The sequence below is a fragment of the Bufo gargarizans genome, chromosome 11, assembly GCF_014858855.1.
Source record: "Bufo gargarizans isolate SCDJY-AF-19 chromosome 11, ASM1485885v1, whole genome shotgun sequence".
In the NCBI taxonomy this organism is placed as follows: Eukaryota; Metazoa; Chordata; class Amphibia; order Anura; family Bufonidae; genus Bufo; species Bufo gargarizans.
The window spans coordinates 34,928,899-34,989,846 of record NC_058090.1 but is presented as its reverse complement, the minus strand read 5'-3'; the positions used below and the strand labels follow the sequence as shown (position 1 = coordinate 34,989,846).

Sequence of the window (60,948 nt, the reverse complement as noted above, 5' to 3'; positions counted from 1 at the left end):
CAAGGCACATATTCTGGCTTAGATCAAGCTGCAAGATCTTACTATTAAAGAACAAGCGAGTCCAATATTTTATCCTAGAAGCTGTGATGTAGCATATTACTTTAATAATCTATAAAGGGGACCCGTTGCCGCTCCTGACTGACATGTCTGTTTTAGTAAATCATTGTATTTGACATTCAAAGGGTTTTCTGGGATTTTTAACGGATGACCTTTCCTTATGGATAGGTCATCAGTATCTGATTGGTCTGACACCCGGAGCCGAGCCGAGCAACCCCCCCCCCCGCCAATCCGCTGTTTGAGAAGTCAGTAGCGCCGCAGCTTTTCCTCGGCCCATGTGACATCACGTTCATCGATCGCATAGCCTAGGCGCACCCCAGCCCCATTGAAGTGAATGGGACTGAACTGCGATACCAATGTATGTCACCGCTCTAAAAACTGCAAGAAGGCCGGTGCCTTCTCAAACAGCTGATCAACGGAGGTGCCTGGTGTCAGACCCCCACCGATCCTGAGGTTAGGTCATCAGTAAAAAAAAATAATTTAATTACCATTCTGGACCGTTTATTCTTATGACTATGTTGTGCCATTCCTCTATTACTCCAGATACAAGTTTATGAATAAAAGGTCCAGTTGCATTGTGGTGTTCCCCCATTCTGACACTACCAAATCAGTGCTGCCAATGTCAGAATGTGCAGGGACACACCCTCAACTGGTAACACCAATGCTACCTTTATTCATGAACTTCTGGCAGGAATAATAGAGGGGCAGCAGAACATACAGTTAGAAGTGAAGATACTCCAGCATTGTTAATACATGGCGGATGGACACAGTGTCTAAAACAGACATGTCAGGAGAGGTGACATCTTAACATCGTGCAGAAGCAGATAAAGAAGGACCTGCTCACAGTGGAATCAAATATTTTGATGATATCCTTCATATTATTATTGGGGGGGGGGGGGGGGGGGGATAAAAAGAATTACCAGTAAATATATTCAGTTGGTCAAAAGCCTGATTATACATAGCATTAACACTGTGCATATAGAGTTTCAAGTTAAAAGTGAACCCTTTGGCATTACCTGCATTGAGTGGTAGTAAAACCTGGTCTGATGGTCATCTAAGTTAGGGCTCATGCACACGACCGTATGTATTTTGCGGTCTGCAAAAAACGGATCCGCAAATAATCCGGATGACATCCGTGTGCATTCCGTATTTTGCGGTATGTAACAGCTGGCCCATAATAGAAAAGTCCTATCTTTGTCCGAATTGCAGACAATAATAGGACATGTTTTATATTTTTTGCAGACTGGAAATACAGAAACGGAATGCACACGTAACTTCAGGTTTTTTTTTGTGTGGACCCATTGAAGTGAATGGTTCTGTATACAGTCTGCAAAAAAAAAAAAAGGAACGGACGCTGAAAGAAAATACGTTTGCGTGCATGAGCCCTTAGAGTTCCTCAACCCCAGTCTTCAGGACCCACCTGCCGGTCATGATTTGAGAATATCCCAAAGAATGAATACCTGTGGTAAGTCCTGATGCATTGACACCTGCTCGATACTAAGGAAATCCTGATAACAGGACCAGTAGGTAGGTCCTGAGGACTGGGGTTGAGCAACCCTGATCTAAGTCACAATTAGAAACACAATGTAATTAAGCTAATAACACACAAACAGTTGTACCGGTCATGTCTTTTACAGAGCATAGAGTTAGCACTCACATTGAAGGGAGCAAAAGAGAACCCTTCAATTTAATAGCCAGTACATACCTATTTTACCAGCTTTTCATGGAAGATTTGCACACCTTTGGACCACCTGCATATTCCTGGGATGCCTTCTGGGCACAATCATCTTCAAGTCATATCATTTTGGTAGGGTTAAGGTTAGCACTTGGCCAAACACCTCTTCAATCAATCATTCTTTAGTGGATTTATTTGTGAGCTTTGGGTCATTGTCTTGGTGCATCACCCAACCTCTCTTCAGCTTGAGGTCATGGACGGCTGACATTACATTCTCCTGTAAATGGTTTTCACACACCTTATAATTCATTGTTCCCTCAATGATCACAAGGCATCCAGGTTCTGAGGCAGCAAAGCTCTTGTTCAGTGGAGACCCGAACAGAGGATGTTGACGTCTGTAGAGTCTTCCAAAGGTATTTTACTGTTACACTTGGTTTCCCCTCACCTTTTTCCGGATTTCCTGTTGCTCTCATGGGGCAGATCTTCTGAAAGTAGCTTGCTTTAAAAAAGGTATGGTTCACAGTAACCAATCTTTCTTGGCAAAAGCAGATCTGTCAGTAACCAGGCTTTGCTGCCTATATTTAATGGGCAAAGCACCCATAACACCCAGGGCTGCCATCAGGAATTTCAGGCAATAGAATATAAAAATAATAACTAACCCTAATGATGGTATCTTCAGTGAGGCACAAGGTGAGTTTAGGGATTGAGGCTTACAATGTCATGTGATCCAGCGACATCAGGTCGTTATAGTGCACGGGATTTAGCAATTACCATCCCCTCATCTCCCCGTGTGTCACCATCATTAATGCTCCCTCATCTGCCTGTGTCAGAGTAGTATCCCTTCATCTTCGTGTGTCCACTCATCACCCCATGTGTCAAGTTATTAGTGTCCCCTCCCCTCCTCGTGTGTTCCAGTTATTATCCCCTCACCCTCGTGTGTCAGTCATTACTCACCTTATCTCCTGGTGTTTCAGTCATTAGTGCCTCCATCACCCAAGGATCCAGTCAGAGCGTCATGTCCAGCTAACTAAATCACTAACCTTTAGCCGTAGTCACTATCAAAGCAGAAGGCGGGCCAGCAGAGGCTGTCAGTCACACTGTGCCCACTTCATTAGTGGAAGCAGACGGAGTAACATAATACTACCAGCTCGCCCAACCCTGATTGTGAACAGGGTTGCCAACCAGAATTTTTCTTTTTTCTGGACAACGTATCCCAAATCAGACAGACGATATTTTTTACGAACAAATTGTAAAACCATAACCTAGACATAGATTATTTATAATCTATGTCTACTGCTCAATATACTGATAAGAATTCATTACCAGCATTTACTGTCAGCTGTAAAAAGGAAAAATTACTACCAAAATAATCTATTAAAAAAAATTAAGTCTATTTTTTTTTTTTTTCACGGACACCGGAAAAGTTACCTATTTTTACGGACTGTCCAGAAAGTTCTGGACAGTTGGTAACCCTGATTGTGAATACTGCTAAAGGTTACAACATTACCGCCTGCTGGCCCGCCCTTCCAATCTCACATCCTTTAAGGGACACTGTCACTTGGATTTCACTTACTGGGCTATTAACATCGCCACGATTTACATTAAAATATACTAGTATTACTGCCCTGTGTCTTGGAATTTGTCTATAAAAATGTATTAATATGTTAATTATATACGGAGCCCAAGGGGATGTCCCTCCGGCCGTGGGAGCCCAGTAATGCCCATTACTTCGGAGCCCAGAACCGCCCGACTGCTAATTTATTCACTCCTCTTCGCCGACGTAATGTTTGTGCAGCTCCCGTAATCCCGAGCATGCGCCCTGGGTACACATGTCAGCGCCTGTGCGGTGTCCTTGCATCGGTCTCCCAGAACTCATTGCGCAGGCGCCAGCTTCGCTCGACCCAGAAAGGAAGAGTTCTGTGAGGCTGATGCCAGGACACCACGCGGGCGCTGACATGTGTACAAGACACAGGGCAGTAATACTAGTATATTTTAATGTAAATCGTGGAGACTGATGTAGTGATGTTAAAAGCTCAGTAAGTGAAATCCAGATGACAGTGTCCCTTTAACTGGAACACCTTTAGCCAATTAGTCCTTGGAGAAGTCATTAACACGTGGGTTTATTGCAAAAAACAGGCATTAAAAAGGCACAACTGCTTGTGTGTTATTAGTTTAATTAGGTTGTGTTGGTCTATAATTGTGACCACATTTGATTATTAATCAGTGGAGATCTCTAGGTAATTCCAAAGGGGTCACTTACCTTTTCTTAGCGCACTGATGCTCTCCTTCACCAGAAAAGCAAAAAAATTAGAGAAGCCAATAAGTACAATTTCTGTGAAAGCCTGTGGTCTTGATTGGGCGTTACATTCTTCTTTATAGGCGCAAGGCAGCTCTGCTTCTCATATTGATGAACGCAAAGAATTTTCTATTAGGAGGTTTTCTTTGAGAATGCAAAAGTAGAATCTGCATCCTGCAGCAGAAAATGAGACGTGTTAATAGCGTGCAGTAACTCGACATCATACAAGATAATGGGTTTTAGGAGTCCCATATTACTGCAACTAGAAAAACACACAGCTGCAATCCCACCAGCAGAATTGACGCAGCCATGTAAAGCAACCTGTATTTCCCACAAAGAGCAAATACATTCTGCAGTCAGTGAAACCCCAGGGCATAAAGTTAAGATGACACATTCCCTTTCTATTTTAATAAAAAACTATTTTCTTTTAATCTTTTAGTTTCGGTATCCTGCATGGTTAGTACCTAGTAGCACCCTCTTTGGCAAGTATCACAGCTTGTAAACACTTTTTGGAGCCAGCCAAGAGTCCTTCAAGTCTTTTTTGAGGGATTTTCATCCATTCTTCCTTACAAAGGTCTTCCAGTTCTGTGAGATTCCTGGGACGTCTTGCATGAACTGATTCTTTTATGCCTCATGCACACAACCGTTGTTTCATTCCGTGTCCGTTGTTCAGTTTTTCGTGATATTCTGCGGACCCATTGACTTTCAATGGGTCCGTTGAAAACTCGGCTAATGCACCGTTTGTCATCCGCGTCCGTGGCTCCAGTCCGTCAAAAAAATCTATCCTGTCCTATTTTTTTCACGGAAAACGGTTCACGGACCCATTCAAGTCAATGGGTCAGTGAAAAAACGCGGAGGCACAAGACTGTCATCCGCGTGTCCACGTCCGTTTTTTTTCCCTATTATTTGCATGGCAAACTTGACTTAGACTTTTTTTTTACTTTCCTTCATGTCTGGTGATTAGGGGTGGGCGATATGGCCTAAAAATCCATATTGCAATATGATTTTAAGCATGTGCGATATATATCGCAATATATTGTTTTCTATATTGAGGGGGGGGGGGGTTAAACTTTTTTTATTTTTTATTTAATAGCCATTAGCCTCCTTAAGGGCTAGAACCCTTGTCATATTCACCCTAATAGAGATCTATCAGGACTTTACACTCTCCCTGCTGCCAGGAGCAGAGTCCCCCTCCCCTAAACGCTGCCGGGAGCAGAGTCCCCCTCCGCTAAACGCTGCCGGGAGCAGAGTCCCCCTCCCCTAAACAGTGCCATCCGCAGATCCCCCTCCCCGATGCTCACAGGAGAACATTTATAAACTAATCAGTAACTTTAAATTTAATCATTGCTAATCTCTTTACTGGATATCTTACTCCGGGCGGCGCTCACTCACTGACGTCATGCACCTGCGCCGCCTAGTGGGAGGAGCAGGCGCGTGACGTGAGTGAGTGCCGCCCGCCCGCCCGCACTGCCTGCTGTTACCTGAGCTAAGACAGAGTAAGGTATCCAGTAAAGAGATTAGCAATGATTAAAGTTACTGATTAGTTTATAAATGTTCTCCTGTGAGCGGCGTGGCCCTGTATATTCTAACCCCCAGGCAAGCGTCCCCGTCACCATGGGAACGCCTGGGGGTTAGAACATACCATCGGATTTGAGTTTTCACGATCTCACTGAGATCGTGAAAACTCAATGATTTACTGTCAGTCCCTCCCCTCCTCCTCCTCTGTTCTTATTGGTGGTCAGCAGCAGCCGCACACAGTGGGGAGGGAGGGACTCCCTCCTTCTCCACTGTGCCGGCTCAGTAGAACATGGTGCGCACAGAGAGTGCGATCATATCGCGGTCCGGCGATATAGGAGATATGCACAAAATCCATATCGCGGCATGAATTTATATTGCCTATATTGCCCACCCCTACTGGTGATCCTCCAAAAATAAAGAAAGACACACGGAAACGGATCACGGAACAACAGAACCCCATTTTGCGGAATGGAAAACAACAACGGTCGTGTGCATGATGCCTTAGGTCTATTCACAGATATTCAATGATGTTCAGATCAGGGGACTGTGAGGGCCATGGCAAAACATTCAGATTGTGCCTTTTGAGGTTTGTTTAGGATCACTGGTAATTTTATTTATTTTTTTCAGTTGGCGTTGCTTTCAGAATTTGCTGGAATTTTATTGAATCCATTCTTCCCTCTTCCCGTGAAATGTTCCCCATGCCATTGGCTGCAACACAACCTCAAATCATGGTTGATCCACCCCCCATGCTTAATGTTTGGAGAGGTGTTCTTTTCATGAAATTCTATGCCCTTTTTTCTCCAAATATACCTGTGTTCATTGTGACCAAAGAGTTCTATTTTAACCTCATCAGTTAACACGACCTGTTTCCAAAGTGCATCAGGCTTGTTTAGAAGTTTTTTTGCAACCTTCAGATACTGAATTTTGTGGTGAGGACACAGGAGAGGTTTTCTTCTGATGACTCTTCCATGAAGGCCATATTTGCTCAGGTGTCGCTGAACAGTAGAACAATGTATCACAACTCCAGAATCTGCTAAATCTTCCTGGATGTCTTTTGCAGTCAAGAGGGGGTTCTGCCTTTCTAGCAATCCTATGAGCAGCTGTGTCTGAAATGTTTCTTGGCCTTTCAGACCTTCTCTTGACCTCCACTGTTCTTACTAACTGTAATTTCTTAATTTCATTTCAAACTGAGGAAATGGCAACCTGAAACTACCTCAAAGGCCAAGCTAAAGGTTTTACCATGGCCCTCATAAACCCATGATCTGTACATCATTGAAAATCTGTGGATAGACTTCAAAAGAACAGTTAATGCAAGACGTCCCAGGAATCTCCCAGAACTGGAAGACTATTGCAAGGAAGAATGGATAAATATCCCTCAAACAAGAACTGAAAGACTCTTGGCTAGCTACAAAAAGTGATTACAAGCTGTGATACTTGCCAAATGGGGTGTTACTGGGTACTAACCATGCAGGATGCCCAAACATTTGCTTCTGACCCTTCTTTTTTGATACTGAAAACCTAAAAAAGTGAAAATGATGATTACACTTACCGGTAATCGGATTTTCCAGACCCCACGACAGCACCATAGAGAGAGGGATCCACCCCCAGGGACAGGAAACCTACAGAAATAAAAGTGTGGAGCCTCTCCTCCTATTCAGTGGATTACAGAGCAAGAGAGGGACTCCTACACCATTAATCAGTCTGAGCTGAACAGCATATATTCACATAAACAATACAAATCTTGAAAATTAAATTATTCATTTTATTTTTTTTGAAACCACCACCAAGGGAGGGAATTAGGAAGGGTGCTGTCGTGGGGTCTGGAAAATCCAATTACCGGTAAGTGTAATCATCATTTTTCCCCTCCCCCACGACAGCACCATAGAGAGAATTACAGAGGACGAACCCTTCCTAGGGAGGGACCACCGCTTGCAAAACCTTTCTACCGAAAGAAAGATCAGAAGAAGAGTGCAGATCCAAACGGTAGTGATGGAAAAAAGTAGAGGCGGAAGACCACGTGGCTGCCCTACAAATTTGCTCGATAGAGGCCCCTGACCTTTCTGCCCAAGAAGTGGAAACAGAGCGAGTAGAGTGAGCCTTCACCGAGACTGGAGGAGACAGGCCCTCCTCCAGGTAAGATTGTATAATGCCCAGTCTAAGCCACCTAGACAGGGTACTTTTGGTAGCCTTCTTTCCTTTATTTGGTCCTGAAAAGAGGATGAATAAAGCAGAAGACTTTCTCCATGTCTTTGTAATTTTGAGATACTGAATTAGGCATCTCCGCACATCTAGAGTATGAAATGTCAATTCTCCCGAGTTTCTGGGATGGTCACAGAATGAGGGAAGAATAATCTCCTGAGACCTATGAAGTTTAGACGACACCTTGGGTAAAAAGGCTGGATCAGGAAATATGATAACTCTATCCTCCAGAATTGTAGTGAAAGGGGGGTTAATGGAAATGGCCTGTAACTCGCTTATCCTTCTAGCCATAGTGAGGGCCACTAGCAAAACAAGCTTGAAAGTAAGAAGCTTTACACTTACAGAATCTATAGGCTCAAAGGGTACTTTGGTTAAAGGAGTTAAGTACAACATTAAGATCCCACGGGGGAACTCTAGGGGACGAAACTGGCGTCATCCTATCTACCGCTTTGAAGAATCTAGTGATCCATGGATTGGAGGCAAAGTTCTGCTCGAATAGAACCGACAGGGCAGAGACCTGTACCTTAAGGGTACTCTTAGCAAGACCTAGGGAAAGGCCTTTCTGTAAAAATTTAAGAACCTGAGAAATAGGGACAGACAGGGGTAAATGCCCTGGGCTCAGTTTACTGAATTCAATAAATTTCTTCCAAGTTCTGGCATAGATGGAATGGTAACAGGTTTTCTACTTTTAAGCAAGGTTGTAATAAGCTCCTGGGAGAAACCTTTTTTAATCAATAGGCTCCGTTCAAATTCCATGCAGTCAGATGGAGACCATTGACCGCCTGATGAAAAACTGGACCTTGGGACAACAGATCTGGTAGGACCGGCAGAATCCATGGTTCTGAGACTGACATTGTCCGGAGCAGGGTGAACCATGCCCTCTTGGGCCAAAAGGGGGCAATAAGGATGACCCTTACCCTGTCCTCTGATCTTTCTCAGGACTGCTGGAATCAACTGGAAGGGGGGGGGGGGGAGAAGGCATATGCTAGGGGAAAATCCCACTTCAGTAGAAAAGCATCCACCCCATATGGGGATTCTGTTGGATTTAGGGAACAAAAGACTTCTAATAGTGCTAATAATTTTTCTGCTTCCCACCGTAGGGACGCTGACCTTGTCCCCCCTTGATGGTTCACATATGCCACAGTCGTCCGAAAGAATTCTCACATGGCCTGTGCCTAGTAAGGGCAGAGCTGCTTTTACGGCTAGTCTTACAGCTACCAACTCTTTCCGGTTGGAAGAGTATGATTTTTGGACTGGGGACCAAAGACCCTGAAAATTGTATTGTCGAATGTGGGCACCCCACCCCCAAAGGCTCGCATCCGTGGTCAGGACCATAGGATCTGGGTAGGACCATGGAACCCCCTGAACTAGATTGTCCCTGTCCAGCCACCAAGATAGACTCCTTCTGGTTGTGCCTGAAATTTTTATCCTGACATTCAACATCCCCTTGTGTTTTTTGAAAGCTGTCAGGATCTCAGACTGTAACTGACGGGAATGAAGTTGGGCCCACTCTACCACCGGAATGCAGGAGGTAAGGGATCCTAGGACTGACATGGCCTTTCGAAGAGTCAGGGATGTGGAAGAGAGGGATCTGACTTGATTCCGGATTTTTATAATTTTTTTCTTCTGGGAGATACACTTTCTGAGTCTCTGAGTTTAAAATCAGGCCAAGGAACCGCTGAATCCTGACTGGTTTTAATTTGGACTTTTTGTAATTCACTATCCAACCCAGTTCTTGAAAGGTCTGAATGACACTCTGAACATTCCTTTCGCAATCCAGCCTGGAATCCGCTATAATCAGAAAGTCGTCCAGATATGGAACTATCAAGATGTCTTTGATTCTTATGAAAGACATCATCTCTGCTACCACTTTCGTAAATATTTTTGGGGCCATAGTCAGGCCAAAGGGCAATGCCTGGAACTGAAATTGCCGAATCTGACCATCCATCTGAATCGCCACTCAGGAATTTTTGAAACTGCTGGTGCATTGGTATGTGGAAGTAGGCGTCTTTTAAATCCAACACCGCCATGAAACAATGAGGAAAAAGAAGCTGTATCGTATTCCTCATTGTTTCCATCTTGAACTTTTTGAACACCAGAAATTTGTTCAAATCCCTGAGATTGATGATCGTCCTGTGAGTACCATCTGGTTTTGGAACCAGAAACGGGTGGGAGAAGAACCCTTTGAATTGTTCTTCCGGAGGAACGGGAATCAAAACATTTTTCTTGATAAGGTCTGAAACTTCTTTTATTATGGGAAACCGACCTTTTACACAAAAGCTTTTTGTGATGGTGAATCTTTGCGGAGGCAAAGAATGGAATTCTGGTGTTAGACCTGAACGAATAATATCTAGAACCCAAGGCCCTGCAATCCTTCCCCAGGCTTCCTGAAAGAATTTTAGCCTTCCTCCCACCTCTAACCTGGCGTCATTGTTGGGGTTGTTTCTTATTAGTAGAGGAAGGATTTCCGAACAGGAATCCCTTTCCCCCAAAATTTCTGGATCGGAATCTCTGGTCCTTATCCCTGTTCTGCCTTCTGCCTGCATAATTTCTATAGGGACGAAAGGACTGCCTGTTCCGGGAACCAAAGAGAGCAGCAGGATTAGGGACTGGAAACCTTTTCTTTCTATCGGCTGCCTTTCTAACAGATCGTCTAACTCTGGCCCAAACAAAAATTCTCCCTGACAGGGGATATTACATAACCTCTGTTTGGAGGCTAGATCACCCCCATTCCAACTTTTTAACCAAAGAGCCCTACGCGCAGAATTGGTGAGGGAGGCTGACTGTGCGTTAAGCTTAATGGAATCAACCGACGCATCTGTTAAAAAGTCAGCTGCTTTTTGTAACGTTGGCAACGAGGCTAATATCTGATCCCTAGGGGCTCTTTCTTTTAACTGCACCTCTAGCTGCTGTAACCAGAGAGATAAAGTCCTAGCCGTAACTGTAGCTGCTACAGCGGGACAAAAGGACAAGGTAGAGGCCTCCCAGGCGCCCCTAAGGAAGCCTTCCGCTTTTTTATCTAAAGGCTCTTTAAGCATGCCCGTATCTTCAAAAGGGAGAGAAGATTTCCTAGACACCTTAGAGATGGCCACATCAATTTTTGGAGCTTTCCCCCCAAGAGGAAGAGGCCGCTTCTTCAAATGGATATTTTCGTTTAAAAGCTTTAGAAGCAAATACTTTCCTGCCTGGCTTCCTCCATTCTCTCTGAATCAAAGACAAAATGCTGCTATGTACGGAAAAGTAGCGACCCTTCCTTTCCTGTAACCTCTCGAACAACGAGTCTGCTACAGATTTATCCTCCTTAACATCCTCAATGTTCATGGTGGATCTTATAACCTTCAGCAATTTGTCTGTATCTTCTGAAGGAAAAAAGGTGTTGGATATAGACTCATCTTCAGATGATAAACCAGACAAAGACGACCCTTGTGATGTGTCACTGTCGTCTGGGGAGAAGTCCCGAGGCAGGCCAGATCTTGCATTCTTATCCTTAACCGCTTTTTCCTTCTTGCCTGACTTAAGGGTATTTTTAACCTCAGTCTTAATGAGCGATCTAATATTTTCCAATAAGGATGGGGACTCGTCCGAAATGGTCTTGTCTATGCATTTTTGGCATAATTTCTTCTCATAAGAGGAGGATAGAGAAGTTCTGCACAGCGCACACTCCTTGTTTTTTCTCTTTGCCAGCATTTTCTTTGGGGGCTGGAAAGGAGAGAGCACAAGGCATAACTTTAATAAAAAAACAACCATAAACTGAGCCACTTACCCCCTGAAGATCAAAGAACTACCAGGATGGGATTCACTTCACCCTCAGCAAATTCCTGTCTTCCTTCTTCCTCCATGAAAAAAACCGGATGGTAGGAGGTATGGAGTCTATACGCTTAGTAGAGAAAAAAGAAGAGGGGGTATAAGTAATCCATTTGGCCCATGGTACCTGTTACCCATGTAACAACCGCCAGGAGGCTCCTACATGCGATATCGATAGGCGCAGACCGCTGTATAGCTCACTGTTGATCTGGCCTGCCTCCTTTAAATACAAAAAGTTCGGCATCTCCTGCCGCTTTAGAAGCGCGTCACATCCGGTGTCTAAACCGGAAGCCGCGCTTGCGTTCCACTTGTCTTATGGAGCTGGAGGGCAGACCGGAAGTGCGTCATACCCTCCGCGCGTACCGGAAGTGACCTCCACGTGTCTGGAGGCGCTCGGCTGCTCCAACCGAATCCAGGTGGCAGAGCCTCGCCTGTCCAGGATACCACCCGATCGCATGTCCGGCGTTCCTTATGGGGCAGAGCTCTCCCTGAGAGTTACCCACATGGCTGCCGCAAGATACGAGGGCCCCGGAGCACCTCCGTACCCTAGGGTCCTGTCAGCCCGCCCAGCGGCGCGATGGACCCCAGCAGCAACCGACGGCCCTCTAGGAAACGCCTAGGAAGCAAAACAAAGACCGCCGGTAAGACCTGAAAGAGAAACTGTAGGTCTCCCACTCCAGGGACAGGAAACCACTGAATAGGAGGAGAGGCTCCACCCTTTTATTTCTGTAGATTTCCTGTCCCTGGGGGTGGATCCCTCTCTCTATGGTGCTGTCGTGGGGGAGGGGAAAAATAAAAATAGGTTATGCTTAAAATACAAAGGAAATGTTCATCATAAAAGTAACTGGAAGAGTCCTAGGTTTGAATCCTACCAAGGACAATATCTGCATGGAGTTTGTATGTTCTCCCCGCGTTTGTGTGGGTTTCCTCCGGGTATTCCGGTTTCCTCCCAGACTCAAAAAACATAGATCGGGAACTTAGATTGTGATCACCACTGGAGACAGCTTGATGCTAATGTCTGTAAAGCTCTGCAGCATATGTCAGCACTATACAAGTACATAAAATAAATAAATGCATTCTAAAATCTTTAAAATACAGCAAAAGTGCAATATGAATCCATGTTCTACTTTCAGGGGTCTGTTGCATTAACATTACATTGAAAACAGTGTAATGTACAACCTCAATGATCTTAACAACAAACCTCCCAATGGAAATCACACATACTACAGAAACATTCTGTAGGCCCTGCCACATAATGCAAAGCCAATGTTGCAGGACCCATTAATGCTGCCATGTTGGGTTTGCATGGACAGGATGTAAGTGGTCCTTACCATCTCGAGCTGCTCTGCATATATCCCTTGCTTCTTCGCAACCTAAAAAGCGGACAATGTACATTTTACATGCGGCACTTACTATTCCACTTTTAAAGTTCTGTATTCTCTTCTGACCACCTTTCTGCAAAAACCAAAATCCCCATGTGGGAGCATACTGACAGATGTAATACATAATTAAATAGGGCTGGTCTGAAATCCAGGCTTCCTTCAGGTCATTTGCAGCCGAAACCAAAATAAGACGGACGCAGCGGTCTGTCGGCATCTTGTACGATTGATCCGTTTCTGCTTCCACAGACTGTGACAAAGACAAGAACATAAGAAAAGTTAACCTCTACTCTCGTAAAGACAATATAACTTTATTACATTTTTTATTGTATTATCGTCCAGTTACACAATGTCCATAACAGGCGTCCACAGTGTGTCACAGCCGCCTAGTCCTGGATCATACAGGCAGCTGAAGCCAAAACCTGTAGTTTTGCATTCCCTACTTCTACTCCAGCCAGTTTCACAGAAGTGAAATATGAGCGCATTTGTGCTCAAGTAGCCACAGGACCCCAAATGACAGCTCCCTATTATGTGGTCAGGTCAGACCGGAGGCTGGGCCAGGACTTGCAGCACATGTGTGAAACTGGCCTTAGGAAGTTTACAGTGGCATGCAAATGTTTGGGTACCCCTGGTTAAATACTGTGAACAGTTAAGCAAGTTGAAATGATCTCCAAATGGCATGAAGTTAAAGATGAAACACACACAATATCAGTGTATTATTTTGGTTTTAGAGAGAAAAAAGGAAAGGAGTACATTGCAAAAGGTATGGGAACCCAAAGAGAGTTGAGCACTCAAATAACTTTGACCGATCTCAGACCTTAAATAGCCTGTTAGGGTTAAGAAGCAAACACCAAATCAATAATGATCCCAAAAACACCTCAAAATCCACACTAGACTACCTCAAAAGGTGTTAACTGAAGGGTTTACCATGGCCCTCACCGTCCCCTGATCTGAACATTGAAAATCTGTGGATAGACCTCATAAGAGCATTGCATAAAAGACGGCCCAATAATCTCTGAACTGGAAGACTTTTGCAACAAAGAATGGATGAAAATCCCTCAAAACAGGAACTGGAAGACTCTTGGCTGGCTACACAAAGCGTTTACAAGCTGTGAGATACTTGCCAAAGGGGGTGCTACTAGGCACTAACCATGCAGGGTGCCCAAACTTGCTTCAGCACTTTTCCTTTTTTGTCATTTTGAAAATGTAAAAAAGATAAAAATAAAAAATAGTTCTTGCTTAAGATACAAAGGGAATGCTTCATCTTTAAATGTATGTATTTTGGGGATCATTTAATCTTCAACTTGCTTAAAGGGGTTGTCTCATCTGAGACAATGGAGCCATTTCGCTGGGTTAGGTCTCTATTGTCTGATAGGTGTGGGTCCCACCTACAGCGAGAACGGAGTGGGCCAAAGTGGTGGCTGGAGGACTCCGGTCTGGCCACCACCAAGCGCTCTCCCTATAGAGGTGAATGGGAGCACACTGCGCATGACTGGCCAAAGCTCCTATTCACTTCTGTGGGCCCGACGGAAATAACTATTTTTGGCGGCCCCATAGAAATGAATGGAGGGCGGCTGCACATGCGCAATGTGCCCTCCAACACTTTTGGGGCTCAGTTTACGAGATAGACCTATCAGGCAATGGGGACATATTCTAGCAATATGCCCCTATTGTCTCAGATGAGACAACCCCTTTAACGGTTCACAGGAACAGTAATTTTGACCAGAGGTGCCCAAACTTTTGCATGCCACTGTATATAGACAGCAGTGATCCGGGACTAGATTTAGAGCCAGAGTGGTGTTGTTTTTTTAAATCAGAATAATTTTTATTGATTAAAAGTTATTAACAAAATAAAGATTTGTATACAACAAGATCCTGTCACCCAAAAAATGTTTTTAGGAAACTTTTCTCTAATTTCTCCCAACAGGATCCCATATGGTTTTTGGCACTAAACATACTGATCCCCTATAGTGGCCATCTGAATGCAGCCTTACAAAGATTTCCTATTCACAATGGACTGTTCTATAGGCCAAGGTGGGGATGACTACAGCACATGGCATTGTGTTTCCAACAGTGCCTGGAATAAAAGATGCTGAAAGTAAACCTGAACTCAATAGTCAAGAGATTTCTGTAACTCAGAATCTGACCTAGCGCTAATTTACAAGAGGCACAGACGCCAAGTAGCCGCATGAAACACACTTAGGTCTGCAGGGAACGTAAAAGATTTTACCTTTTCAAACCGTTCAGTACAAGCATTTTCTACAACCTTTGATTGCACAGGTCCTGGGCATATATTAATGACTGCAATATCTGGATAAGTTCCCAGCTCAATTCTCAAGCTATTAAAAAACCCCTGCAAAACAAGAAACAATAAGATTTTTATAAATAAAATAATAATAATAATAATAATAATAATAACAATTATGTACATCATTTATAGCAGGGGTGCACAACATTTTCGGGTTAGGGGCCACATTGTTAGACTGAACCAACAAGGGCCGAAAATAAAACTTAAAGGGGTATTACCAACTGAACCTCGGGTGCCACCAGAGTCCAGAAGCAATGAGCGCTTCCATCAATACAGATGAAAGCCCTCATTGCTGGAGCGCTGGGGGCCGATTTCTTGTCACTCACCGCTCAGCTCCCCGCGCTCCTCCCCTCCCGCAGGCCGGCGACACTCTGAACAGTGAAGCAGGAAGACTTCTCCCCGCTCCACCATTCAGCCTGCAGGCACAGATCGCTCTGCCGGCCGATGTGGGCAGAGCCTGCAGCCCAAAAATCTGCATACGCTCCGCCCACACAGTGCTGCAGAGCGAAATGTGTCTGCAGGGGAGAGAGGACAGAGCTTCAGGAAAGGGACAAGGTGAGTAGTTACGGTGTTTTTTTTTTGTTTGTTTTTTTTAAACACAGAGGGGACCACAATGGGCATTGCTAATGTGAAGGGGGAACAATGGCGATTACTACTATGGAGGGGGCACAGTGCACAGAGGGCAATATATTACTGTGAAGGGGGCACAATAAGCATTACTAGCACAGAGGGCATTACTACTATGAAGGGGGCGCAATGGGGATTTCTACTGTGACGGGGGCACAATAAGCATTACTAGCACAGAGGGCATTACTACTATGAAGGGGGCGCAATGGGGATTTCTACTGTGACGGGGGCACAATAAGCATTACTAGCACAGAGGGCATTACTACTATGAAGGGGGCGCAATGGGGATTTCTACTATGAAGGGGGCGCAATGGGGATTTCTACTATGAAGGGGGCGCAATGGGGATTTCTACTATGAAGGGGGCGCAATGGGGATTTCTACTATGAAGGGGGCGCAATGGGGATTTCTACTATGAAGGGGGCGCAATGGGGATATTACAACTGTGAAGGAACTAAGGAGGCATCATAATGTGTGGGGACACCAAGGGATCACCCTGCTGTGAGGGTGCACTTAGGGGTATCATACTCTGTGAAGCACTATAGGGATACCATACTGTCTGAGGGGCATTAAAGTGGCATCATTATGGTTAGGGGGCACTGAAAGGATATTCTTACTGTTTGGTCGGCAGAAAGGAATTTAGGTGGGCTTGGAAGTGTGAATTATTGTAAAAAAGACCGGAATTAGACTTACCGGTAATTCTGTTTCCATGAGATCATCACGACGGCATACAAGGAGATTGACCCCTGACCTCTGTAGGGGCAGGAACAGAGAAAGGTTAAATACCCTCCTCCCACCACCAACACCAGTGTTTCCAAAATCACACAGAGCAACCCGGTGGTGGAGAACAGTAAAAAACAAGAAAAAAGGTATTACTCCATACCTTCTAGAGACCTGGGTAGGTCAAATAATTTGAATCAAGGGAGGGAATAACGTGCCGTCGTGATGATCTCATGGAAACAGAATTACCGGTAAGTCTAATTCCGGTCTTTCCATAGCATCATCACGACGGCATACAAGGAGATATAAAAAATCTATCAGTTAAGGGGGGGCTACAGCCTGGAGGACTTTCCGCCCAAAGGACAGATCAGATGATCTGGAAAGATCCAGGCGATAGTGCTTTATAAAGGTATGAATGCTGGACCAAGTGGCAGCACGACAGATTTCCTCCAGGGAAGCCCCAGCTCTCTCAGCCTGAGAGGAGGACATGGCCCGGGTGGAATGGGCCCTAATGTGGACTGGACATGTAAGATTTTGTAATTGATAACAAAAACTAATAGTTTCTTTGAGCCATCTGGCTATAGATGACCGGGAGGCTTTCTGGCCCTTAAGTCTTCCTCCGAAGAGAACTAGTAGGCTGTCCGACTTCCTAAACTTTTCCGTCACAGTGATATAGTTTAAGACTGCCCGTCTAACATCCAGAGAGTGAAATGTGGCTTCTTTGTCATTAGCAGGGTGTTGACAAAAGGAAGGTAGGGTAACTTCCTGGCTCCGATGAAAATTTGATACCACTTTGGGGAGAAAACCAGGATCCAGACGGAGAATTAATCTATCATCTAGAATACGGAGGTAGGGTTCCCTGATCGATAGGGCTTGCAATTCTCCTGCTCTGCGGGCCGAAGTTATCGCAATTAAGAAGGCAGTTTTCAAGGACCATAATTTTATAGGACAGTCAGACATGGGTTCAAAGGGCGGTAAGGTAAGGCCTGTAAGAACGATGTTCAGATCCCAGGAAGGGACGCGAGCGGTGATCGTTGGGCGGAGCCTCGTCGCTGCCTTGATGAATCTTTTGATCCAACGATGACCGGCTATATCTTGGTCAAAAAAACAAGCCAGGGCTGAGATCTGGACCTTCAAGGTAGAGGGCCTAAGTCCCAGATCTAGACCTCGCTGTAGGAAGTCCAGTATTCTTTGGATGTTAGGTTTATGTAAATGTGGCGATTCATCCCCACTCCAAGAACAAAAACGTCTCCAGATCTTAAGGTAGATCGCTGACGTTACCTTCTTCCTGGAAGCTTTCAGAGTAGCAATAACTTCGTTTGATAGTCCCTGAAGTTTCAGGGTTTGGAACTCAGGATCCAAGCTGCTAATTTCAGAAACTGCGGGTTTGGGTGTAGAACTGGGCCCTGCTGGAGTAGGTCCTCCCGTACCGGAAGGGGCCATGGATCCTGTAGAGAAAGTCTCTGGAGAGATGAGAACCAACTTCTCTTTGGCCACAGGGGAGCGATCACAATCACCGTGGCCTTGTCCTGGAGAACTTTCTGCACCACCTTCGGGATTAGAGGAAGTGGAGGGAAGGCATAGCATAGATTCCAATGCCAACGGATGGCGAAGGCGTCTAATGTATGAGGCCTGTCCCTGGGGTTTAGGGAACAGAATGTTTCCACTTTTGAGTTGGCCCTGGTGGCGAACAGATCTACGTCGGGCAACCCCCATTTCCTTACCACTAACCTGAAGACTTCTGGACTTAGAGACCACTCTGTGTGATCGATCCTGTGGCGGCTGAGAAAATCTGCTTCTTGATTTAGTATCCCCCTCAGGTGAACTGCCGATACAGAGGCCACCTTCTGTTCTGCCCAAGCAAAGATCTTTGTTGCCAGCGCCTGAAGGGTTACGGACCGGGTTCCCCCCTGATGGGAGAGGTAGGCAATGGCTGTAGTGTTGTCCGATAGCACCTTTATATGATGATGACAACATCTCCTCTGCCGCCCTCAATGCTTCCCAGACTGCTCTCAGCTCCCTGAAATTCGATGATTGGGATCTGATCGAATCTGGCCAAGTGCCCTGAAATATACGGTCCCCGACCTTTGCGCCCCAGCCGGACAGACTTGCGTCTGTTATTACCTGCAACTGGGGAGTCTTCTGCCAGGGATTTCCCCGGGATAGGTTCTCGTGGTTTTTCCACCAATTTAGGGACTGCAGAATCCGAGATGGAGGACTTACTTGGCGATCTAGAGAGGATTGGCACCTGTTCCAGACACTCAGTATCCAGGACTGAAGGGGTCTGAAGTGTATTTGACACCAGGGGACTGCCGGAATACAAGATGTCAGCAGACCCAGCATGCTCATCGCCTCTCTGATAGAGCAAGATCTTCTCTTTTGAAAGGACCTGACCTTTTGTTGGAGAACTGATATTTTGTCCCGAGGTAGGAACACTGCTTGCTTTCGGGAGTCCAGGATCATACCTAAGAAACGAACTTCCCTTGAGGGGGTGAGGACGGACTTTTCCTCGTTTACGATCCACCCCAGGTCGTCTAGGATGGAGAGAAAGACCTTCAGATTTGAATTGATTTGGCTGCGACTTTCGCTGACCAGAAGGAAATCGTCCAAATAGGGGATTATCATGAGTCCCTGTCTTCGGGCGAAGGCAACCATCTCTACCACCACTTTGGTAAATATTCTCGGGGCAGACGAAATCCCGAAGGGAAGGGCTCTGAACTGGTAGTGATGGACGTTTCCTGATATATCCTGGATTGCAAACCGGAGAAAACACTGGGAGCTGGCGTGAATGGGAATATGGTAATAAGCGTTTCGCAGGTCTATAGTGCACATGAAGACGTCTTTGCTTAATAGAGGGATTGTAGATGTTAGGGTCTCCATCCTGAATTTCTGATAACGGATGAACTTGTTTAGAGGTTTCAGGTTTATGATCGTCCGAAAGGTACCTTCTTTTTTTCTGATTAAAAATAAAGTTGAATAAAACCCCTTGCCTCTTTCTAGAGGTGGGACCGGAGAGATTACATTCATCTGAAGAAGTTTCTGGACTCCTTGCCAAAGGTTCGTTTGGAACCGTGTCAGAGAAAATTTGTTTGGGGGTCTTGAAGACCACTCTGATAGCCTGTACCGACTACCTTGGAAATCCAGGGGTTCTGGGAGATGGATTCCCATGACCCCAGGAATCTTGAGAGTCTTCCCCCCACTCCGGCGTCATTGCTTATCTGAAGGTTTCTGCTGGGAGAAGGACTGACCTCTTCCTCTTCCTCCTTTTGGGTAACTCCAACGCCCTGATTTCCCTTTTCCCCTGTAGCTCCTTTCTTGACCCGAGGGGGGGCGAAAAGGATACCGGCGTTTGGAAGGGCGATCTTCCGGAAACCCCTTCTTGTCCGCGGCCTTCTCTAGGATCTTATCTAGCACCGGGCCAAACACGTATTCTCCGGAAAAGGGGATGGAGCAAAGCTTTAACTTAGATGTCTTATCCCCCGACCAACACTTCATCCAGAGGGCTCTCCTAGCTGCATTGGAGAGCGCTGCATCTCTGGCGGAGAACCGAACTGATTCGGCAGAGGCATCCGCCAGGAAAGCCGTGGCCGACTTTAAAAGGGGGAGAGACTCCAGAATCTGCTCCCTAGACGCTCTGTCTTTAATATGAGTTTCCAACTCTCCCAACCAAAGATACATGGACCGGGCGACTGAAGTAGCCGCAATATTGGTTTTAACGTTAAACATGGCCGCCTCCCAGGATTTCCTGAGGAGACTGTCCGCCTTACGATCCATTGAATCTTTGAGTTGGGAGGCATCCTCGAATGGAAGGGACGTCTTTTTGTTCACTTTGGCCACCTGTACATCAATCTTGGGAATTTCATTGAAAATTTTAGATTCCTCCGGATCAAATAGCAACCTATTTTTGAACGTTGCCGGGACTCCCAGTCGTTTTTCTGGGTCTGTCCACTCATCAAGGATCATATCCCTAATGCTTTCATTGATGGGAAACACACAGGTCTTCTTAACCCTCAGGCCCCCAAACATCTCCTCTTGTACCGAATGGGTACGTTGTACCTCCTCCACACCCATGGTCGACCTTACAGCCTTCAGAAGGTCGGACATTTCTTCCGTAGAAAAATAATATCTACGTCCATCGTCTTCTGAGTCAGACTCTCTCCCCCTCCTCCCAAGACTTAACAGAGTGGGCACTTTCCTCCGCAACGACTTCTATATCAGAGGGGGATGGGGATCTAGCCCGCTTCTTCTTTGGTTGCGGCAAATCGGGGGGATTAGCGGACAGGTGGGCCAGGGATGAACGGATCTCCTCCTGAATCATAGTTTTTAATTCCTCTTTTAGGGAGGGTGCCTCATCCCGTACGATATTTGAAATACAAGGCTTGCACAGTTTTTTGGGGTAGCCGTCAGGGAGTCTACTAGAGCAGGAGACACATTTGAGTGACTTCCCCATCTTTTTCGGGGTTTCTTTTGCCTAAAAGAGATGAAACGGCAAGTATAAGGGATATGGCCCACCAAGAGGCGGGTGGGGGGAGGGGGGGGGGGGCGCGGGGGTGGATGTAGGAGCCTGCGCCCTGCCGTAGCTGCACTGAGCATGTAGCAAGAGCCCGCTCCTCCTCTCCCCCCCCCTATATCATCGTGGGAGAGGGGGATCAACAGACTCCCTGACCCATTCATAAATACCCCCGAAGGGGACTCACAGTTAGAAGTGCTGGCGGCGGCTCAGCTCTGGGGGACCGCTCCGGTACCGACATGGTCGCCTCTTCCGAAAGGTAAGGGTTCCGCACAGTGGGGAACCGATCCTGGGAGCGTTTGTCCGGAGCAGGCCTCGGTTTTTAAATTAAGCTCCACGCTGCCGCCACTGACGTCACTTCCGGGTCGCCGGCCGTGACGTCAAACATATGCGCCCAATGCGCCGGCGCGCCCCCAGCTGCCGCGATGATGCCGGAAGGGAGACTGCGCCAGGGAACAGGCCCCGAAAATCGGGACGAGGTAGAGCCCCACACCCCTGCCCAGCGTTAGTACTGGACCGCGGGAGGGCAGGGGGACGCCATGCAGGATGCCGGCGATTTCTTAAGGTATCCACGACTGAATTCCTAGCTTCATCTACCTGCATACAGGGAGACCTTTCTCTGCCCTGTCCTCTGTAGGGACAGGAAACACTGGTGTTGGTGGTGGGAGGAGGGTATTTAACCTTTCTCTGTTCCTGCCCCTACAGAGGTCAGGGGTCAATCTCCTTGTATGCCGTCGTGATGATGCTATGGAAATAATAATAATAATGCAGCGCTACACACCAATGGTGTTGTCCCTCCTTATATATTTTTTGTTTTGCAGCTCGGACCTTCACCCTACAGCAGACTCAGGTATGTTGACCTTTACAAAAAGTACTTAAGTATCCCTGCTATATACCTTAAATGTCTGGTTACACTTCCAGGGCTCCCAGCTAATGGAAGAATACACGAAAGATGCATGTGAGCAGCCACAAGACATAGACATACATGTCTGTCACCAGATGCTTGGGAGCCGCACATAATGGTATCACGCGCACCATGTGGACCCCAGGCGACAGGTTGTGTACCCCCGATTTATAGCCTATGCTCACCTATGCCATAGGAATACACGCGTGAATCTATATACTGATGCACCATAGACAGTGGTCAGTTGAACTTAATACACATGTACATATGGAGTTTGTGACAAATCATTGCCTGGCGAACGAAAGTTCATCTTACAGCTACTAAAAGTGTAGGGATAACTAAAGGAAGGCCCCCCCCCCCCTCCTTTTCTTAAAGGGGTTTTTCGGGACTACAATGCTGACAACCTATACTCAAGATAGGTCATAAATATCTGATCAGTGAGTGTCCGACTCCCAGCACCCCTGTCGATCAGTTGTCTTAAATGGTCGCAGCACTTATTTGATCCTCCCCAAAGCATGCCAAGCACAGCACTATACACTGTATTGGGGCTGTGCTTGGTATTGCAGCACAGGCCCATTCACTTGAATAAGACTGAGCTGCTCCTAGGCTATGTGACCAATGAATGTGATGTCAGTGACCTAGGTAGCAGCCGCAGCACTCTGTGAAGCACCACAGCCTCTTCAAACAGCTGATCAGCAGGGGTGCCGCGAGTTGGACAACCACCAATCTGATATTGATGAGGTATCCCAGTAGTAGGCAACTTCCAGCCTTCCAGCTGTTGTGAGACTACAACTCTCAGCATGCATACTTAAAATGAACGGAGCATGCTTGGAATTGTAGTTGCACAACAGCTGGAGTGCCGAAGGTTGCTGACCCCCGAGGTATCCTAATAAGTCAATATTTTTCTACCGGAAAACCCCCTGTAATTCTCTATCCTTTGCCTCCTCCCCCACACTGCCACTGATGTGTACGTGTCATTTCTATTTAAGACCATTGGCATGCTTGCTTTATATTTTACAAAATCAACTAATTCATCTATCACACGGCCGTTTTACGAACCAATTCAAGCCTGGACATTTTTTTTGTTTGTTTTTTTAAAGGCCCGTGAATAGTGGCAGTGCGGACAGATCACGGACCCATTCAAGTTGAATGCACACGCCGCACAGACATTGCCCGGCTGTGTGCATAAGGCCTTATCCAGAGGAAAGGTCATCAGTATAAAAAAAAAAGTCAGAAAACCCCTTTAACAGCCTACTTTCTTGCTTGACATTACATGCTTAATGTCTGCAGCAACTGTGATCCTGTATCCCCATGACTACACTTCCTGTCCTGTTCACTGGCCGTTTACCCTTGTCCTAAGGAGCAGAAGATCAATCTCAACAGGCTATTCACCTCAAACAGATCAAACACTAGGTGACAGACTTACCTGCAGTGCGTGCTTGCTGGCGGCATATCCCGTGGACAGGGGCACTCCGACCAGGCCTGTAATGCTGCTGATGGTGACGATCTTTCCTTTCTTCCTCTCAATCATGTGAGGTAGGACGTGCTTCGTTATGGAAACCGTCCCTATATAATTAAGCTCCATCAATCCCTGAAAAACATTCAGGTCTGTATCCACAAACAGAGAGCGCTGGGACCGTCCACTGTTATTCACTAGGATGTCAATCTGCAAGGAGCGAACAGGAGCCAACAATTATATTTTTACAGCTTCATAATCAAAGCTCATGATTAAAAACTGGTTGTCCAGGATTAAAGGGCTATTCCGGTTGTTTGTTAGTTATCCCCTATCCACTATAACTTCTGATTGGTGAGGGTCCTACCGCTTGGACCCCCACTGGTGACGAAAACTGGGTCCCTGTACCCCCTGCAATGAACGGAGGGCTAGTTGCACATGCGCGTGGCCACTACATTCATCTCTATTAGAGATCCAGAGATAGCCAAGTATAGCGCTCCGCTATCTCCAGAATTCCCACAGAAATGAACTGAGCGGCCCCATGCATGTCCAACCGGCCAATCCATTCATTTCAGGAGGGCTGCAGGGGGAATGGGTTCTTTCTTCTTGTGATCAGTGGGGGTCCCCACCAATCTGATAGTTACCCCCTATCCTGTGGATAGGGGACAACTTCTAACAACCAGAATACCCCTTTAAAATAATTTTTACTGTTTGCCGGAAAAAGCGCCACTCTTGTCCATAAGACATTTCAACCTCTTTGAATTGAATGGTGCATAACCGCAATCCCAAAAAGAACCATGGAAGATAAGAGGCCATTGTTTTTCTTCTGATCCTGGACAACCCTTGTAAGACTGGTCAGACCTGTAGCCTCAAGGTATCTGACCTGATGCAGCCATCATCCCTACGTGCAGCTTCAAATCTCAAGGGTTAAGAAGGCCCATTCTCAAATACTGCATTACGGAATTATAAATTAATATAATTAATTAATTTATGCTGCCCCATAAATTAGATGAAGTGAAGAGTGGCATTTACAGAATATTGATTTCACAGGGCATTGAATACCTAGTTTCCCTTGTGGCGGAGCTGCAGCAGGACTGAATGCTTGTTGGCAGGTTCTTACACTATTCCAAAATGTTTCACGCCTCTCTGTGGCCGTGTACTTATATCAGATCGAGAGGCCTTGTTGTTTTGTACGTTTTGGCTGCTACTTAGCAATTCCCAAAGAAGGAGCACGGGTATAAATAGGAAACAAATAGTTTTTGCATGTCTGGCTGCCGAGATCAGCATCCTCCAGCACTCCAGAAACTACAACTCCCAGAATCCACCTTTCTTTTCTATGAGTAAATGTGCATGCTGGGAGTTGCAGTAGCTGAGTGCCAGGTTAATGATCCCTGGCTTAGACCTGGATCACATTATAATGTATACTTACTCTTCCAAAATGTTGGATGACCTTGTCCGTTGCAGACTTGTGCGTACTGAAATCAGTCAGATCGAGAGGAATAACTAACAGATCTTTCTCTTCCAAACTGCTAATCTCTGGTAAGACAAAAAAATAAAAAATTATATAAAAAATATCACATACCAATAATTCGTTTTAGGTCATAACATGATCGTATTGAAATGTAAGGAGCCAAATAAGCAATGGTCAACGTGATAAACTACAAGTGGCTATAAACAGAAATCTGTATTCTGCAGAGCGCAGCCCTGGGGAATTTAAATTCTCTGCAGCTGCCTGCACCATTACATTACCGATTCCTGCTGGTAACAGACGCAATTTGGGCAGAGATCTATTGTGAAACTGCAGATCACTCCTCAACGACTGGTACATGGGTCACGACGTATGTGCATACAATCTATAAATGAAACAAGACTACGTAGAAAACCGGTGGGTGCTCTGTGCCGTGCTAATTTTGCTGTCAAACATGACAAAATCCGGGCAGAACACCCGACACAGATGTGAATCTGTGAGTAATGACTCATGCACATGACACGGGCTTATGTCTGTGTGCTGTCTGTATCCGTATGTCTGTTCTGCAAAAGGTAAAACATGTCCTATTCTTGGCCGTAAAAACAGCGGGTCTGCAATACACTGGTACCGGTTTTATGGTAGTGTCCAGAAAGCGGACTTCTGTGTGGGAATAGTTGATGGTCAGGTTTATGGTGGGATGGAATTTGTTGAATTGTTCATGAAATTTTATCAGTTCATGTTCAGAGTCGGTCCAGATTATTAGGATGTCATCAATGAAACGGAAGTAGGCCAAGGTTTTTTTGAGACAGGATTCTGATCAGATCAAATTCAAGGCCATGTACCACAGAAAAAGGAACCCATCCCTGTAATATAAGAAGATGCAAAACCTGTTCCCATATAATGACAACAGATAAGATCCAGATCCCCAACACAGCAGGAATATAGGATCCCTGGGACATTCACATGTTCTACATCTAATGTTGTTTATCTGATTCTCTGCACTAAATGTCCTGTTAGAGGCCTCTACGCTGGAGAAACAGGACAGAGACTCCATGCAAGGATGAGGTCCCACCGCCTCACAATTAAAGAGAAGAAGCTACACTTTCCTGTGGCTAAGCATTTCTGTAGCCCAGGACACAATGAAGAACACATAAAAGGTAACTTCAAATCCCAGAGAGCTAGAAGAATTTGGGAATACTAATTTATAACACTGCTTGACACTTTGAATACTGGACTGAATTTGTCCCCAGGATTTATGACACACTACAAGATCTAAAGAGTCTTCTATAGACATAGTCGGGGCACCAGGTCTCTGAGATGACATCAATTTAGAGACCATAAAACTTTCACATTTGCGTTCGGGGCTCCGCTTGCGAGTTCCGTTTAAAGGCTCTCACAAGCGGCCCCGAACGCATCCGTCCAGCCCTAATGCATTCTGAGTGGATGCGGATCCGCTCAGAATGCCTCAGTCTGGCACCGTTTGGGCTCCGCTCAGCAGGCGGACACCTGAACGCTGCTTGCAGCGGTCGGGTGTCCGCCTGGCCATGCAGAGGCAAAGGGATCCGTCCAGAGTTACAATAGAAGTCAATGGGGGCGGATCCGTTTGAATTTGACACAATATGGCTCAATTTTCAAACGGATCCGTCCCCCATTGACTTTCAATGTAAAGTCTGGACGGATCCGTCTGCGACTACTTTCACACTTAGAATTTTTTTTACAATATAATGCAGACGGATCCGTTCTGAACAGATCCATCGTCTGCATTATATGAGCGGATCCGTCTCAGACGGATCCGCTCTGAACGCAAGTGTGAAAGTAGCCTTATCTGTAAGATAATTAAGGACTCATTCTCAAGATTTTTTTTTCAAAATGTCCATTCATTCCCCCCATGCCTGTTCTTATTGTGTATATATATTGCTGTTTCTTCATATATTCTTGTAGTACGCCTGATGAAGAGACTGGTGAGTCGAAAGCTCGCTATGTAACATCATTACTTCTATTTTTGTTAGCCATTAAAAAGGTATCAAACCTGCAATACTCTTATTTTGTTTGTCTTAATGAGAGCACTAAACAACTTTGTGTAAAATAACGTTTTGATACATATGCAAATTAACCTGAGATGAGTCCTGTCCCTGACTCATCTCACATACAGTACTCATCTCAGGTTAAATTTGCATATGTATCAAATAGGTTTTTTTTACCCAATAAAAGCACACAGAGCTATGGGGACTGGGTATTGCGGATGTGCTAGCGGCCATCTAGCAACCCATGGCCTCAGCTCTATACACAAAATCCCGGTGACAGGTTCCCTTTAAACCACATCAACTCACAACCAAATCGCACCATAAAATTGTAGACGTAATAGCAAGTCACATGCATTATTCTGGCTGTGTGACCAAAGTCACCGTGTAGCACTAGCCCACATCAGGTACATGCAGCACTGGTAAAAATTTAGGCCAGGGCTACATTGATATTAGTTGCACGACAGCAAGTGAGCTATAGGTCTGGGGCTCGCTGTTGCACAACTATTTTGTGGTGTGACTTGGCTGTAACATTAGTGGTTTGGAACACCCATTAGTAAGCGAGTCACAGTCTACTTACACTTAATGTTATTTCTCATGACAGAAACCCTTTATCTAGCTGACCGACATTAGCGATGTGCTAATGTCAGCAGTATATAACAGTATGCTTTATAACTCCCTGCCTGCCGCCGTTCTCTTAAAATAAAGACTTTTAAAAGATGCTAATGAGCCTCTAGGTGCTATTAGGGTGTTGCTTCAGCACCTAGAGGCTCTGTCTACGCACCCTTTGGCACGCCCAGATCCAGTTGATCGACTTTCAAGTTCTCCTCAGTGTCCCAGAAATCCCGCGCCGTCCCTTTTAGTATTCGGCACAGGCGCAGTGAGTGAAGGATGCGCTCCTGCTGCCGGCTTCCTTCCGCAGCAAGATCCAGGCTTGAAGGTAAGTTTATAGCTTTTATCTATTCATTCATAGTTTCCACAGATTACGCGTTTTGGGGCCAGAACGGACCCTTCTTCAGATCAAGAAACAAAAGAAGAAAATCCCTTTAAGGTCCCTCAGTGGGGACATTTTGGCATAACAGCAGCAAATCACATTCACAACAGGAGCAAAACAAGAATTATTAGAAATTAAAGAGTAAAATAAAAGAAAAAACATAACAGAATTCACTACTGGGTTTCTGGGAACAGTGGTGGTTATAAATCCTAACTGCTGCTGGGAGGAAGGACCTCCGATAACGTTCTTTTGTGCACCTAGGATGCAGCAGTCTGTCACTGAAGGAGCTCTCCAGCTCCACAGCAGCTTCGTGCATGGGGTGGGAGACATTGTCTAACAGGGATGTACATTTTGCTAGTGTTCTTCTGTCACCCACCTCCTGCACTGGATCAAGGGGACAACCTAGGACAGAGCTGGCCGCCTTAATGAGCTTATCTAATCTCTGTCTCTCAGCCACAGATGAGCTGCTACCCCAACAAACCACACCATAGAATATGGCTGATGCCACCACCGAGTCAAAGAAGGTCTTTAGGAGCGTCCCCTGCACTCCAAAGGACCTCAGTCTCCTCAACAGATAGAGTCTGCTCTGACCTTTTTTGAAAAGAGCATCAGTGTTATGGCTCCAGTCCAGTTTGTTGTTTAGGTGAACACCTAGGTACTTATAAGAGTCCACCACCTCAATGTCCGTTCCCTGCATGTTCACCGGAACCAAAGCAGAGGGTCTGTGTCTGCAGAAATCCATCACCAGCTCCTTAGTTTTGCCCGCGTTGATCTGGAGCTGGTTCCGCTGACACCAGTCCACAAAATCATGTGTCCCCTGTCTGTACTCAAAGTCGTCCTCATCTGTGATAATGCCGACTATGGCAGAGTCATCAGAGAACTTCTGTAGGTGGCAGCATGGAGAGTTGATGGAGAAGTCTGCAGATCAGCTTGTCAGACACAACCCTGAGATTTACCAAACTGTGGGCGTTCTGTGAGGTAGTCAAGTATCCAATGTGACAAGCGGTGGTCCACTCCTGCCATCTCCAGCTTGTCCCTCAGAAGTCCAGGTTGGATGGTGTTAAAAAAAGTGGGGAGGACTTCCGGTTCCGGTGCTACCATGTGAGGACGCAGCTAGTAATAGCGGGTGCCACGAGCGTCATTGCAAAGCGAAAGGTCGGCTAGAACCCTCTTTAGTGACGTGGGACCGATCCCAGAATATCACCTTTGGTCATATGGATCGGTACCTGCTGAGAAGTGGACAGAAATCCAAGGGAGCTGAGAAGATCAGAAGGAAGATCCAGAAGAGTCAGAAGATGGGAGTCAGAGCCACAGGACAGACCCCCTCATAAATGAACTGCTTCTCCCTAATATTATAGGGGATGTTGTGCCGGGTTAGTGGGGGAGGGTGAGCGGGGAAAATGAGGTTTGATACCGTGCTTTGTATTTATGTTCGGTACTGATGGATGTTAATGGGTGAGAAGTTTAGTTAGACCTGGGCCATGAGGTTTTAGCATAGTTATAGGTTATTTAGCGGTACGCCGAGGAGCTCACCATGGTAGAAAAAAGAGAAGTCCTTACCTAGATAGGGAAAAGACTCTATATACCCGGCCTATATATCCACGGTCTCGTCCTTACTCTGGGTATTCGTAGTTACTGGTTTCCCCCTGTTTCTGTTCCTCTCCTTCCCTGCCCTATCTCTTGGGGGTTTTTGTGTAAGGAATAGTGACAACCCAGAGCTGCGATGCAGATACTCTCCTGGAATGTAAAGGGGATGCGATCTCCCCAAAAGTGTTCAAAATTGTTGAGACACCTGTAACGTTTAAAACCTGATGTAGTCCTACTGCAGAATGCATTTAGAGTGAAGAAATTTTTTTCCGACTGCAGAAGCTCTGGGTTGGATGAATATATGGTTCCTTAGCCAAAAAAATCACAAAGCTGGTGTACCTACATTGCTTCATAAGAATTTTTCAGGGAAAATACTATCTGAGGCCCATGATGATGTTGGTAGATGGCATAGGCTGTTAATAAAACACGAGGGCTCTCAATATAGTATACACAATGTTTATGCCCCAAATGGCGAGAACAAGTCATTTTATGCTCTCCTAGAGAATAGGTTGCACTTAGATGGGGCACCCAATAAGATTTTGGGAGGGGATCTTAACACGGTAGCTTCCATTCAGGAAGATCGCAGGAGAGCAGACGGGACAGTAAGCGATCAGAGAACCTCGGATATGGTACTGCAACCATTCATGTCCTCCACCGGACTACGGGATATCTGGCGCTCATTACACCCGGATGACAGGGAATACACTCATTTTTCACACGCCCATCAGGCATGGTCTCGAATTGACTATTTACTTACCTGTACAAGTACAACATGTAGGGTCCTCGCAGCAGAGATACAGTACAGACCAAAAGTTTGGACACACGTTCTCATTCAAAGAGTTTTCTTTATTTTCATGACTATGAAAATTGTAGATTCACACTGAAGGCATCAAAACTATGAATTAACACATGTGGAATTATATACATAACAAAAAAGTGTAAAACAACTGAAAATGTCATATTCTAGGTTCTTCAAAGTAGCCACCTTTTGCTTTGATTACTGCTTTGCACATTCTTGGCATTCTCTTGATGAGCTTCAAGAGGTAGTCACCTGAAATGGTCTTCCAACAGTCTTGAAGGAGTTCCCAGAGATGCTTAGCACTTGTTGGCCCTTTTGCCTTCACTCTGCGGTCCAGCTCACCCCAAACCATCTCGATTGGGTTCAGGTCTGGTGACTGTGGAGGCCAGGTCATCTGGCGCAGCACCCCATCACTCTCCTTCATGGTCAAATAGCCCTTACACAGCCTGGAGGTGTGTTTGGGGTCATTGTCCTGTTGAAAAATAAATAAAATGATGGCTCAACTAATCGCAAACCGGATGGAATAGCATGCCGCTGCAAGATGCTGTGGTAGCCATGCTGGTTCAGCATGCCTTCAATTTTGAATAAATCCCCAACAGTGTCACCAGCAAAGCACCCCCACACCATCACACCTCCTCCTCCATGCTTCACGGTGGGAACCAGGCATGTAGAGTCCATCCGTTCACCTTGTCTGCGTCGCACAAAGACACGGTGGTTGGAACCAAAGATCTAAAATTTGGACTCATCAGACCAAAGCACAGATTTCCACTGGTCTAATGTCCATTCCTTGTGTTCTTTAGCCCAAACAAGTCTCTTCTGCTTGTTGCCTGTCCTTCGCAGTGGTTTCCTAGCAGATATTCTACCATGAAGGCCTGATTCACACAGTCTCCTCTTAACAGTTGTTCTAGAGATGTGTCTGCTGCTAGAACTCTGTGTGGCATTGACCTGGTCTCTAATCTGAGCTGCTGTTAACCTGCGATTTCTGAGGCTGGTGACTCAGATGAACTTATCCTCCGCAGCAGAGGTGACTCTTGGTCTTCCGTTCCTGGGGCGGTCCGCATGTGAGACAGTTTCTTTGTAGCGCTTGATGGTTTTTGTGACTGCACTTGGGGACACTTTCAAAGTTTTCCCAATTTTTCGGCTGGCTGACTGACCTTCATTTCTTAAAGTAATGATGGCCACTCGTTTTTCTTTACTTAGAATTTGTATTATGGCAAGAAAAAAAGCAGCTAACAGTCTATTCAGTAGGACTATCAGCTGTGTATCCACCTGACTTCTCCACAACGCAACTGATGGTCCCAACCCCATTTATAAGGCAAGAAATCCCACTTATTAAACCTGACAGGGCACACCTGTGAAGTGAAAACCATTTCAGGTGACTACCTCTTGAAGCTCATCAAGAGAATGCCAAGAGTGTGCAAAGCAGTAATCAAAGCAAAAGGTGGCTACTTTGAAGAACCTAGAATATTACATATTTTCAGTTGTTTCACACTTGTTTGTTATGTATATAATTCCACATGTGTTAATTCATAGTTTTGATGCCTTCAGTGTGAATCTACAATTTTCATAGTCATGAAAATAAAGAAAACTCTTTGAATGAGAAGGTGTGTCCAAACTTTTGGTCTGTACTGTATATATACGACAGTTATACTTTAAGTGTTTGCGACCATTTAGTAATTTTCAGATAAGTGTTAAAAGTGAAAATAGTATTCATATGCAGTGGCTGGGTTTGGGGTATCCCCAACGCTACACTGGGTCCTCCAGACAATGTCGAGGTGTCACCACGTGTTGCTGCTCTCTGGAAAGGATGGTAAGGAATGGTGCGACTCGATGGTAAATAAGTCCAGAAAGTCAGGGTCTGCAGTAAACCAGTGTGTTTATTTACTGGAGGAATTCAAGTGCAAAACAACACAGGCGAGGCATAGGGCTGTCTTCTCCAGTCTCCTCCCATGCAGAAGAAGGGTTTGATGCTGAGGAAAGGCCGGAGCTAGCTGTCCCTCTGTCTCTTTCAGAAGGCTAGTACCCTGGCCAAAGGCTGGAGAGGTCCACGGTCGGTAGCTCTGAAGTCTGGGTGGCTCCTTGGTCACAGGGCTGGTGACCCATGGTCTGTGACTCCGCATCCCCATCTCAGCGTCTTCTCCTGGTCACTCATGCAGACTGGCGTGAGTCTTCCCCTCCAAGCACTAGTCCCTAACTGCAGAACACTAGGGGCTCTTACTGCGTTCCTTATATACCATTTTCTAGCTAGACTGAAACCTTCTAGTGGAAGGTGGGGAGTGGAGAAGCTCAGCACAAACAGATACATTGTTACACTTTCCATCTCATAGACTTACATTAAAGCTTCAATGATACTGAATGGCAATGACAGCAGTTTTTCCAGAATAAAAAAAAAAACCACAAAAAAAAAAACACATGCAAAAGGTCAGTCTGGTTTTGGTGGTAAACAACGTCTGCTTTTCCCTCCAAAACATGGCCTTCTTTAAACCCCTTGGCAGCTGTGGAAAATTACCAGCTTCTTATTCAAAGTCCCAAAAGTCTCTCAGTATTCATTAACCCTTTCCAAAAGAGCCTCACAAATTACAGTGCAAATGAACAGTATATATCACAACATACATATAAAATGCAGTTACACAGCATTAAACAGTGCATGTTAACTTTTTCAAGTGAAATAAAGTAAGAAGTGTATAACTTTGCATAGGGGAAATAGGCGAATGTCCAAAAACGTCCAGACTTGAAAGTATCCCTGCTCCAGGGCACTATACACAGCTAGAACAGTTAACCCTTTGTGACAGAACGGCTGAATTTAATAAAGACCAATTGAAAAATGATTTTAGTCCAAAATGAGTAAAATGCTGTCATAAAAAAAATTGCCTGGATGTGTAAATAGCCTTTAAATCTATGCCGATTATGTCAGCAATGAAAATGTTGTAAACTGCGACTGATATTGTAGATTACATGAACTCTGTAACAAATAAATTACGGTACATAATCCCAAAAAATTGCAGTTTACAAAAGAGTTTATGGTGAAGGATTCGCCCGCTACAGATGATGAAATCAATTTAATTTGGTCTGGCAACAAAAACATTGTTTAGGAAATGTTCACATCTTGCTTTTGCTGTTCATCAAGTGAATACGTTTAGACATACAGTAAAAAAAAAAAAAAAAAAAAAGTACACAAACATGCAGTTTAGTGGTTATTTATCTATTTAACATATGTTTGACAGATGTGTCGTTTTTTGTGTGAACAAAAAATTTTAATGTTATTTTTGTGAAACCTTTGTTTTTTTTAAATAAAGATTTGAAGTGTATTGAAGGAAGCAAGAAGTATCTGGATAAAAACGTTTAGTGGATGTAAACGTATTGTTTTAGATTTTTAACCGTCTCCCATTCACTGTGTTAAAAGTGTCCTGTTTGCAGGACAGAAAAGCGTGGTATGATACAGTATGCACTTTTATAATATGATTGCCCAATTATAGTCTATGGGTACGTCAAGCCATGCCTTTCTGCGTTTTAGACACCGGTCTTAAGCCCCATAGGGGCGGTGGATTCGCCAAAGTTATGAAGAGGAACAGGCCTGCCTCTTCATAACTTCTGTTCATCCAGCGCCAGTTCAAATGTAAGACAGCTTCCTTGCCGTCTTACATTTAGACCATTTTCTACGCCTAAAACAGGCATAGAATATGATGAATAAGATGGGCCTACTGGCCCTTCTCCTTCGTGCCCACAGTTTTAGACCTGGCGTGAGTAGGGAGAAGTTGCCGCCATGTGCACTTGAAATACGCCTAATTTAGGCATATTTTAGATTAGTAAATGACCCCCTAAATGTGAACAGCCCCTTAGAACCACACTTCTAAATTTTCGTAACAGTGGATAGGGAATTTGAATTCCCCATAGGCTGCTTGGGGCTATGATGTTGCCTGGGGTGATGGACAGGACTTACTTTATTCACAGGTATTGCCTTATATCTATTGATGTCATCATCTCTGACCTATTTGTTGGATTTGGTTGTGTATTGTCCCTGACTTTATACGCTCTGTCCTTATTTCTGGACTTTGGTGAGCCTCTAGTCTGTGCCTGGTTTTATTTTTTCCGCCACACTATTCATTGTATGCAATTTTTAAAGTGTTTGTGTCTTTCTTTAATAAATTATACATTTTATACAACTGGATGTGCATTCTTTTGGCGGTTTTCTTGGCCTGGTTTATGTCTAGGTGGTCGCTTATTAGCACATGCCAATGCCTTCAGGGGATCTTCCTGACGGAGATGCGTCCCGAGTCTTGTCTTTTATTGATTGCTAACAATGTTCTGGTAGATTTTCAACGGTTAGGGCTCATGCGCACACCACCGTAGCCTAGTGGCTGGCGGGCGCCCTTGCACCATATTACATCAATCCCACAAATTTGGATAGCATGTGAATGAAAAATACGTGCATAAGAGCTCATGCACACCACGGCATGTATTTTGTGTTCCGCAAAAAAAAAAAATAAGAAAAGAGAAGACGACCTCCATGTGACATCTGAGTTGCTTCTGTTTTTTTTTTTTTTTGGGCCGATCATTTGTAACTATGCCTGTCCTTGTCCGCAAAACGGAATAGGACATGTTCTATTTTTTGGCGGAACGGACATGCAGACTTTTTTTTTTTTTTCTTCAGCCCTATAGTAATGAATGGTTCCGCATACAGGCAGTGTGTGTCACGGAGGGAAGGGGATAGGAACGAGGCCTGGAAACTAGGGTAAAGGAGAAGGTCACCTCCTAGAACAACCCTAATCCAAGTCCTGACTAACTATCAGTATGAACGGACCTTGATGGTAGGAAAGTTTATACACAGGAACCTAGAGCCCTAACACACCTTGTAGGGCCCTGGTATAGGTGACAGGACTTGAGACAACCTATTCCTCCACCATAAGGATGAACAGGAGTCTCCCTCAGGCCTGGATACAATAAACAGGTGAATACAACAAACAAAATACATGTGGAGCAAAGGGAGCGCCAGGAACTCAACCGAGATCTAACACCAGCTAGCCCAGAGTCCATAAACTGAAGCTATAAACTGCACTTGTAGAAGGGGTAAGCAGTAATAAATAGGGGAAGTTAAATGACCAAACCAACAACACCTGCCAGAGGTGTGGTCATTACCAAAACACAGACACAAATGATCCACAAGGAACCAGTCAGATTAACCCACATGTTGCCAGTCTCTCTGATCTCCTGGCCCCTGTCACGGGAGTGTCCGTGACAGTGTGCATGAGCCCTACGGGTATACATCCACACTGGACACGGAGATTAAGCAGCTGGCTTCTCTGTAACCAGACGTTGCAAAAATTGCCCAAAAATGGGCTGTTTTTTTTTCCTGTGGTGGCACTGCTGTCGGCATGGCAGCAGGTCTTCCACTGCTTTTAACCCTTGCATTGCAAAGGTTAAAGTCATGATTATAACCTGCGGTATAAACGTACATACTGCAGAATAAAAACCTGCATCACAAGACACATCAGGCTGCTGTTTCGGTAAATGCTGCAAATGGTTTGCTGCACAGACTCCGCAGCATCTGCACCACGTCTGGCCGTGCCCTACTTCCGCAAACCCCAACATGACAAAGTCTGCCTTTTCTAATATTTTTATGAACCATGAGTTTTTTTTCCTTTCAGCACGTATATTTGTGCAACTTTTTTTCCCCCCCATTTCATAGCGTGACTAATCCCTTTAAACACACAAGCATGTGTCACATTACGGTAAGGTGGGAGGAAAAAAGAAAAAAGAAAAAAGAAAAAAAAAAAAGTTGCACAATTTTTTTTAAACACAGCAGGAAACCCAGTTTGCAGCAGAAAATTCCAGCCTCTCTGTGTTCAAGGCAGAAAAATATACCGTATTTTTCGCCCCATAAGACGCACTTTTTCTTCCCCCAAAATGGGGGAGAAATGCCCCTGCGTCTTATGGGGCGAATGCGTGGAGTTTTACATCGCTGGCAGCGATGTATCAGTGAGCGGGGACTCGGGGAGGGACTGGGAGGAGCTGGGGGCCGGCAATAGCGGCGGGGCGGTGCAGTCAGTGTAGTATAGCACCGCCCCGCCGCTCCGGTATACTAATATAAGATCTCATATTGAAGTAATAGTTATTAAACATGCCCCCCAACTGCTATTACTACCTTCCCTCCTAATCGCTTCTGTAGAATTCAGGCCAGGCGGGCGGGCGGGCGGCAGCGTAACTCGTGTCACGTGCCTGCGCCGCCTACTTTATGAATGAAGTAGGCGGCGCAGGCAAGTGACGTCAGTGAGACGCGCCGGCCGGCCGTCCTGCCGGCCTGATTTCTACAGCAGCGATTAGGATGAAAGGTAGTAATAGGAGTTGGGGGGCATGTTTAATAAATATTAATTCAATATGACAACTTATATTTTGTGCGGCGGCGACGGGCGGGGGCGGGGGGGGGGGGGGGTCGACGGTTCGGATTGCGATCTGTGGATGGCACTGTTACAGGGGGGGGGGGGGATCTGTAAATGGCACTGTTATGGGCTGGGGGGGTCTGTGCATGGCACTGTTATGGGCTGGGGGGTCTGTGGATGGCACATATATAACAGTGCCACCCACAGACCCCCCCCCCCAGCCCATAACAGTGCCATCCACGGATCCCCCCTGTAACAGTGTCAGCCACAGACCCCCCCCCCCCCTGTAACAGTGCAAGCCACAGATCCCCCCCCCCATAACAGTGTCCGTCATCCACAGATCCCCCCCATAACAGTGTCCGTCATCCACAGATCCCCCCTATAACAGTGTCCGTCATCCACAGATCCCCCCTATAACAGTGTCCGTCATCCAAAGATCCCCCCCTATAACAGTGTCCGTCATCCACAGATCCCCCCCTATAACAGTGTCCGTCATCCACAGATCCCCCCCTATAACAGTGTCCGTCATCCACAGATCCCCCCCTATAACAGTGTCCGTCATCCACAGATCCCCCCTATAACAGTGTCCGTCATCCACAGATCCCCCCCATAACAGTGTCCGTCATCCACAGATCCCCCCCCATAACAGTGTCCGTCATCCACAGATCCCCCCCATAACAGTGTCAGTCATCCACAGATCCCCAGTAATAGTGCCATCCACAGACCACCATTAGTTCCAAACCCACAGCACACCTTTTGGTTAAAAATGTTTTTTTTCTTATTTTCCTCCCCAAAAACCTAGGTGCGTCTTATGGGCCGGTGCGTCTTATAGGGCGAAAAATACGGTAAGCTTCTACTGGAAATAACAGACAATCAACGAGACGTCAGGTAGACACCAGGATACGCGGCACACGTCTGATGTGATGAGGGTCTGGGAGGCGGGACCCCCCACTGACTGCAATATCGCAGGGGCCACAAGTTCAGCTTCACTAGAGAGACTTTACATTTATGTAAGTAAAAATTTCATACCAAGACACTTTTTTTTCACTCTCAACAGTTCCGCTTCTCTTCTGGCGGAAAGGACTACTGAGGCACCTAATTTTACGAGCTGGTAACATAATTCTTCGCCGATACCGCTGGATGCACCGGTGACCCAGACAACGCTACCACGCAGCTTACTTTCTGCAAAAAACAAACAAGATTATTCTTTTTAGATCAATTATTTCACATCACCTATATCCAGTTCCTCCACAGCTGTGGTGGGACTACAAGTCCCAGCATGATAGCACAGTGCTGGGGGAGTGTAGTCCCATAACTTCCAGAGCCATAGTTTGCATTTCTCTTTTTGGGCCCCTACAAATATGTAATACATAACACGAGAAGCTGCGGCAAAATGCAGAGACCCCAAAAAATCCACTTAAAGGGCACCTGTCAGCAGATTTGTCCCTATGACACTGGCTGACCTGTTACATGTGCGCTTGGCAGCTGAAGACATCTGTGTTGGTCCCATGTTCATATGTGCCCGTGATTTTCATCAGTGAATTGTCAGCCAAAACCAGGAGTGGAGGCTCCACAGTCATGAGGTATAAAAGGGAAAGATCAATACTAATAATAATAATAATAATACTAATAATAATAATAATAATAATAATAAAATTTATTTATATAGCGCCACAATATTCCGCAGCGCTTTACAAGATCTGCACCTGTTCTGTGATCCACACCTGGTTTTGGCTCTAAATCACTGATGGAAATCAGTGACTAAACACTGACGTGTGAATGAGGCTTTTTGCTGCAGAGAATCACTGTGTGCATGTGGTCTAAGGCCTAGTTCACACTTTAATGATTTGGTCAGTAATTTCCATCAGTGATTTTGAGCCAAAACCAGGAGTGGATCACAGAACAGGCGCAGATCTTTCCCTTATACCTTATGTCTGCGGAGGCTCCACTCCTGGTTTTGGCTCACAATCACTGATGGAAATCAAAGAAGTGTGAATTCAGCCTAAGGGTAGTTGTAGACGAACATAAGGGCTCAGTGCCCGTATTGCGGACTGCAAACAAATTGACCGCATCGACTTAAATGTGCCCACGAACCGCAAAATATGACAAAAAGATAGGACATGTCCTATTTTTTTGCGGAGCGGAGGAACAGATCGGAAGCCCACGGAAACACTACAATGCGCTTCTGTGGGCTTTCAGGTCCGCGCCTCCGCAACGCAAAAGACAGGACATGTCCTATCCTTTGTCGTATTTTGTGGATCGCGGACCCATTCAAGTTAGTGGGTTCGCATCCGAACCACGGAGTGCACACGGGTCGGTGCCCGTAAATTGCGGAGCCCTTACGTTTGTCTGCATGAGCTCCAGCAGTAAAAACTTGCCAGAATAACGTCTGATGATTTATTTATTTTTTGCCAATTGTCATTTTTGAGTCTGGTGTTTTCTGCAGTGTACCTTTCCACTAGCGGTTTTTTTTCATGGTGTTTTTCCCCTATAGAGAAGACTATTTAAAAGGGGGGGGGGGGGGGGAAATAACTGAAAAAAATGTTTTTAATTGATTTTTTTATCCGTTTTTTCACTGATGCCCCTTGAGAAACGAATATGTTAAAAATCCCCCCCCCCCCCCCCTACAATTGTACGGCAGCTGCAGTCAGTGAAAACTGGACGGCAAAAAAACTGCAGTGTGAATAACCCCATAGATTATTATTGTTCTTAAAATGGACGTGTGACGGTTGTTTTAAGTAGAAAAAAAAAAAAAAAAAAGGGAAGAAAGACCAGCCATTCATTTGTTTTTAACTGTTGTGTGAACCTAGCCTTAATCCGCCATTTATAGCGCTGCCTCCCTCTGCGAAGATTAGGAGGCAGAAAGGACATGGTCGCTAGCGGGATTTCGGGGAGTCTATCTGCACCGAAATCTGCGATTAAAAATAAATTTAAAATACGCAGTGTGAACAGCACCTAATAAACAAAAACGCTATTAAAAAAACTCCCCTGTGCGTCCTGCATTTCATATTTCCGATAGACAGTCAGCTAGCATCTCGAGCTGCCATTTTTGCTGCACAAAAATACAAAAAAAAATAATAAACTCAAAAGTACAGAAATGTTCTTTTGCACCACTCCTCAGGGCAGCACACTGGGATACCAGAATGGTGAGGATAATAAGGTTATAATACACTCGTGACGCTGTTTATCTGCTGATAATTACCTGGGGAACTGCCAAAGCGTTCAGCCCACAGCAAAGTTAAATCTGCATCGGCTTTTATCAGCCTGACGAACTGGACGACGAAGTACAGGAGGCAGCCGAGCGCCAGGAACACACAGCAGGTGAGCGGCTCCATGACCGCAGTCTCCTCAGGCCACACTGTGCGATAATAACGCTGCCACAAGTTCTGACAGCGCGTCACGCTGAGCGCCCGCCCTGCTTACTACAGGAGGGGCGGGGTCACTCTGAAGCTCCTCCCATTATCTTCTACGCCCTGCAGCGGAAGGCGGGGGTGAAAACAAGCCGTGAAACCCCTCCCCGAACTAACATGGCGGCGACGCGCCATGTTACCACGGGGGCGGGGCTTACAGGCATGTCGTTACATAAGGGCCGCTCATTGACAACATGGAGGCTTGACAGAGCTGCAGCCGTGTAGACGAGTGTCGTCACACTGGAGGGAGGAGGGTGTGCAGCGCCGTGGATGGAAGCTATCATGGCGGGATCGCAGTCAAATGCTGAGCCTGTCACACTGAGGTTTTGGGGGTTCTTTGGAAAGCGTTTCTGCCTCAAGATATGCTCCAAAAACGCTTCAAAACAGCCTCCCGTTCTTTTCAATGGGGAGTTGCATTTGCTTTTTTACACATGGAAAAAAGAAGCAGCAGCAATCCTTATATAGGGCAGAATTAACCCTTAAAAATCTCCCATTGAAGTGAATGGGCAGCAGGAAAAAAAAAAGTTCCATTTAAGTCAATTTTTTTAAAATGCAGATCTGCTTCAAAAATCTCAAGCTGAAAATTCAGCCTTTTTTTTAACCCATCGGTTAAAAATCACCAGAACCAAGCACAGTTAGGGTTGCCACCTGTACGGGAATGACCCGGACAGTCTAGGTTTGTAATCCTGTGCCCGGGTACAAGCCTTTCTCAGACCTGGGCACAGGATTCATTTCAAACTGCAGTGCAGACTGTCTGACTTGCTGGCTCACGGTCCTGGCGGTGAGGTCAGGATGGATTGGAAGCTGGGGCTGCGGGTGGTCAAGAGCACGAAGACGCTGCTGAAGGAGAGCAGCAAACCCTCGCCCCACAGCATGGCGGCCGCGCCGGGACTGAGCCGCTCTCACTCCCAGATCAGGCCGGATAACAATGAGACGAGACGCCTGTTTCCGGCTCTTCTGCTGCGCTCCTTTCCTATCACCTCCCCTCTCCCTCGGTCTCCGTTACTGTGCCCAGGAAAGTGTGCCTGTCAGTGTGCCGGCCCCGAGTGACGGTTCCCGTGGGATGAGGGCCACATTACTCTAACTGGGGGTCACTAATGGCATTAATCTTAATGGGTGGCACTAATGGGGGATTATTCTTACTGGGAGGCACTAATAGGGCCATTACTCTTACTGGGGCACACTAATGGGGGCATTACTATTACTAAGGGGGCACTAATGGGGAATTACTATTACTGGGGGCGCTAATGGGGGCTTTAATATTCCTGGAGAGCCACAGTATGACAGCAACTTCACACCCAGTGTTAAGCCATGCCCACAACCACACCCCCTTTGGGTGTGGCTTAACTTGCCCGGTATTTTTTGTTGGGAAAGGTGGCAACCCTAAGCACAGTATATATATATATATATATAGCACAGTACATATGCACACAGAACCAAGCACAGTACATATATATTTTGACACAGTGAGAGGTTTGGTCCGGGAAAACAGGTATTTTCCTCCCATGTGCTGCTGGGCTGATTTACAGCCAGGTGAGGTCAAATACCGGACCAGATTTTGAGTGCTGATTCAGGTTTTGGCAGCACCTGGCTCTAAGCACGGTGGCCGGTAGATGGACCCACAAGTTGGCTGTCGCCACAAATCTGCATTATGAACTCATAATAGGGAGAGACATCCCGGCACTGTCGCTAAGTGTGATGGTGAGAGACGTGAAGGACTTGCCGCCGGGTCCTGAATTAGCAGACCTCAATGTCTCGGGATAATTTTGGTACCACCCAATGTCGGGACCCAAACCTATCCCGCGCCTGGAAAAATGTGTTATTTGTAGATGGTGAACCACAACAACCTCGGGCAGAGTCAGTGTTTCCTTGTTTTGTGGTTCATCAAGATATGTTGTATCTGGTAAACCAACTACAGGGTGAGCTTATTGAAAGTTGGTGGTCCCCAAGGCTTATTGCAAGCTTGTGTTAGATCTAGCCCACCAACACGCTCTCGGGGGTCATCTGGGGGTGCAGAAAACTCAGGATCATATTCTACAGTGGTTTTACTGGCCCAGCATATTCAAAGAAGTGGAAGAGTTTTGTAAGTTTTGCCCGACCTGCCAGATAACTAGCCCCCAGCAACTTTTCCGTAGTCCCCTAGTACCTCTCCCGATTATCGAAGTACCGTTTGACCGAATAGCTTTGGACCTCATAGGCCCAGTACCAAAGTGCGCCAGAGGGCATCAACACATCTTAGTCATTCTAGGCTTGCGCCACTCGGTACCCGGAGGTGGTGCCACTGCGACACACCTCGGCCAAACTCATAGCTAAGGAGTTAATGGAGATGTTTTCCCGAGTAGGACTGCTTAAAGAGGTTCTGACCGACCAAGGGACCCCTTTTATGTCCAAGGTGATGAGGGAAATCTGTAAGTTGCTGCACATAAAACAACTACGGATGTCCGTTTACCATCCGCAAACGGACGGTCTGGTAGAACAGTCTAACCAAACATAAAAAAATATGTGTCTAAAGATAGGAAGGACTGGGATCTCCTTCTGCCCTATCTAATGTTCGCAGTGCGAGAGGTACCCCAGGCCTCTACTGGGTTCTCGCCCTTCGAACTGCTATATAGCAGACACCCTCGTGGTCTTTTGGATGTGGCCAAAGAGGTGTGGGAACAACAACCCACTCCACATAAAAGTGTCATTGAGTACGTTACCCAGATGCAAGATCGGATAGAGACAGTGCTGCCTCTTGTTAGGGAGCATATGGAGGCAGCTCAGCGAGCCCAGAGTCGGGTCTATAATCGGCAGGCTCTTTAACCCGGGTGATCGGGTTTTGGTTCTGGTGCCGACCGTGGACAGTAAGTTCCTGGCTAGGTGGCAGGGGCCCTACGAGGTACTCGAGAAAATTGGAGAAGTAAACTACAAGGTACACCAGTCAGGGCGTTGAAAGCCGGAGCAGGTTTACCATGTGAATTTACTCAAACTGTGGAAAAATAGGGAGACCTGTACAGAAGAAAAGGTACCGGCCCCTCTGTCTGATGCAAGAGAGGCGGTTGCCACAGTAAAAATTGTTGACAGCCTCTCCTCTAAACAGACTCGGGAGGCCAGGGAGTTCGTTAGTGGGAACATGGATGTGTTCTCGGATCTCCCTGGACGCACTTCCATAATCCAGCATAACATTGTAACTGAGCCTCAGGCAAAAGTCTGATTAAAAACATAACGGGTGCCCGAGGCTCCGCGACAAGCCATATTGGAGCACTTGCAGCTAGATGTCATTAAGGAGTCAAAAAGTGAGTAGGCCAGTCCTATAGTATTGATACCCAAGCCGGACAGGACGTTACGGTTTTGTAACAACTTTTAAAAACTTAATGAGGTTTCCAAATTCGATGTGTATCCCATGCCTTGGGTGGATGAGCTCATCGAGAGGTTAGGACAAGCTCGGTATTTTTCTGTTTTGGACCTCATGAAAGGATACTGGCAGGTGCTCTTAACGGAGGCTGCCAAAGAGAAAACTCTCTTTATCACGCCTGAGGGGCTGTATGGCACCCCCGCCACTAATGGACATTGCGCTTTTTTGTGGCAACTTTTTATTTTTTGGACAGGCAGTGTAAATACACTCACCTAAAGAATTATTAGGAACACCATACTAATACGGTGTTGGACCCCCTTTTGCCTTCAGAACTGCCTTAATTCTACATGGCATTGATTCAACAAGGTGCTGATAGCATTCTTTAGAAATGTTGGCCCATATTGATAGGATAGCATCTTGCAGTTGATGGAGATTTGAGGGATGCACATCCAGGGCACGAAGCTCCCGTTGAGATCTGGTGACTGTGGGTGCCATTTTAGTACAGTGAACTCATTGTCATGTTCAAGAAACTAATTTGAAATGATTCGAGCTTTGTGACATGGTGCATTATCCTGCTGGAAGTAGCCATCAGAGGATGGGTACATGGTGGTCATGAAGGGATGGACATGGTCAGAAACAATGCTCAGGTAGCCCGTGGCATTTAAACGATGGCCAATTGGCACTAAGGGGCCTAAAGTGTGCCCAGAAAACATCCCCCACACCATTACACCACCACCGCCAGCCTGCACAGTGGTAACAAGGCATGATGGATACATGTTCTCATTCTGTTTACGCCAAATTCGGACTCTACCATTTGAATGTCTCAACAGAAATCGAGACTCATCAGACCAGGCAACAATTTTCCAGTCTTCAACAGTCCAATTTTGGTGAGCTCGTGCAAATTGTAGCCTCTTTTTCCTATTTGTAGTGGAGATGAGTGGTACCCAGGGGGGGTCTTCTGCTGTTGTAGCCCACCTTTCTTTCCCATTCTGACATTCAGTTTGGAGTTCAGGAGATTGTCTTGACCAGGACCACAACCCTACATGCATTGAAGCAACTGCCATGTGATTGGTTGACTAGATAATCGCATTAATGAGAAATAGAACAGGTGTTCCTAATAATTCTTTGTGTGTGTGTGTGTGTGTGTGTGTGTGTGTGTGTGTGTGTGTGTGTGTGTGTGTGTGTGTATATATATATATATACACATACATACACACACACACAGCACCAGAACTAAGCATGGTACCTATATATACAGTAAGAAAAACATACTAAGGGTACTTCCCTGCTCAGACATCTCCACTGCGCCTGCGCCGAAGGAGCACTGTGACGTCATCGGCGCAGGCGCAGTGGAGATGTCTGAGCAGGGAAGCATTCGGACATTCACTGCGCATGCGCCGAATACAGCCGCGCATGCGCGTGAAGTGTCCATTTGATCGCATTCCGGAGGAGATGGGCGGGCTGGAGGGACGCGCTGGGCGGCGGCATCTTGTGAAGGTAGACTGATCCTCTAGGTGCTAATGACGCCCCCATAGCACCTAGAGAATCATTAGCATATTAATATAAGTTCTTTTTTTAGGTAAACAGCTGCCCCAAAAGCTATTATAGCAGGATTGTTTGGCAGAGCAGACACTAGCGGATCGCTAGTGTCTGACATCTAATTATGTGAAATCAAAGTGGTAGAAACCCTTTAACCATATATGTTTGTTAGGATGTTAAATATAGGATACAATATGACTCTATGGAGATGCAGACTTTAACCCTTTCATGACCAAGGGTCATTGATACCCCCGTGACCATGTCTAATTTTGCAAATCTGACTTGTGTCACTTTATGTGGTAATAACTTTGGAACACTTTTACTTATCCAAACCATTCTAAGTTTGTTTTCTTGTAACACATTGTACTTCATGATAGTCATAAATTTGAGTCAATATATTTCACCTTTATTTATGAAAAAATCCCAAATTTACCCAAAATTTTGAAAGATTTGCAATTTTATAAATTTCAAATTTTCTGCTTTTAAAACAGAAAGTGATACCTCATAAAATATTTATTACTTAACATTCCCCATATGTCTACTTTATGTTGGCATCATTTTGTAAATAAATTTTTTTTTTTAGGACGTTAGAAGGCTTAGAAGTTTTGAAGCAGATCTTAAAATTCTTAAGAAAATTTTACTTTGTGGGGCTTACATAGTGGAAACCCCCATAAATGACCCCATTTCAGAAACTACACCCCTCAAGTTACGCAAAACTGATTTTACAAACTTTGTCAACCCTTTAGTTGTTCCACAAGAATTAAAGGAAAATGTAGATAAAATTTCAAAATTTTACTTTTTTGGCAGATTTTTCATTTTAATCCATTTTTTTCTTTAACACATCGAGTGTTAACATCCAAACAAAACTCAATATTTATTATCCTGATCCTGTGGTTTACAGAAACACATGTGGTCGTAAACTGATGTAAAGGCACACGGCAGGGCGCAGAAGAAAAAAAGCGCCATATGGTTTTTGGAAGGCAGATTTTGCTGGACTGGTTTTTAGATGCCATGTCCCATTTGAAGCCCCCCTGATGCACCCCTACAGTAGAAACTCCCAAAATATGACCCCATTTTGGAAACTAGGGGATAAGGTGCCAGTTTTATTGGTACTATTTTAGGGTACATATGTTTTTTAATTGCTCTATATAAAAAATTTTGTGAGGCGAGGTAACCAAAAAATTTATGTTTTGTCACAGTTTGAATTTTTTTTTTTTACAACATTCATCAGACAGGATAGATCATGTGCTATTTTTATAGAGCAGGTTGTTACGGACGCTATGATATCAAATATGTCTACTTTCTTTGTTTCAGTTTTACATTATAAAGCAATTTTTGTTTTTTTATTATGTGTTAGTTGTCTCCATTTTCTAAAACGCCTTATTTTTTAAAAAATTCTGCCGATAGTCTTGTGCAGGGGTGTCACGCACCGGGGACCAGACCAGACCACCGCGTAACGTGACAATGGTTGCCCAAGCCCTTCAGGCCGATTCACCTCACATTACCACGCGCTGTTACGCCCTGCGCCGGGCTGTAACTCTAGCATAAATCGCCACCTGAAGCCTGCAAACACACCCACGCACTAACACAAAACTTTCACTGCCACCACCCGTCAGTTATAACGTCAACAGGACACCCCTGAGTGTTCATTTCACAATCAGACACCCATATGGATAGCAAGCCTCACGGAAAAACAACATACAGCCTCAGACTGCACACACACTCCTTATGGAGCTAACAGGTTCTTAAGGTTACAAGACAAACCATCAAACTTTTAGGTTTAATGTAAAAAAAAATAGACAGCACTTGGTTACAAAAAATGATCAACAAAAGACATACAAAAATGGCAAACAATTGTAAAATAAAAAGGAGAAGGGGGAGTGGCCGGCGGCACATGGAGCAGGTCGTGGGGGGAAAACCTGTTAGAGTCCTTATTGAAAGCTTTAATGGGAGATTTGAGGAAATCCCTCAAGGCTGAAATGCTAGTTCCCCTGCAAAAAGATATTGCTGAAGTAGGTCATAGAACCTCACATTTGGAGAATAAAATGGCGGAATTTGCCCAAAAAAAAACGACAAAGAGGAGATGCTGGCAGCCCTCAGAGCAAAAGTAATTGACCTAGAAGATCGTTCCCGCAGGAACAACATCCGTTTTCGTGGTATCCCAGAATCGGCTAAGCAGGAGAACCTACACGACTTCCTAATTGAGCTATTTAACGCATTATTGCCAGACATATCGCAAAGGATTCCGAAAACCGAAAAGTCTCCCACCTGATGTACCTAGAGACGTTCTGGCCCGCATTACCTTTTATCATGTGAAAGAAAACTTAATAACGTCTGCCCGCAATAACCCACTTCCGCCTGACAAATTCCAGTCAGTTTCCCTTTACACCAATCTTTCTGCTCCCATCCTAGCTAAGAGGGGGGAATTTCACGATGCTACGAGGATTCTACGTTCCCACACAATACCCTATAGATGGGGATTCCCGGCTAAGGGCTCTTTCACATCTGCGTTCTTTTCTTCCGGCATAGAGTTCCGTCGTCGGGGCTCTATGCCGGAAGAATACTGATCAGGATTATCCTAATGCATTCTGAATGGACAGTCCGTCCTTCAGGATGCATCAGGATGTCTTCCGTTCCGGAACGGAACGTTTTTTGGCCGCAGCAAATAGCGCAGCATGCTGCGCTTTTTGCTCCGGCCAAAAATCCGGAACACTTGCCGCAAGTCCATTGAAAGGCATTGATCCGGATCCGGCCTTAAGCTAAACGTCGTTTCGGCGCATTGCCGGATGCGACGTTTAGCTTTTTCTCAATGGTTACCATGGCTGCCGGGACGCTAAAGTCCTGGCAGCCATGGTAAAGTGTAGTGGGGAGCGGGGAGCAGTATACTTACCATCCGTGCGGCTCCCGGGGCGCTCCAGAGTGACGTCAGGGCGCCCCACATCACATGATCCATGCGCATGGGGCGCTCTGACGTCACTCTGGAGCGCCCCGGGAGCCGCACGGACTGTAAGTATACTGCTCGCCCGCTCCCCACTACTACTATGGCAACCAGGACTTTAATAGCGTCCTGGGTGCCATAGTAACACTGAAAGCATTTTGAAGACGGATCCGTCTTCAAATGCTTTCAGTACACTTGCGTTTTTCCGGATCCGGCGTGTAATTCCGGCAAGTGGAGTACACGCCGGATCCGGACAACGCAAGTGTGAAAGAGGCCTAAGTTACTTATTTACCACAATGAAAAGAAATCAGTGGCAGCGAATCCTGAAGAAGCTCTCAACCTAATTTCCAGCTGGCACCTAATGCCCTCCTCCAACTCCAGTTATTTTTCCAAATCGATATCTCCAGCAAGAATGGAAGAAGAATAGTTAGAGGTTCCAAGGAGGCAAATTTCAGATATCTGAAGGAACTAGAACTTGGTGATATCCTTTTGTCTGTCTAGTCTCATGGCTTGAACGGCTCATTGCTTGTTCTCAGTTGGTTTGTTTGTTTTGTGTTCTTATACTGTAATGCCAAGATCAAATGCATATATTCTGAATGTATTGTTTCCAATTACAGGCTCTGTATAAGTTTGGGGATAATGTGCAAAGGTTGGGGGCATGGATAGTGCAGCGTTGGTTATTAGCACAGATAGTAATATTATGCAATGGTGTTTAAAATTACCTCTATTAAACGCAAAAGGGCTAAACAGTCATTACAAGAGGACTCAACTTTGGAAATCGGCCCTTTCTGAGGGCTCTGATATAATATGCGTCCAAGAGACGCATTTACTTAGATCTGACGCCTATAGACTTAAAGGAACCTGTCACCAGGATTTTGTGTATAGAGCTGAGGACATGGGTTGCTAGATGGCCGCTAGCACATCTGCAATACCCAGTCCCCATAGCTCTGTGTGCTTTTATTTTAGAAATATGGAATCATAGGTGTAGCCAAAACAGCTATCATGGACATGTATACCAAACCATCAGCTAAAGTATTATCTTTAGGGTTTATGTCTAGTTCTTTGCCAATAACAATCGGGACGCGTCAAGGGTGTCCGTTGTCCCCTTTGATTTTTACTCTCATAATGGAACCTCTAGCTGCTGCCATAAGAAAAACAGAGAATATTAGAAGAGTGGTCATAGGAGGTATAGAACACAAAATAGGCTTGTTTGCCGATGATGTGATTATAGCATTATCTGACCCCCAAACTTCTTTACCGGCTGTAATGACAAAACTCAGGGATTTTAGTGCAGTCGTCTATTATAAACTAAACACTAGCAAATCTATTATTCTGACTATGGGCTTATCTCCAGAGGTAACCTCACACATTTCATCCCATTTCCCATTTAAATGTACTTCAGAGGGTATCTCGTATTTGGGTATTACGTTGACTTTTTCTAGTAAAGACCTTTTTAAGACGAATTATCTGCTACTCCTTGACGCAGTGTCAAATTATCTCAAGCTAGATTCATCGGTGGATCTCTCTTGGATTGGAAGAAGGATAGCAACAATTAAAATGATGGTACTGCCTAAAATATTATACATGTTCAGAAACATGCCTATTCAGATATCCAAAAGATATATACGTAAGCTGCAATCCCTTCTCTTGAGATTTGTCTGGAAGTACTCTAGGCATAGAGTTGCGGGCTCTACATTGTACAAACCTATTGCCTAAGGTGGCTTTAGTTTTCCTAACTTGCTACTTTATTATCACGCTAGGCTTCTAGACCAGATACGTGGCTGGTTTAATAAGGTTGACCCTCCTCACTGGGTGACTGTAGAGACTGAGAGCATGGGAATTGGGTCCTTTAGGGAGCTCCTGCAGTTTCCAAATATCAAAGCTTTCAATCGACAGTCAAGTTTCAAGCCTGTTGTAGCTAGTTTTGATTCATGGAGAGAAATAGTGCTCTCTAGAAGACTAGTAAGTCTGGAGATTTCCCAAATCTCGTTAGGTACGAAAGAATTTATGATCCCTGACATATCATTAGTGGGTCTCTTAAGAGATGGTACGGGTCTGTTACATTCTGCAACCTTAGCAGATAGATTTAATTTGTCTAAAAGGGATTTTTTTTAAAATACCTGAGACTAAGATCCTTCTTAAACTCTCTTCCACAATATCAGAACCCTTCCAAGTCTCCTTTCGAATTACATTTTTATCTAAAATTTACAAACTAAAACTGGAAATTTGTAATTCTGCTACCATTTCGGGCCTAGATAAGTGGTCAAAGGGCTTAAATATACCGTATGATTGTGTCAGTTGGCAAAATATATTTTCAGCTCCTCAGCTATACTCTAGATGTTCGCTACATCTGGAAGCATCTAGGAAAGTGCTTTATAGATGGTACATGACCCCGGACTGTTTATCTATGATATACCCAGAATTATCAGCATAATGTTGGAGATGTGAGGAGGCTATTGGTACTATTCTACATGTGTTTTGGGAGTGTCCAAAATTAAGAGATTTTTGGAAAGAGATACAGGATCTCCTAACCTCTGTTTTAAACTTACAGATACCCTACACACCAGATATGTACCTTCTACCTAATGGATTAGATATGGTTCCAAAGAAATCCCGTACTATTGTTTTTCATGTTCTAACGGCTTCCAAAATACTTATAGCTAAACACTGGAGATCCTCATACACTCCCCAAATTTCTGACATTACACGTAGAGTTAGCTATAACTGTGTGATGGAGGGAACTATGGCCTCCTGTAATGGCTCCTACTCTTCGTATTTAGAGGACTGGGGAACCTGGAGGGACAAATACCCTATGCTCACAGGTTCCTAGATAATCCATATTTGCACAGTTCCAGTTTGAAAATTATTTGGACGATTGCACTGATATCTAGAGTTGCTTTCTTGATTACTATTAATGCTAATGTTGTATTGGTATATTGTTTTACTTGCTCTGTACCCATCTCATACTACACCAGTTGTCAGATTACTAACGTTTTATTATGGATCCTTGCTCAAGTTTCCATAGGTGGAATTTAGGGCTTTGTACAAACCTTGGCAATTGTTCTGTTTTGTTTTTTATTTGTTCTTAGTTTTGTCCCGAACCCTCCCCCTTTGTTTTCTCTCTTCTCCCTTTCCCTCCATTGGTTCCAGGTACACAATTCCAGAAGACAACTGCTACACTGTTGGACATTTTATTCATAATCTCCCTTTGTACGCTTTGTAATATAAACGATTGGTCCCTTGCCGGCATTACTGGATGTTTTGTAGATTCCTCTAAAAAGGTCCTGGTTCATAGTGAGAAAAAAGGTTTCTGATCAGGCGCAAACACACAGGCTCCAATCCGTCTCTTATAGGTGAATCTTCTTTAATTGTATAAAAAGTATAGAACAACGCGTTTTGGGGCTCAAAGTGTCCCCTTCATCAGGTTAACAGTAGTTTTCTCTACAAGCATCCTTTGGGGGATTGGGCCTCCGATCCCAAAGATACCTCTTCTGAGGCTGCATTCACGGATCCGGAAAGTCTCTTTTTTACTTACATACCTACAATAGAGTTGTGTCTATTATTGCACAACCTAAAAAGGTGAGCACCTTAACTTGTTTAACAATTAAGTTTGTACTGAACCTACTACCCTATTGTGCGCCCCCCATACCCTTTCTTTTGTCTCTATGTTCCCCTCCTAACCGAGAGGTACTCTAGACTTGCCCGTGGTTACTAAGACTGGTTCATAGTGATACACTCGAGGAAGTATTCAAGTTGGGTACTAAAAATCCTAATGGCTATGCTATAGTCAAAGTCCCAGCACATAAAGGCAAACATGAGCTAGTTATTGGAAACAACACAGTAGATGCATTGGCTAAGGAAGCAGCTACGACAGGAAAGTTTGAGGGAGAAACAGAATCTTTGAAAGCTTAACCAGTTAGGAAAACAGACACGCATTTGCCTTCTTTTGCAGAAGAACAAGCAAAGGATTCGTCCATTGCTACTTCTCAGGTTGATCCCAAACTTCCCTTTGTTTGTAAAAACAGGGTTTTGTGTCATGACTGTAAGGGTGAACTGCATCCTGTTGTCCCAAAAAACATCCTGTTGTCCCAAAAAACTTACAAATTGAATTCACCAAATACAATCATGAGAGTTTAGGTTATTTGGGTCAGGAAAAATTGTTAGGAGTTCTCAAAGAGAAATTTTACTGGGACAAAATGGAGAAGACTGTCCAAGATGTTGTTAAGGCTACTTTCACACCTGCGTTAGGTGCGGATCCGTCTGGTATCTGCACAGACGGATCCGCACCTATAATGCAAACGCTTAGATCCGTTCAGAACAAATCCGTTTGCACTACCATGAACAAAAAAAAAAAAATGCAATGTTCATGATAATGCAAACGGATCTGTTTTGACTTTACATTGAAAGTCAATGGGGGACGGATCCGTTTGAAAATTGAGCCATATTGTGTCAACTTCAAACGGATCTGTCCCCATTGACTTACATTGTAAGTCTGGACGGATCAGTTTGCCTCCGCACGGCCAGGCGTCCGCCTGCTGAGCGGAGCGGAGGACAAATGGTGCCAGACTGATGCATTCTGAGCGGATCCGCATCCAATCAGAATGCATTAGGGCTGGACGGATCCGTTCGGGGCCGCTTGTGGGAGCCTTCAAACGGAACTCCCAAGCGGAGCCCTGAACGCTAGTGTGAAAGTAGCCTAAGTCATGTCTCAATTTGTGCTCAAGTCAACCCACGACCTAAAGGCCAAAACCTCTACTTTTACGAATTGCACCTGCAGATGGTTCTTGGCAGAGGTCGCGATAACGCCTGTACAAGCGTCAGACGCCTGTACAGGCAATTTTACTCTCAAAAAAAATGTCTGATGCGTATGAATACGCACAATGATTTCACTGCCATTCCTGAGCGCTGTGAACGGCACAGGCAGCACAGCAATCCAATCACAAAGCTCCACACAGTACAGAGCTTTGTTATTAGAGAAGAGGCTGCTGATTTGTCAGTATCAACAGGCTGCCATGCCATCGGCCGATCCTCTTACACCCCCTCTTCTCCCGCGTGCTGAACACACAGCAGCAGCATCCATTTCATTAATTATGAAAAAGGGTGGCGTGTGCAGCGCCACCCGCGCCATTGCCAGCTGCTGATGAAGGGAAAGCATGGCGGGAATAGAGTCTCTGCTGAGCAAAGACAATGAGAGAAGTGTCAGGCTTGTGCCCAGGTGATGTCACAGTCACACCAGTGCCCTGCAGGCTTCTATCTGCTGCTGGGAGCTTTATGTGGAGATTTATCAATGAAAAACTAATAGCCAAGAGCCTAAACAAAACCCTGCTTCTGTCCCTTGTGTTAAATCATAACTTTCATTTGATTGCTCTGATACCTAAACACCAAAAGGAAAAAAATCATTTTAGAAACCTGCTGTTTCTCTGGATGACCTTATGTTGATAGTAGTGTTAATAGAGTCTCAAGGGTCTATAAAAGCAGGTATCCTACTTTTTATAAACCTTTGAGACTCTATTAACACTACTATCAACATAAGGTCATTCAGAGAAAAAGCAGGTTTTTGAAAAAGTAGTGTTATGTTGATAGTAGTGTTAATAAAGTCTCTAAGGTTTATAAAAGTAGGGTACCTGCTTTTATAGACCCTTGAGACTCTATTAACACTACTATCAACATAAGGTCATCTAGAGAAACAGCAGGTTTCTAAAATTCTTGTCTTCCTTTTAATGTTTAGGTATTAGAGCAATCAAATGAAAGTTATGATTTAACATAAGGGTCAGAAGCAGGGTTTTCTTTAGCCTCTTGGCTATCAGTTTTTCTATGTAAGTACCCTGGACCAGAGGTCTATTTTCCCATATGAAGCACACTTTCCAGAGATCACAAAGAGGACTATAGGGTACATTATACTGGCTACAGTCAGATATATTTTGTATAAGACTGTCCTATAACTGCCTCCTGTGCATTCGTTCAAGACCCCACCGACTGTCACCGAGCCACACACTGCTCCCTGCCACAACCACCAGACGTCCCCGTTCATATCTTATTGCATTGAGTTTTGCACAATCTACCGCTCCGATCTCTACATGATAGATTTGATGCTTCAAGAAAGGTAGGGATTCAGTCTTCTGAGAGATACATTTAAAATGGTCAAAATTAGCTATTTCTGCATGGAAGACAATATAGAGACTGGTAATGGTTTCCCTGCATAAATAGCAACCCCCTTAATGTTATATAAGCCTACGTATTATATATATATTATATATATTATATATATATATATATATATATATATATATATATATATATATATATATATATATATATATATATATATATATATAAATTCACTACAATTTTCGTACTCTTTCTCGGCTAAAAATACTCCTCAAAAATGGTCAGAGGAGTATTTTTACTCTTCCGGAAAAAATGTAGTGCGACCTCTGGTCCTTGGTCTACATTACAGATAGACTACATAGGTCCTCTACCTACAGATAAACATGGACTCAGGTATGCATTAGTGGTGGTGGATGTATTTTCAAAATGGGTAGAGATCTTACCTGTTAGGAAAGACTATGCTCTGTCTACAGCAAGGGCATTGGTGAATCATGTGTTTGGTACTTGGGGGATTCCAAGAATGATTACCTCTGACAGAGGAAGTCATTTTACAGGTAAAATCATGCAAACAGTTTGTGCTGTTCTAGGAGTACAACAACGGTTCCATGTTGATCAATGCAAATTGTATGTACCAAAATAATGATACTGCTTTTCTTCATAGGGAATTAATTTCTTCATATAACATGCAATCTACAACAAAAAAAGATGTCTTCAGAAAAGCTATTTTATGATGAGATTGTCATTGTTGATGATGAGGTTTACAACTGCTATGTTTGCAGAATTCCTTTATAATAAAAAGAGTGACTACGATAAAGAGACTTCAATCCTTGTACAAAGAAGAAGAGGATGTCATATTGAGGATTTTCTGGAAGAAAAAAATCAGGATAATTCCACAGACATTTCCAGAATTCTTTGTATGGGTTTTGGCACTAACTATTGTATTGAATTACATTTCAGACATGATACACACATTGAATTACATGCAACAGCAGGACCCAAACCAAAGTTCACTCAATTACAAGGAACATTCATACATAACAATAGAACGGGTACATGGGAGTGTACATCGATAGATGAATTATACTAGAGTATTGTGATAAAAGGAAATGAGTCAGCTACATGGTCTGGAGATCTCACAAATGATATGATATCATTAGGAAGAGTAGGAAAATCTCGAGAGGAAATTTGGTTTCAAACCCAGAATTATGTGGATCCATCAATTCTTTCCATAACAAGAAAGGTTGATGAAGATTGGATGGAAAATTGGAGATTCCAAATAACTAGGGAATCCTTCGAAGTTAATATAACTATTAATTTCATAGGTACAAATGTTATTAATCCTGAAGTTCAAATCACTCCAACATTGGTGAATATTCAGGAAGGAATAGATCCATTATATTTAAAATGCAACACAAGATTAGAGATTCCATTTGAATCAGTGGTAACTTGGACAAAAGGAGGAGAGGTATTTTTAGGTAGTTTCTCTAATGGCCCAACTAACGTGATTCATAAAGGTCAATCTGGGAATGTGAAATGGTTTGATAAAAAGTTCATATTTTATCAAGAGCATCCATCTTCCAAAGATTTAGGAATTTATCAGCGTTGCATATTAACTTTAAATAATCATAAACAATGTTAAACTGTAAATCTCACTGTCTGGTCACCTACAGAAAATATTTGTACCAAGGTTAAATTTGAACCATCTAGTCCTTTCCAGATTAATCACTTCCAGTCCAAGCCTCTTTTGAAAATTGGTAAATATGTAACCATAATGTGGACATTTAATATATCAGACTGGAAAATATCAAAGTATCCTCAATGTGGAAAGCATCTTGCTCACATGGAGAAAGGTTTAGAACGATGGTTAAGAAGAGTATTTCAAAGCAAATCAGAACTAAAAGAGGTATAGTAGAGGGTATTTTAGGAGGAATAGGTACCTTTGGAAGCTTGGTCAATACAATGAATATTAATTCATTGCAATCAGATTTAAAAACAATAGGTTATCTGGGAAGGAAAGAAATTAAAGTACAGAAAAGTCTAAATCAGCTTTTGGAAAAAAAATTATAGTTAATTCTGTAGTTGTTTTAGGATCTTCTGTTTCACATCTTCAAGATGTTACTTTAGGTTTGATTAGAAGTGAACAAGAGTCAGAATTAGCAAGGGCATGTATAGAAATCCAAATGATGGCTCAGGCTTTACAAAGTGGAATTACTCCACTTGGTATACTGGAAAATGTACCTATAGAATATAATTATAGTATGAGGCACATAGATTTATGGGTAAATAGGTGGTTAGGATCAGAAATAGAACATGAATGGAATACCATGTCTGGAACATCTTGGTGGGGAAAAGTGAAGAAATCTGTAAATATGTGGACAAAATCTTCTGCACAAACAGCAGTTGAGAATACTTTGTACCATCCTATTATATTTATTATATTTTTGTGTGTTATCTATCAAATTTTTATTATGTATAGTATTAGCAAAATACTGTGGCCGGCCATTGTACATACTGATCCCCTAGAGATAGGAAAAGCTCCAGTAGCGAGGCCTGGCCCAGTTGAGGTATTAGAACACAGGAAACCCAAGGCGGAGGGGCCCACGGTAGGTCCGGTGGATGAGGGGAGACAACCCCACGGAATAGGATAGGTGGAGAGCATAGGAAGATAGCTCAGCAAGCTCAGAGTTGGACCTATAATCGAGCATCTGGGGTCCGTAACTTTAGCCGGGGACATCCGGTTTTGGTTTGTGGGCTGCCTGTGAACAGTAAGTTCTGCGCTAGGTGGAAGCGGCCCTACGAGGTACTCAAGAAAATTGGAGATGTAAACTACAATGTACACCAGCCAGGGTGACGAAAGCCCGAGCAGGTTTGCCATGTGTGACAAATACCACACCTCGTGCCCGCTTGACATCGCCTACGTCGAGCTCACGAGCCGCGGTATGCTCACGGGCTACGGAAAACGTGACGTTACGCCCTCCAGAGGAGCAGGTAAGGTCAGCTTGGTACAGTTTACACATATACACATACACCTCCTGTCCACGCTGGCACAGAGAGGCAACAAGCTGAGCAAGAATTTCTTGCTTTATGAACTTTTCGTGTGTGTGAACAAACACCAAGACTGCAAAGTGACTTGCGTTTTGTGCTATACCTTATGTGTGAATAAACACTGAAGTTTTGCTTTTCAAACTGGTTTTTGCCTATGTACTGCATCTGCTTACCAGAGGAAGGGGTCACTCAAAGAACCCCGAAACGCGTATGGTCTAATACCCTGTACCGGCATGCTGGAAAAATAGCTCCCCTGGACTTCCAAGAATTCATCAGCTGTGACTAAGAGCGACGAACACCGGAGGAATCCTAATAAAGCCACAGACATTGCTTTGGTGAGTAGGATATCCAGGTGACACCACGCTCACAGCAAATTTCCACAGATCCGGATGTAGGAGAAAGACATACTGGCCAGGTAAAACTAAGCAACAGAGTTGCTCAAATCGGTGGGACGCCACCGCTGTGCAAATTCAGCATTACCGAAACCAAAGAAGCGCTTATAAGACTTTGCTATCAATTACGGTTTTTCAGCGTTTTCCTTGTCTTCTGAACCCAACGACTTCAGTACCTACAAGCCACATATGTCCAATGCTGCTATATATCAATTAATGCATATGTCTATTGCTGCTGCGTATTAATATAAATGCCGCTGCTATTCAATTAACATATTGACTTCTATTGTACATGCCCTATATTGCTGCTATTACGGTTTAAAGTGTTTTATAATATTTTATTGGTGATTTTTAGTGGTGGATTTTTATTGTTATATTTTACTGTCATTGTGGGAATAAATATCCTTATCAATTTACTCCATACTTGAGTGCCTGGTTTATCCTATATCATTTTGTATTCCTATCTGTGACTGGGTGGGTCACATAAACCAAGAGCACCTTAAATCCATTACTCAGCTGCAGTGATCCACAGATACTGCACTTCTATTCACACATATACCTGCTCAAGCCTGGCAGGCGCACAAATGCATTGCAAGAACGGATCCGGCATTCCGGTATTTTGAATGCCGGATCCGGCACGAATACATTCCTATGGGGAAAAATGCCGGATCCGTCCTTCAGGTAAGTCTTCAGTTTTTTTTCACCGGAGATAAAACCGTAGCATGCTACGGTTTTATCTTTTGCCTGATCAGTCAAAATGACTGAACTGAAGATATCCTGATGCATCCTGAACGGATTGCTCTCCATTCAGAATGCATGGGGATAAAACTGATCAGTTATTTTCCGGTATAGCGCCCCGACGACGGAACTCTATGCCGGAAAAGAAAAACGCTTGTGTGAAAGTACCCTGATCCTATCTGAAGGGTCTGTAATACAGACCCATCAGATAGGATTAGGTGGCTGTGTCTTCACCAATGCCATTAACCATTACCACACCACAGTATTAAATAATGCAGCTGCGCCTGCCAGGCTTGAGCAGGTATATGTGTCTGTGAATAGGGATTAGGGAAGATGCTGACTGAGATCCGGCTGTACCACACACACACAGATGAAATAACTCCACAGTCTCCACTTGTCCACTACACTACACTAGTCTCCATTTACAGTACTCCTCCACGTCTCCACTGACTGATGCTGCCGCGTGCACACACCGCAACAGTGACAGACTCAGTCCCACTCCCCAGCCAGCCCTCACCTCAGCAGCCACTTGAACTGACCGGGACCGACAGTATCCCCTCCACACTAAACTCCGCCCCTCTTGTAATTGATCGCATTACTGTGACATCCTCGCAGGTCCTTCACACTACAGCAGACCTCACAGAGTGGCCAACCCACAGGTACGCCCCCGTTCTGGCCCCCTCCACCGCCTACCTCATCTTCTGCTCGTGCGGCAGTGCGCCCCGGGCCCGCCTGCTCCAGTCCTGACCTGACTACTCCTTGGCTTCCCCCCCAGCCAGGCCCGAACCGCAGACCGCCCGCACCCCGCTCACTACACTGGGCGGGCGGTCGGGCCTGGCTGCCTGTGTGTGTTAATAGAAAAAAAATATATATATAAAAATATATAAATAAAATGAATGCGGTCCAGACGGGCCCCCAGTGGCGTAGGGCCCCATAGCCACTGCTATGGTTGCTATGGCGATCCCTACGCCACTGTCTACCATTTGAATGTCTCAACAGAAATCGAGACTCATCAGACCAGGCAACATTTTTCCAGTCTTCAACAGTCCAATTTTGGTGAGCGCGTGCAAATTGTAGCCTCTTTTTCCTATTTGTATGGAGATGAGTTGTACCCGGTGGGGTCTTCTGCTGTTGTAGCCCACCTTTTTTTCCCATTCTGACATTCAGTTTGGAGTTCAGGAGATTGTCTTGACCAGGACCACAACCCTACATGCATTGAAGCAACTGCCATGCGATTATCTAGTCAACCAATCGCATTAATGAGAAATAGAACAGGTGTTCCTAATAATTCTTTAGGTGAGTGTATATAAAGCACTGAAACCAAGCACATATAGCCCTTGCCATATAGGTTTGTACTGTGTCCCAGTATGGCCATCCATTTCAGAACACCATGATGACATCTCCAGGCCACGACTCATATGTGAGGAATTTGCCACCCAAATTAAACATCATTTTTCTCAGCAATGCGGGCACATATGAACATGGGACCAACACAGATGCCTTCAGCTGCCAAGTGCACATGTAACAGGTCAGCCAGTGTCATAGGGACAAATCTGCTGACAGATGCACTTTAACATCCACAGGCCCACCAGCAAAGCCATGCTGCCCTCATTTTAGCATCAGTGTCTCCATAGTAGTCAGGAGGAGGGGGAAGCAGGGTCACCAGCATAGGCGTGCGCACGGGGTGTGCCGGGTGTGCCTGGGCACACCCTAATAGGTTCGTCACCTCCGTGCTCACTGCCCTAGTCCCCTGTCTGTTATGCTGGCTGCCGCCGCCCACCGCACATAAATTAATCTACAATACCTGGCTGTGAGCTGCCGGCGGGCGGCGGCTAGTATTCACATAGGGGGGCGGAGTCCTGGACCCAGCTGACGCAGAGAGGGAGCAGTACGGGTCATGCTGTGCGGCGCAGGAGGAGTTGACGTCACGTCACGTCACGCTGCATCTGTGTGCCTGAGCCTCGCGCGCCTGCTAGCTGGTGAGGTGAGGGCATATAAAAAATAAGTATGTTCCATTGTACCCCCCTGTCCCACAGTGCTATGCCTTCTCTATTGTCCCCTGTATTACCCTGATACCCCTCAGTTATATAATATATCTGAGTGGTATCAGGGTAAATTATACAGGGGGCAATATAACTAGGGTTATCAGGGTAACATGAGGGGTAATATAACTGAGGAGGGCTAGGCTACTATCAGGCATTATACAGGGGTAATATAACTTATCTTACCCCTCACCCCTGTATTATGTCTTGATAGCCCTCCTCAGTTATATTACCACTGTATAATGTACCCTGATAGCTACCCCTCAGTTATATTACCCCAGTATAATGTACCATGATACCCCTCAGTTATATAATATAACTGAGGGGTATCAGGTTAAATTATACATTATTATACAGGGGGAATATAACTAAGTGCTATCAGGGGACATTATACAGGGGGTAATATAACTGAGGGGTATCAGGGTAAATAATACAGGGGGTAATATAACTAAGGGGTATCAGGGGATATTATTATACACGGGTAATATAACTGAGGAGGGCTATCAGGGGACATTATACCTGTGTATAATCTCCTTGATAGCCCTCCTCAGTTATATTACCCCTGTATAATGTACCCTGATAACCCTTAGTTATATTACCCCCTGTATTATTTACCCTGATACCCCTCAGTTATATTACCACCTGTATAATGTCCCCTGATAGCCCTTCTCAGTCATATATCATCAACAGGTCCTCCATAACAGTGTG

At 44.8% G+C, this 60,948-nt stretch overlaps 1 protein-coding gene across 1 annotated transcript; it reads right to left on the bottom strand.

Annotated features, from left to right (window-relative positions):
- Positions 1–3,185: 3,185 nt before the first annotated feature.
- On the bottom strand, positions 3,186–40,105 carry DHRS7 (dehydrogenase/reductase 7). The gene is made up of 7 exons (XM_044271740.1): positions 39,897–40,105; positions 37,724–37,876; positions 24,878–24,984; positions 23,422–23,661; positions 15,159–15,281; positions 12,963–13,178; positions 3,186–4,202 (listed from the first exon to the last, which is right to left on the bottom strand). Exons 1-7 carry the CDS (start codon positions 40,027–40,029, stop codon positions 4,161–4,163), a joined length of 1,014 nt encoding a protein of 337 aa, XP_044127675.1. The 5' UTR covers positions 40,030–40,105; the 3' UTR covers positions 3,186–4,160.
- Between the last annotated feature and the right edge of the window lie 20,843 nt (positions 40,106–60,948).

Bases quoted from the DNA above. Each gene is read 5' to 3' on its own strand.
- DHRS7 (XM_044271740.1), bottom strand. From the start codon at position 40,029: ATGGAGCCGCTCACCTGCTGTGTGTTCCTGGCGCTCGGCTGCCTCCTG. The intron at 24,985-37,723 runs GTATGAAATTTT...TTGTCTTACCAG, and splicing joins AGTGAAAAAAAAGTGTCTTG to AGATTAGCAGTTTGGAAGAG. The intron at 23,662-24,877 runs GTAAGTATACAT...CGCTCCTTGCAG, and splicing joins TCATCCAACATTTTGGAAGA to ATTGACATCCTAGTGAATAA.